Source organism: Marmota flaviventris, chromosome 10 (assembly GCF_047511675.1).
Source record: "Marmota flaviventris isolate mMarFla1 chromosome 10, mMarFla1.hap1, whole genome shotgun sequence".
Classification (NCBI taxonomy): Eukaryota; Metazoa; Chordata; class Mammalia; order Rodentia; family Sciuridae; genus Marmota; species Marmota flaviventris.
In genome coordinates, this window is record NC_092507.1 from 101,542,315 (window position 1) to 101,614,047 (window position 71,733).

At 40.9% G+C, this 71,733-nt stretch overlaps 2 protein-coding genes across 4 annotated transcripts in view; both read left to right on the forward strand.

Moving 5' to 3' along the window:
* Positions 1 to 10,742: 10,742 nt before the first annotated feature.
* Ahcyl1 (adenosylhomocysteinase like 1) lies at positions 10,743 to 49,353 on the forward strand. 3 transcript variants are annotated; one of them, XM_027922007.2, is made up of 17 exons: positions 10,744 to 11,131; positions 34,458 to 34,569; positions 36,791 to 36,934; positions 37,910 to 38,010; positions 38,640 to 38,742; positions 40,169 to 40,263; positions 40,899 to 41,005; positions 41,837 to 41,953; positions 42,188 to 42,251; positions 43,199 to 43,287; positions 43,611 to 43,681; positions 44,055 to 44,149; positions 44,233 to 44,331; positions 44,718 to 44,786; positions 45,320 to 45,398; positions 46,477 to 46,597; positions 47,350 to 49,353. In XM_027922007.2, exons 1-17 carry the CDS (start codon positions 11,012 to 11,014, stop codon positions 47,354 to 47,356), a joined length of 1,593 nt encoding a protein of 530 aa, XP_027777808.1. In that variant the 5' UTR covers positions 10,744 to 11,011; the 3' UTR covers positions 47,357 to 49,353. The 3 variants fall into 3 exon arrangements, with proteins under 3 accessions (XP_071474263.1, XP_027777808.1, XP_071474264.1); XM_071618163.1 differs by lacking the exon at positions 10,744 to 11,131 and adding an exon at positions 11,497 to 11,518; XM_071618162.1 differs by lacking the exon at positions 47,350 to 49,353 and having other exon boundaries at positions 10,743 to 11,131; positions 46,477 to 46,601.
* Positions 49,354 to 66,819: 17,466 nt separating this feature from the next.
* Positions 66,820 to 71,733, forward strand: part of Strip1 (striatin interacting protein 1) — a 19,192-nt gene continuing 14,278 nt past the window's right edge. The window contains exons 1-4 of the mRNA XM_027922006.2: positions 66,820 to 67,006; positions 70,411 to 70,480; positions 71,220 to 71,294; positions 71,572 to 71,706. Of these exons, the coding sequence (XP_027777807.2) occupies positions 66,827 to 67,006; positions 70,411 to 70,480; positions 71,220 to 71,294; positions 71,572 to 71,706 (460 nt within the window). The 5' untranslated portion in view covers positions 66,820 to 66,826. The remainder of the gene's footprint in view (positions 67,007 to 70,410; positions 70,481 to 71,219; positions 71,295 to 71,571; positions 71,707 to 71,733) is intronic.

The window sequence follows — 71,733 nt, forward strand, 5'->3', positions numbered from 1 at the left end:
CATCCTACAATCTTGCTAAACGTTTATATTAGTCCTAGGTATTTCATGTGTGTACATTCTTTGGGCTTTTCTAGACAGATATCATATCATCTGTAAATAGGGACAGTTTCATTTCTTCCTTTCCAGTCTTTTTGCCTTCTATTTCTTTTTTTTTACCAGAAACAGATGTCAAATTTTGCCAAAGGCATTTTATACATTAATTGCTGGGTTCATGCTTCTTTTGTTGTTTAAATGGCAAATATGGCAATTACATTGATTAGTTTTCAAATGGTAAACAAGACTTTGCATTACCTAGATAAAAACTACTTGGTCATGGTATATTATTATTTTAAAATACATTTTTGGATTTTTATTTTTAAATATTCTGTTGAACATTTTTGTGTCTATGAGATATTGCTCTGTAGTTTTCTTGTCATGTCTTTCTGGGGTATAATGATATCTAATTAATGTATCAATCCTTTTATTTTCAGGATTGAACTTTGAAAATGACAAGAATTCTTCAAACTTCCCATAGAAGACACTCTGGATTTGGGGTTGGTAGCATTTGCTGGTCAGTGAATTTGATACAACTTTATGTTTTGCTCCTGAATCCCAAATGCAGTCAGGAGTCATGTTATTCTCAGTGATAACTGGCTTCAGATTCTCATGGTCTATCTGCCAATTGTAAAAACTGGTCTTTCCAGATTAAATATTTTCAGTGACTGATGCAACAAATTACATTTTCCTGCACACTGTGGACCCAATCTCTTGTTCTGTTTTGCAGCCACACCCCAAACAAACCTACCAACCAGGTCCAAAACCTTTCTGCAGTTCACGACTGTGTGGATTTCAGAGCGATCTGGAAACGTTGGCTGTCTTCTTCAGAAAAGTCCACAGCTCAGATAACTCAGGCCTCTGGGATTCAACTGCACAAACTGACCCTCTGAGGCCTTTGGTCATTCAGGTAAAGGCCAACCCAGGTCCTCAGCTGGGGCAGAGGAAAGCAGACAAAGGGAGGAAATTCCACCAGGAAGTCCCTCTCTAAGTGGTGGGAGGAATACATGAGAAGTTATTCATGTCCTGTTTCATTTATTTTTAGTTTTTAGATTTCGGTACTGGAGATTGAACCCAGGGGGCTTTCCCACTGAGCTACATCCCTAGAACTTTTCATTTTTTTTTTTTTATTTTGAGAAAGGGTCTTGCTAAGTTGCTTAGGGCCTCGCTAATTTGCTGAGGCTGGTTTTGAACTCACAATTGTCCTGTCTCAGCCTCCCAATTGCTAGGATTACAGTTTCCACCATCTCACCCAGCTGTTTAGATTTTTAACAATGAATGAATTAAATTAAAAATTTTTAATTAAAAATTTCTTCAAATTACTTACTCAAGGAAAATGATATATATTCATTGTAGAATTTTAGACAATAAAAACAAGCAAAAATGAGAAAAAAACTCATTTTTGAAAATAAGTGTTTGATGTTTACCTTTCAATTCTTCTTTCTCTGTATGAATAAGTAGTTTTATGTTTGCCAGAAAGTTCGGTCACACTATGACGCTATTTTAAAAGCTGCTTCTTTTCAGCTAGCAAAATTATCATTCCATGCCATTAAATACTCTTCTGGCTGACAACACAGTAGTACCTTTCTTATGGCTGTACCAAAAGTTTAGTCATTTATTGCTGAATCTTTTGCTTTTGGAAGTATAACAAGGTGATTAATTAAACATCTAATGTGGCAGAATAACCTGATTGAGAAACTAGTTGTATCTGCTTTTCTTGGCTGTGGATTCTTCAGAAAAGAATGTGAAATATTTTCCCCACATCCTCCCAAGAGGATGGCCAGGGCTGCAAGTCTGGGAGGTCAAAGAGGTTTCGAGGTGGTTTTCCAACTAGGAAGTAAGATTCGGCTTACCTGTGGGCAGTGGCTTCCAGCCCCTGAGGAGAAGGAGGGACACCATGAGTGTTCACATATGTAGAAGTTGAGATCCAACTGGACGCTCCCCTCCCCTGCCATAGGGTTGGCAAAACCTGGTATACAGATGGCCATGAGGAAAGAGAAGGCCAGCTTCTGGGAGAGGCCAGGGTGTGTAGGCAGCCCACCAGTTTGCCTGGAGAAGCAGTACCCACAGACAAGGAGGACCAACATCCCACAGATAGCCCAAGGAGCAGCGGTTAAATGTGGGAGCCCTCTGAATCAGGACCAGCTGTCCCAATTCCATCAGATCAAGGCAAGATTATTTGCTGGGTTGGGGATTTTATTTTGTTTATTTTTTGGAAAATCCAATGAATTAAAGGAAGAAGCCCTAATAATATTAGGCTTCTCACCAACAGTGAGTGGAATTTGGGACCAGATTTAAATAAATTTGGGGAAATAAAGAACATGGATCTTTCTTTCCCATTGGATGTCATGGAGCTATCCATTACTTGTTAAAAATGCAACATCATGAAGAACACTTATGTGACTGAATCTTTGTTTTCACCTGTGCTCGCTGCTTTCACATTTTCTTGAGCCCTAAGGAGTACCAAGGTCTGTTAGGTCAGCCAGCTCCATGGGTGAAGCCTCCTGAATTAGGGGACCTGAAGTGGGCCAAGACAGATAAGGGTGAGATAACCTAAGTCTGATCCTTGCTCTGTCACAAACATACTCTATAGCTCTGAGCAAGTTTCTTCAACTTTTTAAAAAATTTCTTTAATTGTCAATATACCTTTATTTAATTAATTTATTTATGTGTGTTGCTGAGAATCAAACCCAGTGCCTCACACATGCCAGGCAAGCCCTCTACCAATGAGCTACAGCCCTAGTTGGCAAGTTTCTTCAACTGTCTTTGCCTCCATTAGTACATCTGTAAAGCTCTGAACCAACATGTCTTTGCCACTTGGCCGTCCTCAGCCTGTAGGAAATCAGGACGAACTCACACACCCACGAAAACAGTTCCATATATTCCCATGTGCTCCAGTCAAAACAGATTGCTGACCATGTTCCAGAAAATTCCCTAAACTTCATTCCTTAACACATTTGCTCTTGCTTTTCCTTCCTTTTAGGATGAGTGTCCCTCATTTCTGCCCATGGAAGTCCTAGTCATTCTTTAAGATTCAGCAAAACAGCTCTCTTTTGCAAGGCTGCCCCCATCCCTTCCCTAGAAGCCTTCTTTCTTTCTTCTTCCACAAGTGCCTGTGAACACCTGTCAGGATACATTTTGCAAGCTCCCTGAAGGCAGGGGCTGGGCCTCATTTGTCTCCACATTCCCCACAGGACCCAGCTCCAGATTCTGAGTGTGATGGTGCAGCCAAATGTTTGTGGAACTAAAATTGGGACCTAGGCCTAGGCTTGGATAGAGTTCCAGGCTATTTCAGGCCCTACAATGGGTGGGGTGCCGAGGGGAATGCTAGCGCTGGGAGATAAAAGTTCTGAGCGGGAATGTGGCCTGGGTTTCACTGACTGGAATAGCCTCTCTGCCCCCGCCCCCATGATGCCTCCTCATCTGGCAACAGGGAAACACTGTGTTCTTGCATCTCTCCTCATATGGTCCCTTGGGCCCTTTCAGACCCTCAGTCTACCCATTCTCTCCCTGAGCTTCTACAAAGAGGGCAAAGGCCTGAGAAGGTCTGTTGGAAATGGTTAGAGGGGCTCTGGGGACAGATCAGGGTCTGAGCTTCCGGTCTCTGGCTTGAGCTGTACTCTTGCTTTCCACCTCAAACATGGTGTTGACCCCTTGCCGGGACTCTGTTTGGAGTGTGAAAGTGGCATGAGATCATGCTGGAGGCTAAGGAGCTCTGTCCTCACCACTGCAGAATGGGACAAATGCTGAGGGTGGGGATGAAGAAGGTTAACTCTTTTCCTGAATGAGAGGTCAGGCTCGCACTGGGAATGGTGGAGACTTCAACTGTTAAAAGGCTGCCCAGGCAGAGCCCCATGGGTGCCATGGAGCATAAGAAGGGTTTTCAAAATCAGGGCGGAGAGGCATGAGGAACAATCTTGGAACTCCACATTTGTGGTAGGGAGTTCTAGGAGAATGAAATGGTTAATGGTTTTTTTTGAAAAACAGGGAGAGTCCCTCCTCCAGGGGCTCAGTTGGCTGCAAAGCCAGGAGCAGAGGCTCCAAGGGTGATGCAATGGGCCCGCCCTACTCACCAGAGAGGGTGAGGAAGGCGGGATCCCACCCAGCAACAGCCTCCAACCACCAGCAGCCCACCATTCTCTCTCCTTTGGCTTCAACAAACCAGCCACAGGGCTGGAACTTTGGAATTAAAAGGGCAAGACCCCAACCACCTAAGCTTTGAGAAATTGCAGCTTCTGCCTGCCCCATTACATCTGGCCTCAGTGCTTTTCCAGCCAAAGCAAACCCCTCTTCTACCCACCAGGAGCCATCTTGAGGGAGTACTCACCAGGGTAGCTAACCAGCCTGGCCAATAACGTCTCTTCCAATCTCAGGACCATTTCCAGTCATAAGGGCAGGTGGCAGGTAGAGGACAGAGGGCTTGTGACTGAAAGGCACAAACAGGCAACACAGTCTCTGATACCAGCAAGCTGTTACCTCCACCCTGTAGTCCACTCACCATCCACCTGGGAGAGCATATCTGCCTGGGAAACAGATCCCAGAAGCATCTAAAGACTTAGGGCAGCTTCAGGAGTGAGCAAGTACCTCTAAATTCTGGAGACAGACTGCTGTTCCCTCCCTACCCTGGGATCCGACATCATCTTGGGAACGGGAAGAATAAGCATGCCACTTACTCTGTAGAAAGTGTGGGGCCCATGGAGATAGGAGGAAGTGCCCTCTCTGAGAAGGTCCTGGGGGACCCAGATGTTCTGAAAAAGTCCTGCTCTTGACTTTAAGCCCCATGAGGACAGGAACTGTGACTATCTTGTTTCCTGCTGGATCACTGACACCACCTAGCACAGCTTCTGACTCACAGCCAAGGCTCAACAAAATAAGTGACCAGAGGCTGAAGTCCAAGGCCAGTTTCACAATTTCTGCTTTTATGGTAATTCCTCAAAACACACACACACACACACACACACACACACACACACAAAGAATCATCAAACAGATTCTTTGAACATTGTTTACAATGTCCAGGTCTTTCCAGCCTTGATGTTAATGGGCCACAGCTTTGAGAACTGAAGAAAAATACATCAGGATCTCTGGTCCAACCCAGAAGAAAGCATTTGAGGAAGTCTCCAGGGGCTGCTGACACACAGTGGCTAGACACTGGGGCCAGGCTGACCCAGGGAAGTGGCAGTTGTCCTTGCTTGGCCAGTTCAGCCTTCCTTCTCAAGAAAGCACAAACAAGTATCCAATACCAACACTCCTGTCGGCAGGCAGGATTCTGCTAATTCCTCTCATTCTGAGAGCATGGCACAGAGAGAATGTCAAATTCTGGACAATAACTCCTTTACCCTCCTGATTTTTATTTGGGACCCGCATCTTAGAAACTTGGGTTTACACAATGTTTGTGATTTGTTCAAAGCACTTTTGTATTTGTCACCTGATTGAATTAGGTCACGGCAAGCCCCAGATAGAGAGCGATCACCCTGTTTTGCACGAGAAAACAGAGGTTCAGAAAGGTAGAGGATCTCAGTGACTGAGTTGGTAGCAGAGGCAAGATTTGAGCCCACATCTCCATCTTCCCAGATCCCCTGGTTTCTGCACACGATGTGGTACCCCCAGGAGTCAGCTATCACGGGTTTTCAAGTTCCTGGCACAAGACCTCAGACCCCCTACTGCCAAAAGGCACTTAACCCAGTCATTGTTTACAGGCAGGACAACTGGCCCTGCTGCTTAATATTTTTTTGCTCTCTTTCTCTGGCAGGACCTGGTGCTATGACCCAACTTTGCCTGTTTTGCTTGAAGCCATCCACCACTCTCCCCTTCCCCACATTCTATCTATTGCATGGAGTTGGAAGCAACCCAAATGCCCCACAATAGGCAAGTGATTACATAAACTCATAAGCAATATGATGGGATACCTGGGCAACGCAATGACAAGTATGTTAACGATCTCCGTGTGTGGTAATGTGTCCTTCAAATACTGTAATTTGAACAAAGCGGAACACAAAATGCCAGGTACCTACTGATCACTGGGGTGTAAAAATGAGCTTCTGCAAATTAATAAGAACCAAAAGTGAACCTGGAGAGTTGAAAAGAGATTTCTTTTTTTTTTCTGTCCTTGTGTTTCTCTCTTCTATAATGTTAAAAATAATAATAAAAAGTAAAATATGATGATAATAATAAGTGGAGAGGGAGTCATAGAAGGAGGAGTGTTTCCTTGCCAGAGTCCAAAAGGGAAGGAGCAGAGGCTGGTATGGAGAGTCAGAGGGCACAGGGGGAAGCAGGAACTGTGCATCCCTATCCCTGGTAGTCTCTCGGGCCAGCTGGCACATTGTCAATCTGGAGTGCTGCTCCAGGGACACCCTTTGTCAATTACCATGTCAAGGTGCCTCCCAGATCCATGCAACATGGCCCCTTTGGGGGCATAAAGATGAAGGTGGTGGTCAGGGAGGGTGTGCCCATCTAGAGGGCTAGAGGCAGAGCCACTGCCCTGGTCACCTACTTTCCTATTTCTATTGTCACCCAAGATCACTGCACCTACAGTGAGACCTGACTGGCAGGGGGTGAAAGTCCTACAGGGCAAGCGCAGCCTTTCTCTGGCGGGGTGCCAGGCTGGCAAGGGATGGGTCTGTGTAAAAGACACAAACTGGTCTTCCTGAGACTTAGGGACAGTGACTTCTACATGTCTCAAGCTGACCCTGGATCTCAACAACCCCTCCTTAAAGACCCACTTCTCCTCCTGTGCTCCCAGCACAGGGCACATCACCACCACCCACCCACAGTGCACCAGACAGCACAGGTTCTAGCACCAGCTTCGGCCTCCACTCTGCCCTACCTCTGCACCTTATGCCCTACCTGCCCAGAAATATTGACAGTTGCCATGATACCCCAAGCTGCTTCAATCTCTTGCTTTTTCTAAAGCTGTTACTTCAGCCTGGAATCTCTTCCCTACCTCACCCAGCTGCTTATCTGTCAAGACAGCTCAAGCATCATCTCCCTCTGAGAAATCTTTCCTGGTCTTCCCCGAGCTCCACAGCACCTCACTCCTTATACCCCACCCCCATACCTGTCCCCAGGTAGATAACTTCTACCTAGAGGCACTAACTGTGCCTCTTCTTGTGTCTCAAGTCCAACATCTAGCTCTACTCCTGACACATCTGCAGCATTCAATACCACCATCACGCATCATTTAACTCGATGACACATTCTCAGAATTGCATCACCAGGCAGTTTCATCATTGTCTGAAAACCACAGAGTGCACTTACACAAACCTAGGTGATATAGCCCACAACACACCTAGGCTGTAAGGTGTAGCCTATTGCATCTAAGCTACAAACCTGTACTGAACACTAGGCGACTGCTACACAATGGAATTTATGTACCTAAACATAACAAAACAGATGTATTCACACCACCATAAACACATGAGAATGCACTGAACTAGTACATTATAATGGCTAATACATCACAAAGTGGATAGGAATGTTTCAACTCCATTATAATCTTATGGGATTACTACTGGATATTTAGTCATTGAATGAAAGATTATGTAGCACATAACTGTGTATTTTGTGAATAGAAGAATAAATGAATGAATGTCTAGGATAAATTGGGGATGGACAAAGAGTGAATCTGGTTAACTGGACCAAGCCTCTACGTGGAACCCCAATGCCACATTTCGGGGTGGGGGAAGCCTTCCAATTCACCTTCACTTTCAGGCCACTCCTTTCTAGATCAAGGGTTCTCTTGTCTCTAGGCCCTTTGGAGACTTCCTACTACCACACACAGTAGTCATCCCTGTAGGTCCCTGCTCTTAAATACTGGCCCCTGGGATGGTTCTCTCGTCTATGTGGATCGTGTGTTCAGTGGGGTAGGCTTGCTAGCAGAGGGACTATCAAGGGGGATGAAGACATTTCTTGGCATCCATGAGAGGCAGCCCCCTTAGCCAGGCCATGTGAAACCATCTGAGGATTGGGCAGGAGGTGGGCAGCCTCCAAGGTTCTCATGAATGTTATATTGTCACACTTCCTGCCTTGATAAGCTCTTTGATCTCTAGCCAATACCTGGTGGGGGGTGGCAGCCACCCATGCCCTCTGCAGTGGCTGATTTCCAGGAATGCCCAGGCTCTGGTCTGACATGAACCACAGAGGCCTACTGCCTCTCTGCCAGACAATGGGTGCCGGCTCTCCTGCCCTCAGTCAAGTAGCAGTCCAGCTCATCAGCCTCCTCCCAGACAGGCACTCAGGTAAGTGGAATCTAACCTGCTGGTCTTTTTCTTGGCCCAAACCACTAAGGTCCCATTCTCTCTAGATCTGACCCTGTCCTCATCCTCCTTGCTAGCAAGACCAAGTAGCAAGACCACCAGCACTGTGGGCCTGGAGCCAGAGTGATCTTGGTCCTGAAAGAATAGAAGAGAAACACTCCCAGGTCCAGCAAGTTCACAGCCTGGATGCTAAAATGCACAGAGAATGGGGGACTGCGGGACAAAGCACTCAGACAATAGAAGTTTACAAAATCAGATCCAAAGATAGACATACCTGTGCTTTAAAAAATTTTTTTACAATCCTAAATTCTCACAAGTTGTATGTTTTTCTATTCGAGTTACTTAAGAATTTTCATCCCTAGTTCTAACAGGTGTAGTCTACCTCTGGTCTTTGAGCAGGCAGTATTTTTTTTTTTTAGTGTCCCATTTATTTACTTTATTTATACATAACGTGCTGGATATCCGAACCAGGGTCTCTTCTAGGCAACTGCTCTACCACCTAGCTACATCCCTGGCCCCCTGAGTAGGCAACTCTGATGTGTAGACTCTAGAAAATCCATAAGGATGAAAACTCCAAAGAGTTCTGATTGGGCCAGGTATAATTCCTGACCCCCATCTGAGAAAGGGACCAGTGTGGTATCCGGATGGATGAATCTGGTATTCTTGTCTCCATCTCACTGCCCCTTTTGCTACAGGAATGCCCCAGAGGGAAGTCTAAATGTTCACAAGAGGGGGTAGATGAGAGAATTCTAATAGTTCAAGATCAGGAGCTGAAAGTATGCATCCTTCCAGGCACTTCCACAGCCCTCATCAAACACAAAGCCTCATGAGGCTGGGTGGTTGGGACACAGCCTTCTCATACTAAGAACTTGGGGGCTCCCACAGTGACTCTTTCACACCCTCCCCAACCTTGAACATAAACCAGTGATGGGGGGGGGGTGTCATTTCAAACCACAGCTTCTTTCTGGTCAGGGTTGACTTGTTAAAACCCTGATGAGTTTCTGGATATAAAAAGGTGTGTGGGCTTGGAGAGAAATTGGGGAAAAGGCCCTTGGAAAGCTTTGAATGGCTCAGCACAGTAGAGAAGAATCTGTTCTCCACCAAGGAGGGAAAGGTGAGGTCCAAGAATGGGAAAAGAGGAAGAAGAAGCTATGTGGGCAGCAAGTTAGGGGATTTGAGAGGTGGCCTGGCCATCGAGAAATACCCCCGTGGTAACAGCCAAAACTACTTTCCACAGCATTTCAGAAATGTGATTTTAAATTGTTCACTATGTGACATAACCTCTCCAATGTGACCCGCGAACCTTCATTAAAAGTTCTGTTACGTGTTACAGCCTCATTTTTGTGGTTGCTTTGGAACAGAGGTGGGGGTTGAAAGGAAAAGGGACTGAGTGACAGCAAGAGCTAAAGAAACAGTCATAAGACCCGAATAGTGAGTAAAAATCCAGACGAGGCAGAAAACTAGAGCCAGAAGGGACCATGAAAATCTAAGTCCCCCCAGTAATTAACAGAAATCCTAGGGAGGGCACTGGACTTTCCACAGGACAAGAGAATTGGTGCCAATGTCATTTGAATCTCAAAGGAAAAGCTACTTCCGCTGACATTAGGTGACAAACAGGTTTTGCTTCTCCAGCTAAACTAAGCCTTGCAAAATACAAAATGTGTCACATGCACCTTTGCCATCCCAGGGCCTTAGCAGGAGATAACACATACTAGGGCTCAGGAAGTGTATGAGCAATCAATGAAGGTCCCAGATGCTCACTGGGCGCTCCTCGGGGCTATTGCCTAGGTGGAGCAAGGAGTTGGAAAGGCAATCTGGCCAGGGCTTCTCTGCCTCTGGCTCTCCACCTTCTGACCTATCAGTTCTATCCCAATGGCTGTAGCCTGAAGGTCTTGTAAACAGGCAAGACCCAGGAGGAGATGGTGGTGAAGGAGGTCACAAAGGGTTGTGCAGAAACCTGACTGCTCTCACTCTGTTCCATTCCCCATGAAGTCAAAAAGGCAAACACTACCCTTTGGGAAGGGGCTTTTGGTCCCAAGGGTCCGAGGCGGGGGCAGTGAGTGGGCTGTCTCGGGCCGTGGATTTTTCCTAAGAGTGGCTGCAGGAAGTGTTATGTGGGGCGCCGTGCCCTTTTCTACAAGCATCGCTCTTATGCCCCCGTGAGGCGTTGCCGAGAATCCAGAAGCCCAAAGACCCCTCAGTTCCACGGCATCCTTGCAGGAACCTTGCGCTGCTCACAGGGCTGATGGCGCCACCTGGTGGCTCTAAGGATCGGGCTCACCCTCGGACCCTCAACATCCTCGAGTAGGAAAGAAGGAGGAGCAGCATATGCGGCCCGGCCCAGCGTGGTGACGTCATGACAGAACGCTGATTCTCCCCGCCTCTTTCCCTTCCTTGGAACTGCCAGTACTTGACGTGGCGTCACCGCCCTCTACCCTTACCTTGCGTGCGTGCTTGCGTGCAGCGGAGGTGGCGGCGCGGGCAGGTCGGAGCTGCGTGCTGCTGCTTCTGGTGTTGCTGTGGCTGCCATCGCTGTCCGGCAGTCTTGGGCTGCCGAACAGAGGAGGCGCGGGTCGGAGCAGCGAGAAGCCCACGCAGCTCAGCACTGGGCCTGGCGGGAGGGTGGGCTAGCGCGTGTCGGAGAGTGCCGCGCGGGCGAGCGGGCGCCTGTGAGGGAAAGAGGCGGGGGCGGCGGGTCAGCCGCGGGCCGGGCCGGCCGGGGGATGTCGATGCCTGACGCGATGCCGCTGCCCGGGGTCGGGGAGGAGCTGAAACAGGCCAAGGAGATCGAGGACGCTGAGAAATACTCCTTCATGGCCACCGTCACCAAGGCGCCCAAGAAGGTGCGGGGGCTCTGGGTGGCAGCGGGGACCAGGGCTCCAGCCTCGCGGAAGGGGCGCGAGCACCCTGGGCCCGGGCTCGGGTAGTTCGGGACTTCGAAGCTAGGGTTTCGGGTGGTCGGGGACGGCAGGGGTGGTGGAGGGGATGGCAGGTGAGCGGCCCCAGGCCTATCCCGAGCTGAAGAGGCCGCCCCTGACCTCGCTTTCCTTTGTCCCTCGGCCCGAGCCCTCGGGGATCTTTTTGAAATCCAGCAGGGCCAGGCCTTAAATTTGCGGCTGACTTTGCTGGATGAAGGGCCTTGGAAGACGAGAGTGAGAGGGGGTGAGCCAACTCAGCTGATCCCTGTGACTTGTGCAGGGGATGAGGGTGGACAGAAGATCTCCACCCAGGTGAGTGGGTAAATCTGGCTGAGCTTCTTCAGGCAAATCCTTGGGAGCCGTGGCCGTTTTACCCAACAACTGCGTGATAGCTTACAGGCAAGAGAAAAGAATGCGTGGAACAAGGTCTTTAGTGCAGGTGAAGGCAATGAGGACAGCGTAAGATTGAAAAGCAAACTATGGTTTTTCACCTTCTTCAGTCCTCCAGTTGCTCCAATATATGTAAGAAAGGGACATTTAAAGGTTAGTGACAGCAGAAATTGTCATGGATGCAGGTTGATCCTAGAGTCATGTGAATACATTACTTAGATATTGCTCCAGAAAGGAGCTTGGGTGGGATGAAGGGGTGGGTGGTAAGGAAAGATTGCTCATTCTTTACTGCACTTACGGAGGCAGAACAAGTTTAGTCTATTGTGCTGTGGGTTGAGCTCAAAAGACATCCTTCCAGTTCTCTTGGAAATGGCAACCTTTGGAGATTGTAGTCTAACTAGCTCTCTGAGTGCTGGGATTGTGTTCTCATTTACTGCCAACCACATCTTGATTTTCCACATACCAGTTAACAGACCAGAGAAGCTTTGCAAAGAGGTGACCTTTCTGAAACCAGTGAGAACCCGGACAAATATTTTCCTCCAGTGTAAAGAGAGTGTTTCAGAGCTGTCGCTGTCTGCAGTGTTGAATGAGATGCAGAGCTTGTATAAGCTGAACAAAGGTTTGCAGGAATAGTCACTTGTCCTTGAGGCTCCTATACCTGAACTACTTAAGCTAAGTGGGCGAGATGGCTTTTGGTTGTTTTGTTTGTTTTTTAGTTTTTTTTTAAGCAGTTAATCTGCCTCTCCAGAAATCAAATGCATGATTCAAAGGACAAGTCACCCTTGTATGTTTTAGTTCTGCTTTCTTATAAAATTAAGGTTTTACTGACAATGCCTTTAAAGGTTGTGAAAGATCCCTGGATTCTAAGGAGTATGATTAACCTTAGTTTTAGTGCTCTCAGTTCAACTGACTGCTTTGTTGGGGGCCATAACTGTAATCTGCTATTCTTTGAACAAATAGTTACAGTCCTTATAAGCATAATGCTTAAAGGTAATACTTCACAATGAATTAGGGGAAAGAATGGGAAATCCTTGATAGCCTAATTCCCTCAACTCTTTCTGTCCTCCTTAGCCCGTCCTCTTTTGTATAGTTGCTTCAGAGTATTAGGCATCTTTATTGTTACTTGCCTTTATTTTAGTAAACCTGTATTCTTGGAAGCATCAGTACTGATAAGCCAAAGCTTGTAGATTGTAAACTGCCAGAAAGTCAGGAATCTTGTTCACAATTGTATCTATTGTGCCTGGCTCTGTACCTTGCATATAGTAGGTACTCAGATATTAATTACCCACCTGGCTAACCAGTCACAGGTATCCAAATGACTGCACCAGGAATATTCCTTTTCCCCTTTTCTTCCCGGGAGGAATATTACTAATGTGTATTATTATGAGGCCAAGTGCTAATGACTTTAGAGACTCATATTCCATTAGCTAAAAGAAGCAAGCCTCTGCCAAGAGTATGGGAAGACCCTCTTGTAAGTTTCCATTTGCTGGTAAATGTAACCCCATGTTATTAATTTTGTTCTTTTTGAGCTTTATTGTGTAGCATTTACGTAGCATTTGTATTAAAATGCTTTATGATGACTAATTACCCATCCTCTAGTGATGATAAAAGGCATTTATTTAGTTAATGGATCAGTTGAGGACTAGTCAAGGTCACAAAGCAAGTCCTAGGTAATCCATTTCTCAGAATTTCAACTGAATTGGACATTATGACTAAAGTCACTTTTGTACCTCTGCCATGTGTTGATAAATATGAGAAAGAAAGCATAAGAAAAGTAAGAGGAAAAAGTTCTGTGGCATAGACCTGAATGGTGTTTAAGAAAAAGGCTTTTTCAAATGGTGCGGTCCTTTACGAGGATTCCAGCCTGGCTCTGGACCAAGTAATCCTTGGATCATTCCAATCCCTGAGGCCCTTGGGAATTGAGGACATTTCTGATGCCAGAAGGATAGAGGTGACTTCAGGGTGACCTTAGTGGTCCTCAGTCAGATCACAATCTAGTGTAATTTTCTGGTCAGGTTTTATTCACTTAGAGGTAAAAATGGGTGCCCATCAATTAAAAGCATAGGTACCTGAATTCTCTAACTATGATCATGACTTACTTAGTTTTTTATGCTCTGGGGTCTACCAGTCCATAATAGGGTTTGTGAATTTGATTCAAGGCTTGAAATGTCTGGCTGTCAAGAAGCCAACTAAATTGGTTCTTGAGGCTTCTATGCCTCAGTTTCTGCATCTACCACATCCATGCCTATTGTTCAGACCTGTGGAAATGGAGGCATGTTGGAAATTAAAATGGCAAAAGTAACTTTTTAAAACTCTTATTCCTTCTTTTTAATGATCATTTGCAGTGGGTTATAACAGAATATAACTACAATATAAATATGAAGTCAAAACTGTAGAAATAAGGGGAAATATTGTTAACCCTCAGGGCTAAGATGGATTTGATTATCACAGGCAACACCATAAACATCCCCCTAGCTGAGGATGAAGGGATCACAGAGTTATAGTAACCTTAGCAGGCACTGGAAAAAATACGTGCTAATTCTTCAGGAAGACAACTTTTCCTGACACAAAATTCTAAAGGAAATTCTCACGAGACCACATTGATAGCTATGTTATTGTTCATATGGTAAAGATTGTTCTAGACTTGTGATGATTTCAGATGGTACAGCTAGGAAAATTTGAGATGAGAAAAGAGTATTTGAGTGGTAATGATAAGTGTATACTACCACAGCTGAGGCAGATCCCAGTTTTAATGTTGGCAGTTGTAGTCAAACCAGTTAAGTCATCTAGTTCCCCATGATCACTGGATGTTTGTCCCTCTTTTTCTGCTACTTTGTGCTGCAGAGGCAATAACTGTCCTTGGACCTTTTGAAAATGACACTGTGTCAAATTGATTCTTTTTTTCATAGAATAAATCCATATCTCCAGTTTGTTGATGAAATTTCCTGCCATCGACATGTTTCTCTGAAATGCCTATCTCAGAACACTGGATGTTTTCTGAACTTCTGAACATTTAGGGGGAGGACTTTCCCAAGTGATACTTTAGTCATTGGACCTAGGACCTGTGCAGTCAGACTTTTACCATTAGCAAAATATAGGAAAGGAAAAGAATGCTAAAGAAACTACTTTTGCTTATAGGATATGTGGCACTGGTTCATCAGAAGGAATAGGAAGCACACCAAGCAGAGCCCCATCAAGTCCTGCTTAGGTGTTAACTTGATAGCCAGTTAACATTCCGGATATTCATTTTCTCTTTGGAATTGTCTTAGAGCAAATTTTTGGAACAATTTCATAGAGTATACACCAAAAATCACTGAGAAGAGACGGGCTGCTGTTGCTGTTTCTTCTTTACAGCCTTATTCTCTAGGACAGCTCCTGTTTTAGTGGCAGTCTTTGAACAGGAGTCAAAAATGTAAGAAGGTCTTTTTTTTTTTTTTTTTTTTTGGTGGGCTTTGTTTTTTGATCTGGGACCTTGAGCATGCTCAGCAGGTGCTCTTCCCAGCTCAGATCTTTTTTTAGATTTCTTCACAGATACTGATTTCCTCCTCCTCTTACCTGGTTTGATTTAGTTACACTCTAGTTTCCAAATTATTTTTAAGTTCTTTTGTACATTTAACTTGTAACAGAGAAATCTGTTCATTGTCTAGGTCCTTTGCTGGCAAGATCACAAGTGTCTACCTTTTGTCTTATCAGGAAGGTATCATTTGGGTCTAGTGTGTTACCTAATATGTCTTGTGAAGTTGCCTGTAAAGGATGTTTTGACACAGAATCCTGTAGATCCACAGTTGCCTGTGACTCCTGATGTTTATTCTGCTACCTGTAGTAGTTAATAATCTGTAAACAAGCACTTTAATGCCCTCTTGGGGCTATTTCAAGGAATTGGCTGGTAAAGGAGAATTTATACGTCTCTGATTCTTAAATTTGGGAATGTGAATATTAAATTTTTTAAAAGATGGGCCACCATTTTTACACTCAACATGTAAATTAGCATGATTCCAAACTGAATAATAATTCCAAACACATCCTTCTTAGGTGGGTCAGAAGCATCTTCATCATGTACAGAGGACAGCACATTTGCGTAGACCAGAGTTTTTTCCAACCTGAAATCTGAGAATCCAAAGTTGAAGAGATTCTTTCAAATTTTCCTTCCACTTCTTGTCACCACTATCAGTGCCTTATGTGTGGTAAGCAGTTAATGAAAATTCACTTAGGATTTTGGTCACTTTTTCTCTTGTGATTTCCTATTTCCCTTTGACTCAGGTAGTTCTCTTATCCCCACTGTTGTTTGGCTGTTACATAAGGCCTGTTAACTTCCCCTTTTTGTTCCAAAAACTGAATGGCATTACATGTAAGTTAAGCACTTGATTTTTGGAGTCAAGTTTAGTTTTAATCTCTACCATTGAGAGCAATGGGACCTTGAACAAGGGATTTAACCTCACTGAGCCTATCTTCTCTCATCTGTAAACCAGGAAGTAACAGTAGTATGACCTATATAGATTTGTTGAGAGGATTAGCATTTAGTAAATTACTGTGTTTGCTCCTTTATACCTAGTGTCTGTATATTCTGGTTTACCTGCATATTTATGGTCTTTTCTTATTATCCTTGCATGCCATTCAGTCAGTGCCTCCTTACACCTGGAGAAGTATGCTGGTTTATGTGGTTACCCTATTGATAACTCTGGGCAATGCGGCATGATAGTTCAAGTGAGAACCTAATAATTCCTTGAGAATTATTATCAAAGAGCCCCCAAAATCAAAATGTTTCTGTTGGAATGTCTTTTCAAAGGGGGAAATAATTTTTTTTTCTAACAAACAGGTTATTTTGTGTAGAGCTTTAACCTGTTGAACACAATGTTTGTTGATTACCTGGACCCTGAGAGTTTAGAGCTTGTGATGGGAGTGAGCTGTGCTCTACCTCACCTTTCCTCACCTCCATCCCTCATAACATGAAATGCACCCATAGTATATGGGTATTTGTCAGGCTCTGGGCTAACCCGAGTCCAAAACTTTCTTTCCTCAAATTGCAGCAGTTTTGGGGGTCTTCTCAAACTAGAATCTTTGAGTTATGTGAAACAATTCCAAAGACTTTTTGAACTGTGACTTCATCATTTTATATGGTGACCTTCACCCATCCTTATATACTCAACTTCCCTCTCCGAAGTCATGTTTCTCCCTGCTCCCCATGGCCTGTTCCTGGTTATGAATAACTGATTTTATCCTGCAACAGTGTGTGCCCTTTGCTCCACAACAATTACAGAACTAGGTGGAATGTCCATGCCTTTGTTGAAAGTCTTGTTTCATTTTCTTATCTCTGTTAAATTTTTCTAAGAAGAATCAGCCTGGTGCTTTAATTTCAGAATATATATAATGATTGGTACTGCCTGGCAGTATACAGTGGGGCTTAATCATTTACTACCCAAACTGGACACAGTTTAGGAAAAGAACTTTGGCAGAACCACAAATGTAAGGCTATCTGAGCATGCTCCTGCTTTCTTGCCATGAAAGTCCCAGCCTCTCAGTTAACATATATTACCTATGGAGCTTAATGGACTTATTAGCATGTTTCCCTCTATCAGCCTGAGCCAGTTCACCCTGTGCTCAGTTGTAGATAGAAATGAGGCATAATAAGCAGGAGGCATTTGGAACTGCTCACTGTGCCACACTGTTCATCTTGGACCTATCTCAAGCCTAATTCTTTATAGTCTGAAGACTTGCCCAGCAAGAGCATGCCCTATTGTTTCTATGTTTTTCTCTTCTGAACCTGTGAGTGTATCATAGTACCACTAGAATCCACTGAGCTATATGCTTAAAGTGCCAAGGAAAATGCTATGCTCATCTGTAATGTGCACAGCTCTTTGTGAGCTAGATGGTGAATTGGTGAATGGCAGAATGAAGGGACTAAAGGCCTGGAAGAGATGAGAGTAACTGCTTCATTGACTTAGACCTCCTTAATAAGCTGTTCAAACTGTTATAAGCAATGACAGGATTTTGAAAGTTCTATTTTTAATAAACGGCTGCAGCTCTTGCTACAGCTCTGTTTTAAGGTGAACCTTTAGGGTACATGTTTTCATAAGGGTAATAGGAATTACTTTAACCCTACCTCTCAGAACTGGTTTGACCTCAAGTCCAAGCTTTTGGGCTGTGACCTGTTTCCATTATAGTCCCAGGAGCCTGAAATTTTAAAGAGAGACCTATTAGGAATGTTAATAGGGCAGAGATTCTGATCTGCCTTCTTTGACCAGTTCTACCTTGTCTCCTTCCTCAAAAACCTTTAAGAAAAACTCATCTGGACTCTTCATGATAGTTAACTTTTTTTGGAGATGTGGAAGAGATGATTGTCTCGAATTTTCAAAATGCACATCTCCCATATCTATCTACCTATCTCTCTCTCTCTCTCTCTCTCTCTCTCTCTCTCTCTGTGTGTGTGTGTGTGTGTCTCTGTCTCTGTCTCTGTCTCTCAATTTCAGAAGAGAAATGAATAGGCATATTTGTATGGAAGGTAGAGAATTGAAATAGGCTTCACTTTTGCATGTTTAAGGGAATGCTTGCAGAGTCCTGGATTAGACTTTACAGTGGTTCTTAATCTTTTGAGTCATAGATCCCTTTAAGAATTTCATGAAAGTTATTGTTTCTTTCCTTAGGAACATTCAGGATTCCCCCCCAAAATTTGTATGCACTTTCAGAAGGTATTTGGAACTCCCTGAAACTCAGTCATGGATCCTAGGTTTAAAAAACCCTGATTTAGATTGTCAGGCTTCTAGCAGGTCCTGAAACTTCAAAAAGATTGTTTCCAGCATACAGTTTGTCCTTGTGGCTTGGAACAAAGCTGAGACTGTGTTGTTACCCTCCTCCTTGAGATGCTCCTCAGCTGCCCAAGAGACTCATTATTGCCTTGAGGGTTTAACTCAGGAACTTTCACATACTGAAACCAGAATTTCAGCAACTTTTTTTTTTTTTTTGGAACCTTCTTAGCCCTACTGCTGTTCATACGCAATGTGAATGTCTCTAAAGTTCTAAAGCTGCTTCCATAGGAGTATTTGGAATAAGGAGCTCATATCCTAGACTAGATGTCAAATTAAAAAAAAATAGTAGTTTGCTTTCCTTTATCTCTCAAAAACAGGTATGATTTCAGGTGGAGCACTCACTATTTTAAAACTGAGCTGATGATACCTGAATCTTACTCATTTGGTTTCTTTAGATGGAACCTACTGAAGTTTAGGACTAAATTTCACACATGTCTTATATGTTGTGTCTGCCTATAATGTTGTCATTAAAGTTTATTGAATAAAATACTATGAGAGGATCATCCCTGAGAGAAAATGAATGAACTTGAAATCTTTTGGTGACTTGGACTCACTTGCCCTTTTATTGGACTGAGGCTGTTTTTCTAACTTCAGTCCCCTTCCTAATGGGTGGATAAGGGAATACCAAGAATTACAAGTGAGAAATTGTTGAGAATTTCCAACAGTTTAGTCCTTGATAATGCCAGAAACAGAGGTGAGGGAGGAAAGGGCACTAGACACATGGCCTTCAGCCTGTTAGCACAGTAGCACAGAACACAAGGCAGTGAGCGCAGGTCTCTTTACACATAAGGAGGAACGTGATTTAAATTCCTCACCGTGGAAAGAAATTTTAAATCCTTTGCATTAGGGACACTTTGTCAAAAGGTGAAATTGGTATTCTGGTTTACACATGCTCTGGATTTAAGGAACAGGAGATTTTTACCTAGGGGTTTGAGCCTTGGGGGCCAGTGATGAACACTTTGATTTTGGAATAAATGTTGGGACCTGAAAGTACTTGATGAATTGCTCTGCCTGGCAGTACTAAGCAAATTTCTGTGTCAACTTATCCTACAACCCTGACCGCCCCTTCTGATCCAGAGGCTGAACTTAGCACTTAAATGCCATATGTGCTCTTGTCTTTTAAATACCGTTTAGGAATTGGGCCAAAGCTGTCCTAACCAAAAGTTCTGTCTCTAGTTGACACTAAATTTTGTGTGTTTCCTTAAAGTACATGACCAGCGGGATTTGAGGAAAGGGAGACCTTCAGAATTTGGCTGTTTGGGATGAAATATGTTCTTTGTAGAGATGGAAGGTGTATACAGTTGTTAAGGCAACTAATTCAGTTTCCTGTTGATGGCCAGGTGGTTCCAACTTCTGATTTAATCCTTTAGTTTTTAGTGCCTAGCTTCTCAGCACCAGACTTCTTAGCAAGCAAGACAAGATTTCCAGTGCTCACTTATGGGGAGAGTAGCCCAGCTGGCTTGTCATGCTGGACTAAAATGAATTGTGAATGTTAATTATACTGATCAATACAGTGGCCTTGGTAACAGACTTGTAGCTGCTGTAGAATCTGTTTACTTCAGGTTTGTAACAGAAAAGAGACCAAGTTGGTTGGGGACATGGTGTTCTCACTGTAATAAGCTGTATTGTAAGTCCAAGAAAAAATGCATCCTGTAGGGACTGAAATTGCTGCACCCCTTCCCCAGGATTTCCCATTGGGAACTTTACTCTGGAAGTGGTTTCTGTTCTTTTTTGCCAGTTGAGAATGAATCAAGATTGGCAAAGGCTTGGTTCTTTTTGGAGGTGGGGTAAAGAATATTTAAAAATCATAACGCATAGAAGGAGAATACCTGTGTTAAGAAGCACTTTATTTCTCTACTAGCTTGTAATGGGGAACCTTGATTTATTTATTTTTTAAAATAATTTTTTAGTTGTTAATGAACTTTTTTATATTTATTCATATGTGGTGCTGAGAATTAAACCCAGTGCCTCACACGTGCTAGGCAAGTGCTCTTCTATCATTGGACCACAACCTCAGCCCCTGGGTGTGGATATTTGATGGGATTAATTTTAGCCCTTACATTCAAGAGCTAGAACTTCTGTTGGGGGAGCATGGGGCTCATAATACTGCACATTCTTTTCTGACTCCTTGGGGAGGGGATTAGCTGAGTGCTGGGCATGTTTGGAATGAGAGCATATTGCCAGTTTTTACTGAATTTGAACTAAAATTTGGTAAAAATGCAGTCTCTGTTTTCCTCAGACTGGCTCTTTGTCATATTCTCCTGACCCCTTGTGGACCCATCAGACAGATGGTCTGACAAGATGGAGTTGGTTTAAAGATAGATTCCCTACTTCCTTTGCCTTATTTGTTTGATCTCTGAACAAGGCATGTCTAACCCATTTGTTCTCCGTGTTCCTTGAGTCAGTTTATCAAGAACCTGGTAAACTCAGTGGGCTTGTGTTTATTTCTTCAGGTCCTGCTTAGAATGTTTCTTAAATCACTTCTTATGGGGTGGGGAAGAATGGAAAGTATCGGTCACCTAAGGAGTTTTTTTCCAAAATAGTAATTACCTAAACTAGGCTTACTTAATCAAAATGGCAAAGAGGCTGAGAGTAACGGTGCATATGGAGAATGGGTTGACATTTTGAAACAGCTTCCCCAGATAAACTTAAAAGATTTCAGATTTAGAACCACTCTTACATGATCTAGCAAAGCTGACCAAAATTATTATGAAATCTGGGAATGCAGCTTCAACCCATGTGGGATGACTTAGACTGTTAAAACTGCTGCTTTTTTACTTGTACATGACAGTAGAATGTATTTTGACATACTATACATAAATAGAGTATAACTGTTTCTTCTGGTTGTATATGATATGGAATTACATTGGTCATGTATTTATATATGCATATGGGAAAATAATGTCTGATTTCATTCTACTATCTTTCCTATTCTCATTCCCCTTCCCTTCCCTTCATTCTCTTTTGTCTAATCCAAAGTACTTTTATTCTTCCCTACCCCTGTCCCCTTATTGTGAGTCAGTATCCACTGAGAGAACATTCAGTCTTTGGTTTTGGGGATTGGCTTATTTCACTTAGCATGGTATTCTCCAGTGTCATCCATTTGCTGGCAAATGCCATAATTTCCTTCTTTATGGGTGGGTAATATTCCATTATATATACTCTCTACACACACACACATACACACACATTTTCTTTATCCATTCATCTGCTCATCTGCTGAAGGGCACTTAGGCTGGTTCCATAGTTTAGCTATTGTGAATTGAGCTGCTGTAAACATTGATGTGGCTGCATCATTGTAGTGTACTGATTTTATACCTTAGGGTATAAACCTGAGGGGTGGGATAGCTGAATCAAATGGTGGTTCTATTCCAAGTTTTCTGAGGAATCTCCATATGCAGAAAGATAGCTTTGACTAAGTTAGTGAGCCAGATAGCCAGCCAAAGAGCAGATTTGAGACTCAAACAAACAAACAAAAAAAGACTTCTTTTTACTCTTGAAGGGTCTGTTGCTATTGCTTTATTGTCAAATAAGACTCAATGTTAATATGTCTCTTTCCCTAGAAAAGTTGGTGTTTGACTGGAAAGAATGGCCAGACCTCTCAGGGTTAGTACAGGGTGTGACATGTACTATAGAAACATGAATGAAAGCTCAGAGGGGAACTTGGGGAGAGAGAATTATGTAGAAAGCAGGGCCAGTGTGAAGGCTGGATCACAGTGAGTGCCCACAGTCCAGTGCCAGTTCTGCCTTTTCCTCTCAGAAAGCCAATCTCAGAATAACCACAGGTCCACACCTCTTTACTGTAGGGTGGTCTTAACAGAAATATTCATTGTTCTGCCTAAGGTCTTAGTGAAGTTTTCCATACCTGTACCAAAAGATTGCCAAATAAGGACTGTATTTAGGCTGTTCCAGGCTAACCTTGTCAGATGCAAGCAGAGCCCCTAGCCCTCCTCTGAGAAGTTAGCTCCAGGTGGTTCCAGTTCTAACTGCTCACCAGCACGTAGAAGAACCTGTGTTAGAAAACCTGCCATCCTGCTGTTAATATAAGGACATCTTATGTATGCTAAGTGATACGTTAAAGCTGAGGGAACTATAATCACATACTAATTATCTCTATTTTCTATTTTTAAAGAAGCTATTTAAAATGACCAGACTTAATTTCAGACCTCACTTCATGGGACTATGTAGAAACATTTTGTGGTTCTGTTAAGCTTATAAAGCTGTACGGTTAAAACCTGCTACTCAGTTTTTGGAAAAGGTCTATTTCTTCAAAATCAAATATGGAGTTTTTTTTCATTAGTTGATTTTTTTTTTTTTTTTTAAACTAGGATTGAGCTCAGGGGTGTTCTACCACTGAGCTACATCACTAGCTATTTTCATTTTATTTTGAGACAGGGTCTCACTGAATTGCTGAGCCTGGCCTCAAACTTGTGTGCTCCTGCCCCAGCCTCCCAAGTCACTGGGATTACAGGCGCGTCTGGCCATTTTTCAGCTTTTTAAAAATATAATTGACAGGGCTGGGGATGTAGCTCAAGCGGTAGCACACTCGCCTGGCATGCACGGGGCACTGGGTTCGATCCTCAGCACCACATAAAAATAAAAGATGTTGTGTCCACTGAAAACTGAAAAATAAATATTAAAAAATTCTCTCTCTCTCAAAAAAAAAAATATATATATATATAACCAACAAATTAAAATTGTGTTTTATTTCATTGTATTCAGTATGATGTTTTAACATATAATTATGGAATGATTGCCACTGTTAAGCTAATTAATATGTCCGTTTCCTCACAGTTCCTTTTTGTATATACGTGATGGGAATGCTTAAGATGTACTGTCTTAGCAAATTTCAGGCATATAGTATGTTTTTATTAGCTATAGTCACTGTGCTGTACATTAGCTCTCCTGAACTTATTCACCTCATAATTGCAGGATTGCAGATGTTGGTTAAAGGAACCGACATCACCTCATTTCCCTACTCTCTGGTAACCACCGTCTTCTCTCTGTTTCTATGAATTTGACATTTTTAGATTCCACATGCAAGTGAGATCATTTAATTGAATGCTTTAAAAAAATATCTACTGTAACTATGAAATCAAGATTCAGTAGTCACATATCCCTTGTTACTTAAGTCCAGATTATTTTAATAAAATTAGTAACCTTACAAGAACTTTTTAAAGTCATGGGTCAGTTAGAGAGGTGGTACTAGAAGGTAGGAATGCATCAGTGACAAATTTTATCTTTTTAAAATTTTGACCCTACCCATATTTAATATGAGTGTTTTTGTATTGGGAAAATTCAGCTTTGCTAGATCTTTTGGAGATGTCATGTAAGATCTAAGGTAGCTTGAAGAGGATGCTCTTTGAATGGCATACTATAGGTGCAAAGAGAACTTAGTAAAATATTTTCAACTTAAGTACATGTTTTCTGATTGTGTTAACTTTAGTGTGTGAAAGAAGTTTCCTCATCACCATTCACCACAAACTAAATAAACCCCTTTTAAAAACATGTTTAAAATATATTATCTATTGTACATTTAATAAATGGTAAATTCTTGTGAAAACAACAGTTTCCTAGGCATCTGTTTTATTTTAAAAAATATTGGTCAGTTTTAGCCATGCCAAATTGAAAAACTCCTTGTATAAATACAAATAGAATAATGCAAAAAGGAACTTCTGAGTAGATTTGTCTTGGGTAGTAACACAGTTGGCAGTAGATTGCTGGTGCAAACTCTTCCTCCCCACTTCATCCACAGAAGACCATGGAAGTAAGTGCTAGTGTACAGCTTTTTGCTCCTATCAAGTTTGGACTCTGCCATTCTCCCTTCACCCTTTTTCAAGTCTAAGCAGTAGTACCTCTCAGTAGCAATTCATTAGCAACTTTAGAATATTGTACTTCTTTATCCAGACCATTTGGCTTCTTACAAAGTTAATCAAGATTTGGGAATTCTTTTCCTTTTCTAAAGCTCACAAATGTTCTCTGATATTGTAAGCGCAGAACGCTTTAATGAAATGTAGACTGTTCTGTAAACTGACCCCTGGAAAAGTCAGGGAAAAGCTATTTCCCCAGCCAAAAGAAGGAAAATAGTACTAGACTTGTGGATTTTTTTCCCCCTTTTTTAAATCTGTTGATAGAAAATTGCTGTAAGCAAGTCACTTAACCCCCAGCCCTGTACTGTTTTCTCATCTGTGAAGTATAGATACAATACTTAAGATTCCAGAATGTTCTGAAAATACAAATTCTCCCTAAACCTTAAGGCACTAAGATCAAGACAGAACTTAAACTAAAAAAGGGAAATCTAGGCATTCAGAATCTTGTTTACCATACCTATAAGTCTAGATTTTAAACTTCTTTTCTAATCAGCTTTGAGTAAAAATCCTGATCTAGTGCTTTCAGGTTGTAAGGCTTATTTTTTATATACCAAGAGTTAAATAAAAATGATTTGAAAACTATTTAGATCAGTAATAGTCTTTGCAATGTCATGGATAAAATTTGCCACATAACCTTTCTTAAACAAACAAACAATTCTGACTTCTGGTTTGCCATCCAGGTAGAGCCAAAAGATCTTTGGCTTTGTGCTTCTGACCACTTTGCTTAGAAAATGGCTGTTCAAAAACTCATGGATCAGGAAAACTCAGACTTTGTATTTGGGTCTAGAGGTAGACAGGATGGAGAATTGTATAGTATTCATCGTGGAACAGTAGAGAACTCTTGTTTTTAAATAGCTCCAGAGAAGCTGCAGCCAGCAGTTCTTTTCAGTCAGCTTGTTTCTTGCAAGTAGTGATTTTATACTGAGACTTTTATCTAAAATTGAACATATACTTCCCAGGGTAGGTAGAGAATCAAGAAGAATGGCAAATATCACCTCTCTGGAATGAAAAATACCATTGTGTTTTTAAAATGGTTTGATGTGCGGCTAAGGTTGTGGCCCAGTGGTAGAGCGCTTGCCTTCCACGTGTGAGGCACTGGGTTCCATCCTCAGCACCACATTAAAAAACAAAAAGTATCATGTCCATCTACAACTCAAAATATTTTTTAATATCAGTTTGATGTGACTGACTGATAGATTATTGTGTATGTGTTGTGTGTCTGGTCTTTCCTTCTAGAGACTTAATGTTTTTTTGTTTTGTTTTGAAGAACCGTGGAGGATAAAAATCAGCTGCATTTGATCTTTAAAAGGCTTTCTCTTTGTCCTTTGAACTTGAAAATATGCAGTCTAACTACAGGATGGATTCTGAAAGGTCCTGTAACTTAAGTGATTTCTATCTCATTTGCCTTTGTTGAATGTTAGCCTAGGTTTCAGAACACTGACTTTCATAGACTCAGCTGCCACATATTGGGAGCTACTTATAGTTTTTCTGCTATCCATGTACTACTTGGCAAGGACTTCCATTTCTTTTGCCTCTAGTTAGACATAGCTTAGCCTTCCCAAATACTGTGCTGACTCACAACTGGGTTTGCTCACCTAAGCAAATATATGAATTTAAAACAAAATAGACTTTTAACCTCATTTAAATTAGACTCTCAGATTTAGTTTGTTACTTTGATGCCGGGGACTGAACCCAAGGGCACTTAACCACTGAGCCATATGTCTGTCCTTTTTTTTTTTTCTCTTGTTTTTTTTTTTTTTTTCCTCCTTGCTTAGGGTCTCACTAAGTTGCTGAGGCTGGGGATGTGGCTCAAGGGGTAGCGCGCTCGCCTGGCATGCGTGCGGCCCGGGTTCGATCCTCAGTACCACATACAAAGAAAGATGTTGTGTCCGCCGAAAACTAAAAAATAAATATTTAAAAAAATTCTCTCTCTCTCTCTCTAGGAAAAAAAAAAAAAAACTTGCAGTCCTCTTGCTTCAGTCTTCCAAGTCACTGAGATTACAACTGTTTGCCACCACACCTAGCAGAATTGTTCTTGTACATTGCTAATCTTCTTCCATCATAACAAACTAAGAAATTACAGATGACATTTGCTCAGTTCATGTGACTACCTTCCAAAATGCCAGCTATCCCATCTTCATTCTAGTGCCATACATGGATTGTTTGCTTTCAGTGTTAAATTTTCTTCCCATAGACATTCGTTTGAAGAGTACAGATTTGCCTATTAATAAGGAATTGATGTTCTTAAAAAAGAACATCCCAGCATACCTTGCAGTAAGGTTTGCCAGTTTAACTTCTTGAGAGCTTCATTTAAAATCAAGATTGACTTTAAAGAGAAGCACAGATTAAGGCTAATGATGACTCCTTATTACAAACTTACAAAGTGAACCTAGGAATCTGGCTTTGTCTTTCCCAAAGAGAGGGAAAATAAATATTTATTTGCCTCTATAAAAGCCAATGGAAGAATAAAGAAGCTGCGGGGTAGCCCATGCCTGTAATCCCAGAGGCTTGGGAGGCTGAGGCAGGAGGATTGCAAGTTCAAAGCCAGCCTCAGCAAAATTGAGGCACTAAGCAACTCAATGAGATCCTGTCTCTAAATAAAATACAAAATAGGGCTGGGCATGTGGCTCAGTGGCTGAGTACCCCTGAGCTCAACCCCTGGTACCACCCCCACCAAAAAAAAAAAAGAATAAGAAGCCAATGAAAATGTGGAATGAACAGTTACAGGAGTAGGACTAGAAATGAGACTTCTCTGAGTATACCTTTAAAACTTCTGATTCATGAAAATATTTTTATATGTCAGAAATAAGATTAAATCAAAGAGAAAAAAGGAAATCTTAAAAATTACTTATAAGTAAGTTTAAAGTATCAAATCTAGCATACTATATCAAATTGATTATACAGTCTTCTAGTACTTTGACTATATATTCTTTCTGAAATATAGTCTAAGGTCAAAAAGAATTTCAGTGAAATCTTGATCACTGAGAAGACTATTAGTAATGAGATTAGTTTTGTCCTTTTAAATCTATTTTATGTATTAATTATAGAATATAGCAAATAAGTAAATATATTAGTGTTACTAGGGACCAAGATTTTCAACATAAAAAAATACAAATAGGAAAATTAAGTTTTTAAGGTAATTTTAAGTTTGAAATATAAATATCAATATAAAAAATCAGCATGAACTAATGAATAAAACAAAGATTTATTTCTCTACTGAATGAACCTAGAAGCTTTGAGACCTTTGATAGCAAATACCATACCTTGTATCAGATATTAGTTTCCCACTGAAAGAAATAAAGCTTGGAGAAATGGCTGAAAGAACAGTCAACTTGGTATATCTTCTTTTTAAAAAAATTTTTTTTAGATGTTGATGAACCTTTAATTTATTCATTTATTTATATGTGGTGCTGAGAATCAAACCCAGTGCCTCACACAAGCTGGGCAAGCCCTCTACCACTGAGCCACAACTACAGCCCAGTACATATTCTTTTGTCAAAAAGGAGAGAAGTGCTTAAATGGAATGTCAGAAGGACAGAAGATCTGGCTTGTAGGAAGCACCCACTGGCCCAGCTTGGGGGTCAGCATGAGCATTTGGTACACTTAATGTATAATTGCGTGTAACATTGACTATGAATGACTACTAAAAAAGGAAAAGCAAAGGCTGTCTTCATAAAAGAATGCCAGCTAATGTGTGTGGAAGAAATGAACAATTATTATTTTATAAGCCCCTGTCATTAAATTGGTTTGTGCAAGAATTATTAACAGATGGTGAAGTCACTAGACAATAAGATATTCACCATGATGTTGTTTTGCCCCACAAATTAACCTTTCCTTGCTGAAGAGAAAATGTATCTTTCAAGGGAGAGATCTGATGGTCTTGCTCTAGCCAAGGTTTAATGTTAGTGTCACTAATGGTGCAACAACCTGACACTGTGCCTCCTACAAGGGGAAATATATGACATCATCTGTATATCATACCATTAAAATTGCCAAAATTTTAATCTCTCTAATCAAACTGAATTTGTAGTTTACAGGAAGGAAACAACCTGAAAAAATAAGGAAATGGGAGATTCTATAAGAGAGCTGGCCTCGACTCATGAGCTGGAAAAGCAGAATGTTTTAGATTAGCGGAGGCTCAAGGAACCTATTGTATTTAATGAACCTTTATTCCATCCTGTGTTGGAAGATTGGGGAGGCAGTTGGTCCTCAACTGTGAAAAATAACCTTGAGAAAATGGAGGAAGTTTGGATAGTCTGGACATTAGATAATATAGGATTACTGTTAATTTTCTCAAGTGTGATAATACCATCAAAGTTCTGTAGGAAGAGTATTCTTATTCTTTGAAGATGCTTTCTGAAGAATTTATTAGTGAATTTTTGTGTTTGCTACCTTTTTTTTAGGACCATATGAAAGTATGATGTACGTGTGTATACAAAGAAACGTACAATGGAACATAGAAGACTATGTAAGAGGTACCCACTGGCCCCACTTGGGACAATAAAGTCAAAAAAGAAGTATTATTACAGCAGTGGTGCAGTGGGTAGGGGTGGAAGAAGACTTCAGTATCACTAAAATAATGAGTATGTTCCAGGAACCAGGACTTCTTCTGTCACCTCTGCTGGTTTCCTTTTAAAAACATTGTGGTGAGAAAAGAGGAAATGACTGGCACGTTTTTAAATAATATTGGTACTGGGATTGAGGGTGAGAGAAGTATGGACAGTTGAGGCTCCTGAGCAGGTAGATGGCTAAACAGGTATTGAACCAGTCTGGGTGTATGTTATGTTCTATTGTAAAATTGTGGTTTGGGAAATTTTAAGAAGCCCTTCCCTAGTCTCTTGATGCTATTTTTTAAAACCTCTTAATTTTGCCTGTAGTTGTAGTACTACTTGTACTGACTGGAGCACTTTAGGAGATGGTAGAAAGCCAGTGAAGTGTTTTGTCTCCTATGAAGAGAAGAGTTGCTGAAAAGATAAAAGTCCTGGCTTTTTGAGAGAGTTTTTCAAACTTTTTTCTCAATTTTAAGTGACTCAGCAGTGTGGGGCCTGATACTGCCTCATCCCTTCCTCCCACCAGCATTGACAGAAGATCAAGTTGAATCCCATTTTGAAAAGAGTATTTCTTCTGACTGTGGAATTGGATTCCAGCTGTGTGTGTGTGTGTGTGTGTGTGTGTTATATCCAGTTACTGTTGAGACAGACACACAAGGGTGGAGTGGGGGAGGGAGATACATGCTGTGATTAGTCAGCCTCCCATCTCCCTCCCCCCTAGAAACTCAGGCTCCATACGGGGAGACTGAGAACAAGAAACTTGAGACTGGGAACGAGGGCAGGGAACAGCCAAAACCTGCTCAGTCTCAGAAGACTGATTTCCGCACCAGGGAATGGAAAAAGTTGCTGAAGGTGGTTATGGGTTGACTCTGTGGCCTGAGATTGATTCTCTTAAGTTCAGTTCTTTAATAGTGGGAGCACTGTGTTGGGAAGGGGATGCCCTTCTGGGGAACTTCTTTACCTGACATGAAAGATACTCAGACTTACATATTTCTTGTACCAAGAAGGTTGGTGTTTATTGCTGTTTCTTTGGGATTCATCGAATGAGAACCAGACTGATTGGTGGTAAGTATCATGAAAAGGTATTGCACTTGGTTAGGCTGGCTGGAGACCCCTTTCCTTTCCTCTTAAAAGGGAGTAGGCAAAAGTAGAATCTATAAAAGAATAAATTAGCAGAAAGATATATGAAAAGGGGACTTGAAAAGGTGTAGGAATCCTGGAAGGTGTTGTAGCATGTTGCTTAGGAATTGACCTTGTTAAAATCTCTAGCTTCTGATAGTCACTTTTTTGCTCAATGCTAAGTGTTAGCTAAGAAATATGCTGACCATAATTTCTAAACAGGAAAAAGTCTCTGAGCATAGAATCCTAGAGGGGACAGTGGAACAGAATATATGAATTTAGAAGTGTACCAGAAAACTGATAGTGTACCAGAAGAGGAATACTAGCCCTTCAAATTATCCTCAGCAGTAAGAAAGACTGATCCATGCTTGTTTAAGGTATGCTTTCTTAATGATTTGTTTCCTAGTAATTGATGTTTACCTTAGAGTCTAGTTCTTCATCCTTAGGAGGAAACCCTTTTGAGAAAGCTAAAAGCTGTTGGATAAGCATGTGAAATAACAAGTTTAATAAGATGTCTGGCCTAACCTAATTTTTGGAGGCTTAAGTTAATATCCAGATAAGACAGTGACGACTACAGTATCTAGCATGTTCCTAAAGGGGCAGTGAAATTCCATGGCAAAGCCATTTGAATTATCATTACACTTTGAGTCAAAACACATCTACAGATTTTTAAGGGACCATATTTCCTTGAATAAATCTTTCCTAGTGTACTTTAGTCAACAAATGTGATGACTAAAATATAATGTACCATGGGTATTACTCTGATCAGCATTCCTTAGCCATAGAGTCCACATGGTTAACCACATGTGGTAGTTTTTAATTCGTTTTGAATCAAGAGAGAGAAGGCAAAATTGGATAGGACCTGGGAAGGAGGGAGGCTGAGCTGTTAACATTTGAGTATTTAGGATATGTGTTTGTGAAAGTACACTCAGAATTTCTGATGGGAAAACAAATATTAATTAATGTCAACTAAGCAAGTAATATACAACAGTTGTTTTTCTCTTGAGGTTTATAACTTTTTTAGATTGCCTGTGATTCCTTTGATTTGGTAAGTTCTATATAACAGTTCTTTAGGCTCACCTGTCAGCAGGCTTACCACTAGATGGTGGATTTAAAGTACCCCAAATTATTTCTTCAGTAGAGCTTTTCTTTAACATTCTCAGTATGACATAGAAGAAAGTCAACCACCATACCTGCTAAGCTATTTGAAGAGGTACTTTAAAATAGCACATTAAACTGGCCTGATATTTAATTGGGTTTTTAAGACACAGCAAGTAGACTTCTGTATTTGGATGTGCTATTTGAAGAATGAGTCAATCTGACCTTCTAGCCTTTCTCAGATGTGTTAATAGTTCTAGAGTGGAACGCTAGTGTGCTTGTTCAGTTGTAAACTGGATGGTGAGCAACTACACACACAATAATATTTAACAGACATTTTTTACTTTTTGACACTTTATCTACTTTTCCTCTTCTTCCCCGTGCTGTTATATTTAGGTCTAGTATTTCTTACAGATATAGATTTGAAGAAACTCTAAAGCACAACTTTAAGACAATGTGTGGAAGAAATCGTGGTGATAGGAAGTAATATAAACAGCACAACCTTGCAGGCATCGTTTGGTTTTCTTTTCCCAAACCATATTTGACTTAAATGCAGTCAAATTGAGTCCAACTCAATCAGTGGTCTATTCTTGAGATCTCATTTCAATGGAGAGGAAACTGACATCCAAAAGTTGCTTTGGGCAGCAGGGTCTTCATTTACAATGTAAAGGTGAAGAACACTCTAGAACGCTCTTCTCTTAGGGGAAAACAGAGCTGCTAGCTGGGAAGACAACTGGTGCAGCTAGGAGGCCTGGAGGAAACTGGCAGAGCAGACACTCAGCAGCATCAGCTGGGATATGGGCTGTGTGCAGTGTATAGTTGGGCTGAGAGAGAGACAAGGTTATCATGAACCTGTGTGTTGCTGGGCCGTAAGAGCTGCAGGAATAGACAGCCACCCATCTACATCAGAGCCTGGGTTCATGTTCTGCCCTCTTCAGATATGGACCATATCATTACTTGAGAGGTGGGGTGGCAGGAGCATCACTGCTTGCCACAGTCTAATATTTTAGAGGGGAGGATTTTGCTAAGCTTTAGGCTGCTGATGAGCTTATTAATGCAAGGGGAGATTAGGAGTATTGATTCAATTCTTAAGTTGCTGAAGAGACATTTCTAACTTGCCACATCCACTTCTCTTATTTTTTTATCTAAAAATCTGCAAATGTTATTGCACTTCCCTCCCCTACCCTTACCCCCCACATAGGTAGTGTCTGGGAACATGCCCAGAACCTTTTGTAAAAAAAAATGAACAAGGGAGGGAATCATAACAGCCGGAGAGGAGAGAGCTTCTAAACGGGCTGCCCATGCCAACAGCAGGGAGACTGGTGGAGGAAGGGCTGCCTCTAGAGACTGTTAAGAGGCACTGGTGGTCTCTCCACTGTGTATTTTTTCCACTACCAAAAAACTTCATACTGGATTGAAAGTCATTACCTTAGTGTTGGATTAATCTCTTCAGTCAAACTAGCTTTGCCAACTGCAGAAGTCATATGAATGTGCAGTAGACAATCCTGTCTAGAAGGGCAAATGCTAACCTGTGGCCCTCTAGATGAGGTTTTTCTTGTTTGATTGGTCGGTTGGGGTTTTTTTCTTTTTCTTTGAAAAGTTATTGTGCTTTTGACATTTAAGGTATTTAAAATTAAAGTTTTAGCACCTAAACTAAAAATTCTGCTTTGGATAGACAAAGATACTTGTTAATCATGTTCTGGTAAAGTATGTGGTTCATCTTGAGTCTCTGTAGTTATCATTTATCTTTGAGACTCAATTGGCCTTATGCAAGAAAGGATTTTGAAATGTTTACTCATTATACAGAAATTTTCTGAATGCCTTCTTACATGTATAAGACCCTGAGCTGAATACCACAATATGTAGCTTTACCCTGCTCCATGTCATAGAATCTGTCTTTAGACTTAATAAAACAGGCTGCGGACTTTGCCCCCTCAGTGTTTCACATAGTTACCTAAGGGGAAAGCTTGCCCAGTTAGATATTGAGCAAGATAAGTTTTAATTAAAAATACACTGAGGTTTTTCTTGCTGGCCTGTTGTCCAACTGCATTCTCTCCTTTCATTGTTCATGTGAATCATTGATGATAGAAAGTTGAAAGCATGAGCAAGTATTCCTCTGATTTCTATGTTATGACCTGTGGAGTCTCAACAATTCATTTTTCAATTTGTTCATAATGGCTGCCTGCACCTAGGCTGCACATTTAAGTTTGAGTCTTACACTAGAGGTTGATGCTCCTCCAGCTACAGGAGGGCAAGGTCATACAACTGTAACTGAAGAATAGTTAGTTTACTGTTCCTGTCTCAAAAGTGGCTGTAACCATGTTGCTTGCATTATGCAGCGAAGATTTTAATTGGAAATGGTGGGTATACATGTATCGGAATGTTTGCTAAAGACTTGGCTTAATGGATTCTCCATGGGAACTTTTTTTAAAAGAGTTACATTGTAAGGAGAATCTTAATTCAGTTTCTCAAACCATTCTGTTATTTTAGAAAAGTGAAGTTTGGGAGTTTTCTTTTTCTTTTTCTTTCTTTTTTTTTTTTCTTTTTTAGATTTTGAAGAAAGGGTTCCTCAGAATTTAAACAGGAATTCATGGGGAATGTTTAAATCACATGATATAAGTTAGTACTTTCAAATATTTTAGAAACATCCGTTAATTTGTGTATAATTTATAGTTAACTGCAAGCTATTTATTAAAGCCAGTCTTCCAAGTATCCTTCAAATAGTCATCTAATTCTGATTTATTTAAGGAAACTTTTAATAGTTTGCCAAGTCATTATTCTCTCCTTAAATTCATCTCTCTTTCATTGGTATATTCTGGTATTTTAAATTTTCACTGTTTATAGAAGGTTCTGGGGATACTACATTAACTTTATGATATATAGACACATGATTGGGCTCTGAGTATTGGCAATCTAACGCCAATCACCGTTTCTAGGCATCTTTTCATAATTCTTCAAAAAGCAAGACCACAGCCAACTTCACATTAATAATATGCTACAAGAGGATATTCTGGTGGAAAAAAAAAAAAACAGAAGTACTATGAGATCTGTCTTCTGATAGAGTTGTGAGGGAGGGTAAAAAGTTAATGTGTCAAGGTTATAAGAGGAAAGAAAATAGAATGGAGAGAGATGGATAAAATTGGGCAAATGCTAAAGAAAGTTGGCCTGTAAGCTTTTCCCCTAACCCCAAATTTTGTCGAAACATTTGGGGAGGAGCAGTAATTAGCATTTTGGGAGAAATCAGAGAGCAGCCTCAGCTGCTCAGAATTAGATGACTATTTGAAGGATACTTGGAAGACTGGGAGAGTTTAGTAGGAACCATGTGGTAACATTGACTTTTAGGGAAGATAATATATGGCCTTAGAATTCTCAGGTACAGAGATATGTAGAATTTCCTCAACATTTTTTCTTTCTCTTTCAGCAAATCCAGTTTGCTGATGACATGCAGGAATTCACCAAATTCCCTACAAAGACTGGCCGAAGATCTTTGTCTCGCTCCATCTCACAGTCCTCCACTGACAGCTACAGTTCAGGTAGGTGTGAACTTCATGTTCACTCTGATCTCTTCCCTGTTCTCTACCCAGTGCTCTTCACTTAACTAGAATCTGAAAACATACTTTATACCAAGACTTCCTGTCAACTGTTAATTAGTAATTAGGCAATGGGAATGTGCCCAGCCAGGCTTGTAGCTAGGGAAGCTTTTGTCATCTTGAGACTTTCTTCCCCTGGCTGTCTCTGTGTGTGGTCTGTGGCCAGTGCCTGGTTGGTAATACTGGGCCAATTTTGATTCCCACATTTGTCCACCCACATTGCAAAGAGAGGGAATCAATGTTATTTTGGCTGACAGAATTGGCCTTGAAAAGAACTATTTGGAAGAATAACTTCTTTGTATAAAATACACACTGTCACTTATCTCTTTCTTTCTTATCCAAGATTGCTTAAATTGTAATGATGACAATTAGTATTTCTGCTCTTTTCATTAACTAGATTGCCTTATGTTGAAGTATACTTCCCTGATAACCTCTGGAGTGGGAAAAATACAGACTACTATACAGTGATTCCAGCTGTTTCTTTTCAGTTCTCTCCTCTAATCTTAGCCATCTATAATAAGTAAAGTCTGTTTCTACTGAATCATGCCCTTGCCAACTCTAGACAGGGTGTTTAGAAGAGAATGGAAGAGAAGATCAGATCTTACAAATTGAGTTCTAAAAGAAACATTAGTGACATCTAATATAACCTCTTCATTATTCAGCTGAAGAATCATTGTTAAAAGATTAAGAGGCTTGTCCAAGGTCACCAGTTGCTGTTAATGTCAACAAAGAGATTAGTACCAAAAGCCATTCATTGTCCTTTGCCAAAATATTGTTTGCATTGTGTTACTAACATTAAGAGCTAGGCTTAAGGTATAAGGAATGTTTTTAAGAAAAGAAAAACAAACAATTATAAATAAATTTATCTCTGCCCTGTGCCACTGAAAATAACCCAGTAGATAGGCAGCCAAGAACAAATAGGGGTTAAGTACAGAAATAAACGAATATATGGATTCACAGGGGGCATAAGTATGCAAGAAACAGTTCTAGATATAATGGCTGTCATAAATCGAAGGATATCTAGGAATGACAAATAAAAAAGGTGTAAGTGACAAGCAGACTAATTATAGCTAAGAAAAAAGGAAAATTAATTTTGAAAGATGGAGTTATAAGAGGAAGAAAGAGGGAATGAGTGGAGTCTTCAAAGATAGTGATGGTCATGTTACATAAATCTTTAAGAGCATTTGTTAAAGCTTAATGATATAGTTGTCATGGTGGAGAAGATAACCTATGGTAGTATTTGTGTGAATTGCAGTTCTGTCCTTCTGGAGGACCTATCTATAGAAGTTAGTGGGAGAGTCTTGGGGTACTGGCAGGAGAAATGATGAGGAAAATACTTGATGCAGAGGAAAGAAGTGACAAGGGGTAAAGAATGATTGTATATCCCCTTGCATATCTATCGGAAAGATATATTTAGCTTTTATATGAAGTTACTATTTAAAGTTGATCATCTTAACAGACTTTCCCAAGGCTGGCAATAGAACCAGATCTGTTTGCCTTCTGTGTCACTTTTTTTCCTCTCTGTATTCCTTGAGCATAGTCTAGAGTAAAATCTGTTTTAAGCCTCTCTTACTGTTTTTTTTCCGTATTGGTGGTTTTCAGAATGACCAGTAGCATCAGCAGCATCTGGGAATTCATTGAAAATGCCAGTTCTTGGGTGCCTCATGAGACCTACAAACTAGGAAACTTTGGCCATGGGGCCTTAGCAGTCTGTGTTTTAACAGACTATGTGATTCTGATAGATGCTTTAAGTGTGAAAACCAGTGACATGTAGAAATAGCATTCCTCATCTCCCTTAAATTATTCTTCCATTTTTTGCCAGGTCTCATTTCAATCTGGATTGGGACCAAGTACCTTTGTTATTACCTGGGATATCTGCAGGTGGTACAGGATTAGGATTAGTGGCTCCTAATTACAGGCCCTAATGACAGACTAATGACGGAGTCTTGTTATGGTGGATACAGGAACTGCAACACTGTGAGGTCCACAGCCATTTCATTCACACCAGCTATTAGACCTTGGAAGAGTAGAATTGAGAGTGACAAAAAGGAGCTCCAATTAACAGCATTTGCTTCACTTAAATTAAAGTCCCTTGGGGCCACACTCTGTAGAGTTGGGGCCATTGAAGTTTTTCTCCCCTTGTTTCTTTCTTTACTGGCTCTAGCTGCGTCTTACACAGATAGCTCTGATGATGAGGTTTCCCCCCGGGAGAAACAGCAAACCAACTCCAAGGGCAGCAGCAATTTCTGTGTGAAGAACATCAAGCAGGCAGAATTTGGACGCCGGGAGATTGAGATTGCAGAGCAAGGTAAAGAAAGGGAGTGGGTAGAGGTCAGAAGCAACCCTCTTACTGGTCATCGGAATCCACAGACAACTTAAGGCTTAAAAGCTACCCTAAAATGTCTTGGGAAAAGACAGTTTCCTGGACTTTTGGGTAAACACTTCTCTATCTAAGGAGCTTGAGCCTCAGAATTCTTGATCTTGTTTTCCCTTCTTCCTATTCTCAGCATGTGGTTATTACACACAGAGTAGTTTCTGTTTTCCTCCCCTGTGACACCATATTCCAAGATCTACAATGCAGAGTCAGCACAAGCTGGAGCACTACATACTGGTTAGTTATGTGGGATTTTACTGTCGCTGCCAATCCCAGAGACCCAGATTTCTCAGAAACAGCTGGTGTGGGAGGGTTCTAAGCTAAGGATATGGTGACCGAGGGTCTCATTTGGTCCTGAGCACCCTCTGCTGGAGCAGAGTAAAAGTGACTGACAATAGTCAAGTCTTAGTTCTTCTTCCTTGCCGCACTCCTGGGAAGATCTCTTTACTCTTCCGTTGTTTTCATATTGAAGACAAGTTCTATATTGAGAATGGAGGAACCCAAACAGACTGACTGAACCCAAACAGGATAGGGTAGGATAGCAAGTGGCTTCTGCTAAAGGTCAAGTCATTCTTCTGGGTCTGGTGATTGTCCATGTGCCAAACTATTTCTCTCTCCCAAATGACTGATGAGACTCACTCTCCATTTTAGTCAGTTTGGGGAATTTACTTAATTCTCTGTTCAGCCCTTTGGATATAAAGCAGAAGCAGCAGAGGAAGAGAGATATGCCATGACAACTCTCCACTGTTATTTTGCCAGCAAAGCTGTCAGTCATCAAGGAATATGCCTAGAGCTTTCCTGCCTTACCTCGCCGTGTCTCAGCAGACCCAGACAGCCATGGATGTGGCTGAGCAGGAATGGATGGTACTGCTAGTGAAGCCCTAGCTCAAATCCTCTGTTCTTTCACAGACATGTCTGCTCTGATTTCACTCAGGAAACGTGCTCAGGGGGAGAAGCCCTTGGCTGGTGCTAAAATAGTGGGCTGTACACACATCACGGCCCAGACCGCGGTGAGTTTGTTAAAAGAAAATAGAGGGACTTTTCATAAGGGGAAGAAAGAGACAGATTTTTTCCTTCCCCAACTAACCAACCTCCAGATGCTATTAGATGGGACCTCCCTGTGAAACTATAATAGGATTTGTTACCTTCTTTTTGAATAAGTAAACCCATTTTTAATGCTAAAAATAAACCTGACTTAGGAAGATCTAAAATAGGATTGTTTTAAAATGCTATTAAGGCTTTTAGGTTGGGTTCAGGACCATGCGCCTGTAATCCCAGGAAACCTGGAGGCTAAGACAGGGATTGCAAGTTTAAGACTAATTAGCCTTAACAACTTCATGAGGCTATGTCTCAAAATAAAAAATAAAAAGGGCTGGGGTTGTAGTTCGTGGTAAAGCATCCCTAGATTCAATCCCCAGTACCCCCCCCCCCAAAAAAAAAACAACAACTTAGGAACATGTCTTTTGAGTATAGTTAAATCTCGTGTGCCCTGCCACCCCTAGATAGACTACACCCTTTACTAATTCTCCAGTGTAACACTTCTGTTGCTACAGAGTTATGGTATTGTGTTCTTACTGGTTTGCTCTCTGTGTCTGGGTAGCCCTTCTTCCTCACCCTATCTTCCTGTACATCCATACAGGTGTTGATTGAGACTCTTTGTGCTCTGGGGGCTCAGTGCCGCTGGTCTGCTTGCAACATCTACTCAACTCAGAATGAAGTTGCTGCAGCACTGGCTGAGGCTGGTAAGTTCAGCTTTTTCACCAGCTTTGCTTCAAATTAATTATCTAAACACAACTTTTTATATCAAAATTGTCATTACACTGTCATATGTCTAAGGACTCTAAAATTTGGGCAGTAATAAAAACATCAGCAGCAAGAAAATGGATAATAAAGTCAAGGTTGATATCCATGGTGGAATATTATATAGTCATTAAAAATGACATAAAGGGGCTGGGGTTATGGCTCAGAGGTAGAGCACTCGCCTAGCATATATGAGACACTGGGTTCCATCCTCAGCACCACATTAAAAAAATAAAATAAAAAGATATTGTATCCACCTATAACTAAAAAATAAATATTTTTTTAAAATGATAGTAAGAATCTAAGGATATTGAGGAAATGCCCAATTCTAATGCTAAATGAATGAGGAAGATTATTAAACTGTATGAGCTCAGCCAATCTCTTTTCATCAGAAGTCTCATCAATTTTAAGAAATACAAGTAAGTAGTACTTTTCATATTCATAGTTCATTAGATTACTTGGTATTCAGTATTGCACTGAAGCTAGGCACAATGACCTAGTCCTGTAATCCCAGCATCTCAAGAAACTGAAGCAGAAGGGTTCCAGGTTTGAGGCCAACCTCACAACTTAGTGAGCCACCATCTCAAAAATTAAGACTGTTTCAATCCCAAGTTACCGTTCCCCACAAAAAATTTTTGCTTATATGAACTACTGGTGAGCTTAAAAATAAACATTGAATAATTTTTATTGTTAAAATATTCAAAAGAAAATCATAAAGTTTCTTTGAGGATCTCTTTTCTTCCTAGGGTCTTCAGAATGTAACTATATAACACTTTCGTTTTTCTTGTTTATTCTTGTCTGTTAAGTGTTTATTGGAGAAATTTAGGAAGTTCAAAAAAAATTCATAATCCTTTTTTACAGATGTTTGACTAATCTTTCTTTTCTTTTTCTTTTTGTTTATGAAATAAATGTTAGTATGTATGCAGTTTTATAATCTAAATACAGCATTTTCAAAAGTAGTTTTGATATCACTAAACTTAACATCATGTATAATACTCTTTCATATGTTCATGTGATTTTACCTCATTACTTTTTTAATAGTGAGCATTTAGGTTTTTTCAAAATGTTTACTAATATAAATAATGTTCTAAGGAACAACTTTGTATTAATTTCCACTTCATTTTGTTGTCTTAGAGTTCTAAGTTTAAAGAGAATAACATTCTATGATTCTAAATATATTTTTAAATCTCTTATTAATTTTTTTAATTTCTGAGCTAAAAGTACTATTTTGACTTTGACTTTTTACTCTATTTCCCTCTCCAGAATAGGTTCTCTTGCCTTTTTCTCTTCATATAAATCTCAGAAATTGATACTAGTATAGGTCACTCTCCAAAAGAAGAATTAGCTGATTTATGTCTGCCTCTGTAGGAGTTGCAGTGTTCGCTTGGAAGGGCGAGTCAGAAGATGACTTCTGGTGGTGTATTGACCGCTGTGTGAACATGGATGGGTGGCAGGCCAACATGGTAATAATGCATGTTTATCCCACACTTCTGACTATAGATTTATTTCCTTTTTTTCCCTCAAAAGCATGGTTCCCTAAACATGTTTTGGATGTTTGGTCTTATACACTGACTTTGTCACTAAAGTGTTTAGCTTGATACCTATTCACAATGGGTTTGAGAAGCACGAGGCCCTGGGTTCAATCCCCAGCACCAAAAAAAAAAAGAAGAATGTGTCTGAGTACTGAATGGAAAGGTGGGGGAAGGGCAAGACTAGCTCAAACACATGGCTCAAACGTGGCAGAACGAAATTGAAGGAAGTGACATTGTCCCACTTTGTAGGATTCTGGTTCTTACCTTTCTGCCCCAGCTCTCCTTTTGTGTTCAAAGGGCTGTGTATTTCAAGACTCTGGACTAAAAATGAATCTGTGATTAGTCTAATACTCTTCATGTAGCCTAGAACAAAGCTAAGGATCCTTTTAACCATTTTACACCAATAAATTGACTCTGTTTCCACTGTCTAAGCCTGCTATATGGAGCTCTAAGACATGCTCTTCCAAAACATACAGGGCTCTCTTACTAGTGCAGAAAGTGGGCTCAAAGTTCCCCCTAGCTCTAGCAGCCTGAATGCCCATAGAAGTCTTCTGGCTGTTCTGTAGATCCTGGATGATGGGGGAGACTTAACCCACTGGGTTTATAAGAAGTATCCAAACGTGTTTAAGAAGATCCGAGGCATTGTGGAAGAGAGCGTGACTGGTGTTCACAGGTAACAGATTCTGGAGTAGCTGCCCCTTGTGTCCTTGCCTCAGCAAATTCTTCTGGTCTCTTGTTAGGCTTTAGGACTGTGTTTCAGACTTGAATTAACTAAATGGGATAAAACTGAATTTTCACTTTCAAAAAATCAAGGTGACCCTAGAAGGAAGATTTTTCCAGGTTCTAGTTCAAACGTTTTTCTCTCCCATTTACTCCATTGAGTAATTCTCAAAATAATGTTTGGGGAAAGGGAGTAGGGAATGAATGTATCTTGAAAAACTGTAATCAATATTGTATTGCAATTTTATATTTGAAATATGAAAATAAAAATCTGTAAAGCTACATCTTATATACACAGCAAAAAGTAAAACTGCCAAATATTCTCAACTTGTTGGAAATACCTAAAAGAAGTGTTTCTCTGTTGGGGGCACATTGTACATCCTTGCTCTCTCTCACTCTCACTCTCGCTCTCTTTCTCTCTCATATACATACACACACAGGAAACCGTATCAGAATCATTATAATCTTTATTTATCAAAAATAGGCATGGAAAAATGTTGATTTAAGGATATAATGTCCCCTTTATGGAAGAGAAGTTAATTTATTCAACTGAAAGCTTTTAATTTAATTTTCCTTCCAAAACTAATGGGTGGAGAGAGAAGAAAATGAAATAAGTGGGGAGAAATGACAAGGAAATAATTGTGTTTATTCATATTCTTGGGCAATAAATAAGACTGGGGAGGGTACCATGGAACTTGAACAGAATTAGGCAGATTTTGCCGTTTGTTATGTTTTACCAGCTAACTTGGTTTTTGTTTGTTTTTGTGGCCTCTTCTCCCTTTAGGCTATATCAGCTCTCCAAAGCTGGGAAGCTCTGTGTTCCTGCCATGAATGTCAACGATTCTGTTACTAAACAGAAGTTTGATAACTTGTACTGTTGCCGAGAGTCCATTTTGGATGGGTAGGTTGAAATATATAGATGTCACACTTCAAGGGGATAAATCTGGATTGGGTTGTAGTGTTAGTCTGATGTTATTGCAGTCTTGTCCCCTGGTCTTCCTTTGCCTTTAAGAGTTTGTTAGAGGGGCTCATTTCATATGAGCTCAGCCAACTTCTAATTGAAATTCTCCTGGGCATTGCCCCACACTTAACTTTGTGCAGAGGGACTGAGTTGAGCCCTTGTCTGTTTCCACAGCCTGAAGAGGACCACAGATGTGATGTTTGGTGGGAAACAAGTGGTGGTGTGTGGCTATGGTGAGGTAAATAGCTGGGCCTCAGTGTCTCTGTCTTTTCATAGACTTACTAGAAATAGCAGGTAAAGGAGACTTGTGCTGTCAGTCCGGAGTCACTGATGCAGGGTTCAGATGTGTTTGATGTATATCAAAGCATTAACAAAAGTCCTGTATTCAGATTCGTGAATAGACATACAGAATGAGTTTTCAAATTTCACCAATTTGTCTTATGAAATTTCATTATCATCCCCCCATAATAATAATAACCTCTTATGAGATGGCCCCACAGGTGACTTGCAGTACAATGAAAGGTGAAATCTGAAGTGGCATATAATTGACAATCTGTATACTAGAATAGGTTGCAGGAGATTTTATTGTCTTCAGCAGCGACACATAGAAGTTCCTGAGCTGCTAGGCTGTCCTCCAAATAACACATTGCAAGCAAGAGTTATCAGAATTTTTTGTTTGTATTTTTGTTTTGTTTTTGTTTATCACAGTGGTAGGCCTCCTGCTAGGCAAATGTTTTACTGCTGAGCAGCATCTCCACCCAGCCCATATCAGGTTTTTCTGGAATACAAAAATAAGAGGTTTCAGGGCTAGGTATGTTGCTCGGTGGTAGAGTGCTTCCCCAGCATGCCAGAAGCCCTGAGTTCAATCTCCAACACCACAAAAAGAAAAAGAAAAAAAAAATTAGAAGTTGCAGTTGCTCTTGCTTGGTCTTGTTTCCCTAATAGTAACAGTTATCCCAAGCCCCTCACCCTTGCTGTGACATGTCTGCTAATTATGTCTTTAACCGGGGTTCACAACATGATCTTGTCTGTTTCTGCTCTGCTTGAGGTTGGAGCCTCCCTACAAGTGCTCACTAGATGATTGGTGATTTCAGGAAGGTTAATTCCTATCTCCCAAAGACCCTGCCTGCCCCATTGTCTCTGCCTTAATGTACCTGGCAACCTGGCTGTTCTTGTGTTCTGCAGGTTGGAAAGGGCTGCTGTGCTGCCCTCAAGGCCCTTGGTGCCATTGTCTACATCACAGAAATTGACCCCATCTGTGCTCTGCAGGCCTGGTAAGAACAGAGTGATGGTGATCCATTAGATTCATCTGGGTACATCACATTTCTTAGAGTTCACGATTGATTATATTAATCGTCTTTTGCAGAAATTTTCCAGGGGGAGGAGAAGACTAGGATTTCTCTATTCCCTTCATTATAATCCTGGGGCTGTCCTAGAGCCTCTTGGCCTTTCCATTCCTAGATGTGGCTCTGAAGAGGCCAGTTTGTGTAGTTTAGCACAGCTTATCACCTGCCATCCCTGCAGAGGGGGATTTTGTGACCAGCTTCCCTCCCACTGCCTCCTTGATTTGCTCATAGTGTTTCTTCTTTTCTTCCAGCATGGATGGGTTCAGGGTGGTGAAGTTAAATGAAGTCATCCGGCAAGTTGATGTTGTAATAACTTGCACAGGTACGTATTAGTGCTTTGGTACTCATGGAGAAGTGTTCACTCCAAGGCTAAATCTTGAAAATAACCTGACTGGCATTCAGAAACAGTCAGTGAGACCGGTGCTCAGTATGGTGTCTCAGAACTAGAGGAAGTTATCAGAACAGTAATTTGTGTTTTCCAGAGGAAGGAGCCTTTTTCCCCTGATGCCTTTCCATACCACTTGATTTTAAAACCAAATAATTATGTTGAAGGAGCTGCTGTACACTTTCCTCATAACACATACAAGCACTTTAATGCCAGAAAACCTCCTCTGTCTCCCTTGTTCTGACTGAAAACCAGTCAGTGCCTTTGTGGCCTAACATCTCTTCTCTCAGCCACCCATCTTTGCTTTCAGGAAATAAGAATGTAGTGACACGGGAACACTTGGACCGCATGAAAAATAGTTGCATTGTTTGCAACATGGGCCACTCCAACACAGAAATCGACGTGGTGAGGCTTCTCTCGGTTGTTGTTGGGGCTTTCTTCTCTGTTTTCTGTTGCAGCCACAATCAGCTGTGCCTTCTTCCTTTCAGACCAGCCTCCGAACTCCGGAACTGACATGGGAGCGAGTACGTTCTCAGGTGGACCATGTCATCTGGCCAGACGGCAAACGAGTCGTCCTCCTGGCAGAGGTACATACAGAAGACTGATAGACAAGTAGTCCTTTTAGATCTATAGGATGAAGGAGGTGGGGAAAAAATATTTGACCTGTGTTTCCCTGAATTCTGTCTTTGTTTGTTTCTCAAATGGTCTAGTCCATCAAAATAGAGGCACTCCAGGTACATCTAATTTAGCCTAAGTAACAATTTCTTGACCATAGCTAATTTTCAACCTTTTACACTCAGGTGGATTTGCAGAAAATAGGATAAAACCCAGAGTCCTGATCTGGAACTGTAATTATTCTTCTACCAGCTGAGTTGGGAGGGGTATAAAGTCCTTTCCTACATTTGCTTAACTTGTATAGCAAGGGGATCTGAAAGGGGCAATAGCTCATCCCAGGACTCTCTTACCTTTCCAGGGTCGTCTGCTCAATCTGAGCTGCTCCACAGTTCCCACCTTTGTTCTGTCCATCACAGCCACCACACAGGTATGTGGAAAATGCCCACTGTTCCTGCACTGAGACTTATGGAATCAGGGGAAGTTTGCTGTGCTCTGCCCTGTTCTCCCCCCACCCCCCACGTCATACATTGTGGAGACTTCAACTTTCTCAAGTATAGAAAAGAGTCATTAGGGGTTGGGGTTGTAGTTCGGTGGTAGAACACTTGCCTAGCATGTGTGAGGCACTGGGTTTGATCCTTACCACCACATAAAAGTAAATAAAATAAAGGTATTTTTAAAAAATTAAAAGTCATTAGTCAGTTTGTGTCTCTATATCGTCTGGTCAGTTGAGAATAGTGTTCCAGCTTAGTTGTATTTAGTGTGTTCTTTTGTCAAGTACTAAATGAAAACACCAACAAATCCTCTTATGACATGTATGGGCCTTTATTCCAGGCAGAGTCCTAGGTGCTATCATGATGGCAGATCATTATGGTGATCCTAAGGTTCTGTTAATCATAGTTTTATTTTTAGATCCCGTTCTAAAAAGTGTTTTTGTTTTCTGGTCCTCTTTTCCCACCTTAGGCTTTGGCACTGATAGAACTCTATAATGCACCTGAGGGACGATACAAACAGGATGTATACTTGCTTCCTAAGAAAATGGGTGAGTGAAAAACAGTGAAACCGATACCGACCCCTAGACAGCTTCATGGTTTGGTAAAATGACTGTCATGAAGAGCACTAGATTTAGAGTCAAAAGTTCTGATTCCTCTCTAGTGCTTACTAGTTGTTTGACATCAGGACAGGTTCTAGTCCCCATGAGCCTCCATTTCTTGACCAGTAAAGTGAGAATAATAGTGATTATAGATTTGTAGAATTGCAGAATTGTAGTAAGAGCTCCAGCTAATGAGTATATCAGCAGTTAGCACATCAGTTTAAGGTCAATGCTCTTGTTCTCAAGTAGCCTTATGAGTTCAGTAAATGTCCCAGTGCAACTGAGTATAACCTAGAACCAAAATGAGAGAAACAGAAACAGGTTTTAGGGTCCATTTTCTGTCTTGGTTTGAAAATCGTCTTCTATCCAACCTCCTGTCATTCCAGAGGACAACCTGTGCTTAGTTCATGTGACATAATACATCTCAAATCCTTTGCTTTTCTGCACAGTGGAGCTCACCTCCATCACTTAATGGCTAGCCCCAAATACATGGCTTAAAGCTAAAAAATTTCTTGCTCTGGTCCCCTCCAATAGCTTATCTCAGATTGGTTTTTCAAAAATTCAGGTTCATAAAAATCAGAGAAGCTTTTCTATGGAAAGGTAGTAAATTATCTTAGAAATCCATGATCCTAAGATTTAAGGCCTTTATGGATCTTTTCCTAAATGAATGTTAATGACACAAGATTCTTTGTAGTCTACTTTGATTTGTAATTTTGACTAGAACTTGATCCAGGAAGGTGGGAGTAGTATGGAATGTGTGGCTGCTGAGATGAAGCCAAATCTTTTACCAGAAAAGGATAGAAAGATAGAGGTTGACCCATTTTATCCTAGTAAGTGGTTTTCTAAATGCATTTTGGAGAGACCGAGAAGTACCCTGCCACAACGAAGCAAATGTTTCAAGATTCTTTCAAAGTTACTCTGGTGCTGTCCTCTTCCTCAAAAAGCTTCAAATGAAAGCAGAGAAGGGGTATGCCCTGAGAGACATATTTGACAAGAAAACTGCCCCCTGCCACTTTGCTCTTCCTAGATGAGTACGTTGCCAGCTTGCACCTGCCGTCATTTGATGCCCACCTGACAGAACTGACAGATGACCAAGCAAAATATCTGGGACTCAACAAAAATGGGCCATTCAAACCTAATTATTACAGGTAACTCAGGGGAAAGCAATGAAAAGCTCTTCTCCCTGATATTAAACCAACCAGCCCAGCCCAGTTTTCTCTAGTAAAGATGAGGTACCATACCTGATTTTGAAAAGTATAAGAACTCCGCTCCAAATTAACAAAGTTGGGGCTGGGGAATGTAGCTCAGTGGTAGAATACTTGTCTAGCATGCCTGAGGCCTTGGGGATTTTGGTTCCAAGCCCAGAACTAGGGGGTGGAGTGGCGTGTAAAATAAACAGGGTGAGCAGAGAAAGTATGTGGAAAAACAGGGGCAGATGATGGCCTGGGTATTGTCTGTGGGGATACCCACCCTGCCCAGGGAGAGACTTGGGAAAAGTTGTTCCATTTCATATTCTTCTTGAAACTCTCATATGGAGCCAGGCATGGTGGCACATGGCCTGCTATCCCAGCAACTCAAGAAGCTGAGGCAGGAGGATCGCAAGTTGAAGGCCAGCCTCGTCTACTTAGCGAGACCCTGTCTCAAAATAAAATTTAAAAAGGAGTAGGCATGTAGTTCAATGGTAAAATGCAAGGGAGGCCCTGATTTCAATCCCTAGTACCAGTGGAAGAAAGAAACTCTAAGATTTGAGGCCTTTATGGATCTTTTCTTAAATGAATGTTAATGACACAAGACTCTTTTGGAGTCCACTTTGATTTGTAATTTTGACTAGAACTTGATCTAGGAAGAACTTGATATATGGAAGACATGGATATTAACCAGTCAATCTCTTTCTTTACAGATACTAATGGACCATATTACCGATGACCAGTCCACATGAACCACACAACTCTAAAAGAAATATTTTTTAAAATAACTTTTATTTTCTTTTATTTCTTTCCTCTTGATTTTTTTTTCTATAATTTCATTCTTGTTTTCTCATGTCATTATCCAAGTTCTGCAGAACATACAAGGACTTGCTTGCTTCATGGCTCTTTAGATGAAACTGAGGTTCAAGGTTCCTCACCCTAGTCACTAAAGAAGGATTTTGCTCTCCCCACCCAGAAAGGTGATTCTTTCTTTACCGTTTCTGGGGACTTTAGTCTTAATTGGGTACTTTATTAATAGGAAATGCTAAGGTACCTTTTATGTGGATAATATCTGCAATGTCTAAATTGCCTTAAAAGAGCCCATTTCTTAGCTGCTGAAATCAGTGCTCTTTCACTTCCTCAGAGGAGCAGGGATGGTACCTACCAGCCAGGTAGGTTAGATGTAGGTGGTGCATGTTAATTTCCCTTAGAAATTCCAAACCCTATTTCCTGTGTAAAGGTGGGATGTCTGGTTCAAAGATGTGTGCTAGTGAATGTTGCTTGTTAAGATCCAGTAGGCCCCCTTGAATTTATAGTACAGCCCTTCCTCCATTCCTACCAGCCTCTCTCATTTTTCTAGTTCTTAAACTGCATTCTACCAAATTGAATTTTGTCCTCTAGCATTTCTTTCTTTCTTTCTTTTTTTAATAACACAGTTTTTAGTATTGACACTGAGGAACTACTTGGGTTCCTCAGTGTCAAGAGTGCAGAGTTGAGTCTAGAAAAAAGCTAATCTCAAACTCTGATGAGTCCCTCTGTTTCTAGCCCCTAGTTTATAGCATCAGTGAACTGGAGCCATAAGCAGATTTTCTCAGCTCTGCCCCATACAGCTTATGCTGAAGGCCAATTTCTTGAGCCATTACTCTGTATAAAGCACTGAGCTCTATCCTTAGGGTTTATCCTTTAAGAGCAAATTTCTGGTTAGCTGTGCTTCTGCAACCTAAAATAGTTAAAGGGAGTAGGTATGGATGGATGGAAGAATGATAAATTGGGCCAAGGTTAAAGAAATCTTACTCTATATAATTTGTCTGGAACTATAAGCCCTGTATAATGTTAGTTTCACAGAAGTGGTACCATTTCTGTTTGACACCATGCCACAAAAAGTTTATGAGCTAAGATCTTAAAGGGCAGTTTGTAATCAGTACATCCTGACTCATACTCTGAAAGAATCCCAGAGAGGCTCCCTCAGAGATCAAGAGAGATGTATTCCCATGCCATGCACCCTGCTTACCAGCATTTCTGCATGGTTAAATGGGCTTTATGCTCATAGGCTTTAAGCATATAATTATCCAGGATTTTAAATCCTTAACTTGTTCTAGCTTGTGATCCTTTAAAGTTGGATCATACATTAGTGCTAGATACTAGAAATTTCACTTCTCTGTTTCCAGTGATCAGAGAAACAGACATTAAAAACAGGAATATAAGAAAGTTTTTACCCTGCAGCTTCCTAGCAGGAGACAATTATCTTGCCAAAATTTTTCCCCCTTCTTTTCCCATTTCTCCCCCACCCAGTCCCTTCCTACTCCTTGCCAGTGTGACTGTGCTTTCTTCTCTGTAGATGCTAACAGTTGAAGCCCTTTTTCCTAGGGCTCGTAACCAGCCAATCAGAACACCATATCCATTAGGGGACATAACCTGGCCAACAGTGTATCCATTGGGTCAGCTCTGCTGGAGGGAGGCGGCCCAGGTCCTGCTGCCCTCTGGTCGGCCCTCTGATCCTATAGCTATTATGTGTCCATAGGAATAATAGGTAAGGGCTCCGTCTCTGTCAAGCCATGTAACAAAGGACACTGTGGAAAATGTCTGGCATCAGAGGGAGCGTGTGGAGAGCAACTTGGGAGGAAAAAGTTCATTTTGTATTGAATGATTTTTAATGAATGCAATATTAATCCTTGCAGATGAGCAATAATCATTAAAGTCAATTAAAATGATTATTAGTAGTCTGTGTTATTCTTGGTTAAACAGCAAAACTGTTTTCTAGAATGGAACAACTCATTTTTTTGTACCAGGGATTGAACTCAGGGGCACCTGACCACTGAGCCACGTCCCCAGCCCTATTTTGTATTTTGTTTAGAGACAAGGTCTTGCTGAATTGCTTAGCACCTCGCTTTTGCTGAGGCTGGCTTTGAATTTGCAATCCTCCTGCCTCAGCCTCCCAAGCCGCTGGGATTACAGTCATTCACCACTGTGCCCACTCTATTATATCTTAAGATATATCTAGCAGGAGACAATTATCTTGCCAAAATTTTTTCCTCTTCCTTTTCCATTTCTCCCCCACCCAGTCCCTTCCTACTCCTTGCCAGTGCGACCATGCTTTTCTTCTCTGTAGATGCTAACAGTTGAAGCCCTTTTTCCTAGGGCTCGTAACCAGCCAATCAGAACACCATATCCATTAGGGGTCATAACCTGGCCAACAGTGTATCCATTGGGTTGGCTCTGCTGGAGGGAGGTGGCCCAGGTCCTGCTATAGTTTAGATGGTGAATGTCCCCTAAAGGTCCATATATTAAAGGTTAGTTCCCTAGGGTGACAATATTGGGAGGTGTGGTACAGACTTTGGGGTGTAGTAGGTGGGTCACTGGAGGTGTGCCCGAGAAGGAGATTATGGAACCTTGGCTCCTTTCTCCTTTTTGCTCCCTGGCTGATGAGATGAGCAGTTTTGCTATACCATGCATTCCCACCATGATGTGCTTATTGCCTGACCAAAGGCCCAAAGCAGGCCAATTGATCATGGACTGAAACCTCCTCCAAAACTGAGCCAAAATAAACCTTTTCTCTGTGTAAGTTAATCATCTCAGGTATTTTATTATAGTGATGGGAAACTTACTAATACCTTAGTTTTATATGCCTGCTCTATCCCAAGCATCAGGCCTAGGCACTTTTTCTCTTTAAAGAAACAAATTGCTATGTAAACTTCAGAGATCCTCATTTGCATAGTCACCTTCTGAGACCTTATACCTTAATCTTTTTCTATAAAGGATGCCCCCAAAGTATAAGCTTCAACCTCCTCCCAAACCTATTTCAATCTCTGAAGTTGCATTGATGCCTCTTGATACAACAAAGTATGTGTCTTAGTTTGTTCCTGCTGCCACTAAAAAAAAAAAATCAAACTCAGTATTCTATAAAGTAACCAAAATTTCATTTTTGCACTGCTCTGGAGATGGAAGTCCAAAGTTAAGACAACAGTAGATTTGGTGTCTGGAGCAGTCTGCTCTTTGCTTCTAAGATAGCACCTCTTTTTACATCTTCATAGAGTAGAAGGCCAAACAAAGCCTAGTGAGTTCCCTCTAATTCTATTATAAAGACAGAAGTTCATCCCATTGGTAAAGGCTTTTTTCTTCGAATTTAATCACTTAAAGTCTCCACCTCTTAGTACTATAATTGGTGATTAAGTTTCAATTGATGAATTTAGGGGAATACATTGAGGCCATAGCATTCTACCTGAGCTCCCAATATGTATGTCCTTATATATGAAAAAAAAAAAAAATTGTTAGATCCCAGCTCCTTTAGTCTTAGCTCGCAGCACCAACTCAGAAGTCTAAAGCCCAGGATCTCATTTAAATCAGACATGGATCATGCTCAAGGTCAGATTCATCCTGAGATCAATTGCTGTCCAACTGTAAATCTGAAATTAAACAAGTTAATGGATTTCCAAAACACAATGATCAACAGGTATAGGATAGACATTTTTGTTCTGTAAAGGGAAAATCGGGAAGAAACAGGGAGTTACAGATGAAACCCAACAAAGTAAACATTAAATTTTAAGGCCCCAGAATGATCGTTGACTGCATGTTCCACCTTCCAGATACATTGAGATGGAAGTTTGTCCCTCAAAGCCTTGAGGAGGGGGTGGTGCAACATGGTGTACCCCTTCCTGAGTGCTCCTGGCAGTGGGTACTAAATAAACCTTTACCTGCCAAATAACTTAGGAATTAAGGAAACTCAAAGAGAAATTCATACAGTTTTAAAAGAATGTAAAATAAGACCGGTACTCCCTGCTAATGGGTTATGAAACTCAGGGTAGGAGCAGGAATCTGCAACTATAGCCCTCACAGGAGCCGCATGTGGCCCACTACCTGTTTCTGTATGGCTCACAGGCTAAGAATGTTCTTTTACAAATTTTTAATGATTAGGAAAAATCATGACTGATAGTTTGTGACACATGAAAACTACATGAATTTCCAATTTTATTGCCCATAAATGGAGGTTTTTTTTTTTTTTTTTTTAAAGAGAGAATTTTTTAATGTTTATTTTCGGCGGACACAACATCTTTGTATGTGGTGCTGAGGATCGAACCCAGGCCACACACATGCCAGGCGAGCACGCTACCACTTGAGCCACATCTCCAGCCCCTAAAAATGGAGGTTTTGTACACAGCCACACTCATTCATTTATGTAATGTCTGGCTAATTTTATGCCACAATGGAATTGAATAGTTGCGACCAAATGCCCCACAAAACCTGAAGTATTTACTATCTGGCCTTTAACAGAAAAGGTTTGCTGATCCCAGGCACAAAGGTTGTGTTAGAAAGGAAAAGATGCGTTGGAAGGCATTTAATTTGCATTCTATTAGGCAGGAAGAAGGAGTTTCTAGATCAGAGTAGAAACTGACAGAATGAAAGCATTAGAAGGAATGGTTATTTGTTATATTTTGGAATCTTAAATGTCCCAAAAGCTCATGTATTGGTCCTTGGTCTTTGGTCCTTGGTCCTTGGTCCTTGGTCCTTGGTCTTTGGCTGATGTGCTATTGGGAGGTGGTGGAAATTAGGAGATGGGGCCAAGTTGGAAGAAGTTAGGTCATTATGGGTGTGCCCCTTCCCTTCGAGGCTTCCTGGACACTATAAAGTATGCTGCCTTTTCTGCCACATACTCCTGCCACCATATTTCCTTGCCATAGGCCCAGAGACAACCTTTTAAACCATGAGCCGAAATAAACCTTTCCTCCTTTTAAGTTGTTTATCTCAGGCATTTTGTCACAGCAGCAGAAAGCTGACTAACATAATATTAAGTTAAAAATATTCTGATCTGAATAGTAGATGCTAAATCTACCTGTAACCCGGCCAAGATTTACTCTGAGATTAAAGGATCACAGAGAACAACATAAAAATTACTGAGGAAGGTAAATTTTTATTTCAACTTAGAATGTGTAGAGAGTAATTAATTTAAACTTGCAATTTACATTACAGTTAATAGTTTGGAATGGAATGCAAATTAAATGCCTTCCAACACATCTTTTTCTTTCTTTTTACATACAGGATTGGAAATTTATTATAAAGAATAGGAAATTTTTAAAATAGTCTTGGGGCTGGGGTTGTGGCTCAGCAGTAGAGCACTCGCCTAGCACATGCGAGGCACTGGGTTCAATCCTCAGCACCACATAACAATAAATAAAATAAAGGCATTGTGTCCAACTGCAACTAAAAAAATATTTAAAATAAATAAAAATAGTCTTGCTTGTGTTTTGTTTGCTATTTAAGTGCTCTAAAAGGAAAATTGAACATATTAAGTGTATAAATGCATTTGAAAATGTTTAAAAAACTTCAAGTTCATAAATAGCCTATTCACAGTCCCTTTTAAAGTGATTAACATTTGCTAGGAATATAAATACAATAAGATCTATATAAGCAGAACTTTTAAAAGCTTAAGCAATGTTTTTACTTCTTTTATAAATTTAATGTTAATTTTTTTAACTGAAGTAATATCTCTGCATCCCTAGTGCACCTTTTTAAGTGCCCTTTAAAAAGAATTGTTCTGAACTGTGAGGTATCCAGACATTTCTCCCCTGACCTGATGTCTTGTGGTGTGGTTCCCCAACTGCAACCACTAGAGGGCAAGTTTTCTCATGATCTGTTACTAAACCCTTTAATACAAGATCTGGATGCATGGAACACTCGTTAATGTGGTGGTGATGATTATACAGTGAAATACCACAACCCGTTACCTGAAACCTCAGTGTTGAGAATTTTCAGGTGTTAGAAAATATCTGAATATAAAGAAAATTATCTATTATCTATGGGGTGGAGCAGCATTCTTTACATGATTAAACATGTTGATGGTTTTACATTTATGAATATTTACAGAATAAGAGACAATAAAAACTATTGATAGTTTCCCATCAGTTCAAATCAGGATTTGTTGTCAAATTAACTTGTGTCAATGTTATGGAGGAAAAACTTGATTTTTACAAATTTTTTGAATTTTGAAGTTGTGAGTAAAGGATTGTAGCTCTGGAATAATAATAGTAACACATATTTAGTGTTTGCTGTATATCTGGCCCCATGCTAAATACTTAACACAATTAACAGACCTGATGCTCACACTAACCTATGAGATAGGTACTATTATTACCCCCATTTTACAGATGGGGAATTTGAGGCAGTAAGAAGTAGCTTGCCCAAGGCTATCCAACCAGTAAGTTGAAAGAACTGGAATTACCCTAAGCCTGGCTCAGTGATCCATGCTTGACACTAGGCAATATGGCCTCTAGGAAACAGCACAAAACCAGGGTTCTAGTGATGCCCAAAGTAGGCTATGCATGAGTCACACACATGTGGAGCTTGTTAAAAATAAAAGATAAGTAAAAGGGCTGAGGTGTAGCTCAGTAGTAGGGCACTTGCCTAACATGTGTAAGACCCTGGGTTTGATCCCCAGCACCACAAAAAAATAAAATTCCTGGAGCCTATCTCAGACCTATTGAAACACACTCAGGACCATGAGGAAACAAGGACTGAGGGAGTCAGTATCTTTCCAGGATAGTCAGTATACTTGAGCTAGGATTTAGCCCCCATCTTTCTGGCTCCCATGGCCTTTCTCCTGAGTCATTCTTGAGGGTCCCAAAGGGTGGTACTCGCCCCTTGGTTCTCATTTCCCAGCAAAGATTTTCTAAGCAGAAGAAACTTGGCTGTGGGCAAAGTCCCCAAACAGTAACTGCTGTGCCTTTTCTGAATGCAAACCCAGACAACCTTGGGGAACCTGCCCTCTTCCACTGCACCAAGTTCTGCTTCTCCAAGCCAAGGCCAAACTGATCAAATATAACACACTTGGGGCCCCAAAGACTCCTCCAAGAGCATCTGGGCCCTGAAACTCTACAATCGATTATTTTTTTAATTACAAAACTTCTCACATATTCATTACCAATTCCACTACTTCAGTGCGTGGGGGGCAGAGGACCAAATGAAGGGCTCATTCTTTTTGATGACTCTCTTGCTTTTGTTTTTCGATCTGGGTAAATGATTGTTGAAGGGTCATCTAGAGGTGTTTCCTGCTCAGGGGAGGGGGTAATGAGCTGGGCTGGGTGCCACGCTCTAGGAGACTTTTCAAAGGCCAGTAGTGCTTACTGCATGCTATCATTCCAATTTGTCAACAGAAAGGATAGGTCTGTGTCATTCTTTTGAAAGCCTGCTTTATCTTCATCTAATGGAAAGATGTGGTAAAGAGGGATTTGTCTTTTTCACATACAATGGGGAATAAACCTGTACTTGTAGATTTTTCCCACCTGTGCTGTGGGTTTGCTAATATCTAGTAAACAAGCTCATAACCTTTTAAATTTTTCTCTCAAATCTAAATGAATTATATGAAAATATCACTAAATATATGAAAATGAAGATGCTGCAATCCCTAGTATTTTACCTTTAAAATATTATTTGAATCTGTTCCATCAACTTCCTTTCCCCAGGTCATGCCTTCAAATGAAACCACAGCCCTGGTCAACAGCTTGATAAACTTGGGCTCCTCTGACCCATGGACCCATAGATGTGGCTCAATGGTAAAGCAGCCCTGGGATCAATCCCCAATACCAAAATACAAAACAAAACAAAAAACCTGTTGGCATGATTTTCTCTTTAACAATCTTGAGCTTGAGGTACCCAGCAAGTCAATCCCAAATTCTTGACCTACAGAAGTTAAGATGATAACTGTTGTTGTTTTAAGCCTCTAGGGTAATTTGTTACATCAAAACAGAAGTTAATACACAGTGTATGCTGGATACTCGGTGTGTAGCTGGTTCCCCTCCAGGACCTGCATGTTCTCCCACTCGCTGCTGCTAGTACTTGGCAGCTACATCCTTCTCCAATTACTACCTCTGGGAAAGGAGCTACCTTGCCCAAAGATAGGCTCCTTCCCCAGGGACAACCTGCCATCCAAGGACTAGGGCATATAGAAGTGTGAAGACCTGGCCCCGCCTCCAGCATGGGCAACTCTGAAGGGTCATCTTGGCTCTAGAGCCTGTTGCAACTGTGTCACACTTCAACACAACAGAGGTCAGAGGTCAGTGAGCTAAAGGACAGTGGTAGGAGATGAGGCCAAAGATTCAGGCAGAACCCTGTTGGGCCCATTTAGAACTAAGTGAGGTGGGCAACTGTGGTGGGTTGGGATCAAGTGCCTGGATAGAAAGAAAAAAAAACAGACTCGGTTTCTCCTACTGTTCTCTTACAACATGCTCTGACACCAGATGTGTGTGAGCCCACCCACTTCAGTAAGCAATGCTGCAATACAGAGACTCTAGCTCAGTGTCCACTCGTTAATTCAGTTCTGATGCTATCTTCCAGGAGATAGCATTAGATCCCACAGGTTGAGGGCTCAGTCCCATGAGATTGCCTCCTACTTCCAATGCCATGCAAAAGGCCTAAGTTATTTCACCTGTGCTTCTGGCCAACCAGTAGTGTTCCCCCTCTTTGAGCTGGACCAATTTTCTAGAGTAACCATGCCCTCTCCAGACATTCTATCCTCCAGGAATCTCCACGTGTTCACATCTCCAAAAGCCCAGGAACTCTGTCCTTTGGGCTTTTATGAGGCTTCTTTACATAATCTTGATTAATTAAATCATACTGTTAGAGATCATCTCTACCTTTAATCCTTTCCCCTACCTGGAGGTTAGTGAGTGGAACTGAAAATCTCACCCCTCTCTGCCTCAAAGGACTTGTCCCAACCCTGAAGCTACCTAGGGGCTGCCAGCCAACAGTCAATTCATTTGCTTATAAAAAGGCACTAATGCTTTAAAGATTCTAAGATTTTAGGAGTTTTCTGCCAGGAAACAGGACAAATACTAAATATGTATTTCATTGTGGTGATTTAAATTGACACCTGGTTTCAAAGCTAACTCAGGCTGCTGGGAGATCCATTATAGGGCAGCAGGAGAGGAAGTTGTAAAGACTAGAGTGGTAATGGTCATGAAGAGGTCAGCTCTGGGGCATTTCTGTGAGAGTCTTGGTGGATTAGATATGAAGGATGAAGAAAGAAATTAAGGATATATACTATGCTTTGGCTTGAGAAAAATAGGTGCTTGGTAATACCATTTATTGAAACATGGAAGAGCTAAAGAGCAAGTTTGGGGCAAGAGAGAAACCAGAGTTAGTAACATGCTAAGTTTGAAATACCTTTTAGACATGTCAGCAAGAGGCTAAATGAGCCATTGGATGTACTTGTGGGTCCTTTTTTTTTTTTTTGATTACTTCATATTATATGTAAGAAAGTTGGGGGGCTATAAATTAATTTGATCTGGGACTGAGTTAAACTGACTGCAATACAGACGGAAAGACAGCATTAATTGTTATTGTCCTATTAATTAGCTAACTAAAATAATATTGATCTTTCCACTAGCTACTAATGGAAAGAACTCTTCATGACACCACAATTAGAATACAAGACGATATAGATCCATCTTGCTCCATGGGTCATGACTTTAATTGAGCATACTATCAATGTCTTGGCCAGGGCTAAGGTCCAAATTGCCAGATATAGGCTCACTCTGCCTTCCAGCATTCACTTAGACATAAATGGCTACGAAACATTATCACTCAGTACCCCTGACTCATGCCAGTTTCCTTCTGCAGAGCCCAACTGGAACAACCACTGTGTTGCAGCTGTTGCAATGCTACAGTGGCTCAGAGAGGAAATTTCACTTCCTTCAGTCTCTTGAGCAATGACTACTGGTAGCAGAGGCAGAGTTTCGTGCCTTAGGATTCCCTTCTTGGTAACAATAATATGCTCCTCATTTAAAACAATACCTCATATAAATTCTCTCATGTATCTGTAACGTCAAAAGACAGGTGGGATTATCCTCATTTTATAAATAAGGAAAGAAGGGGGAAAAAGAGAGAGAAATGCTTGAAGACACTTCTGCAACTTCCACTGTACTGGGTTGTGCTTTTCTGAAAGTTTCCTCACAAATCAAGAAAGTGAGCTCTCCAGCTGTGCCTGGCTCCTTCCCATTTGGGATTCTTTGTCCTATTTGGATTACTCCGTTTTCTGTTGCTAAAAACAAAATACCACCGGATGAGTTATAAAGAAAAGAGGTTTTGTTTTTTTGTTTTTTGACTCTTGGTTCTGGTCCAAGGTAAAGTGACTGCTTGTGGTGATGGCCTTCTTGGTGGCAGGGTCCTGAGGTGGTTCAGGGCATCACATGGCAAAAGATAGAGCATGAGTGCATATCCTGATCTCTCTCTCTTCTTATAAAGTCACCAATATTCAATCACCCTGATGACTTTATCTAATCCTAATTTCTTCCCAAAGGCCCTACCTCTAAGCACCACAGTCAGATTAAGTTTCCACCCTTTTCATTCCTCACGATGGGAATTAAACTCCAACATGGATTTCAAAGGGGACAAACTATATTCAAAGCAAAACATATTCAAACCACAGTACCACAAGATTTCAAATGGAGTACAGTTCAAGGAGTTTTAGCCAGGGTAAAATGAGGACTCTCTGGGATTCAAATGTGGTGCCAATTTAAGTAGCTCTCTTATTTAGAATTCTCAAACTTGTCACAGCTTGGAGACATTATACTTTATTTAGGAAAGCTCCATACAAATTCAGATGATTCTTGTAAAAAAGGCTTGACTTGCCAACATGGTGGCACATGCCTGTAATCCCAGTGATTTGGGAGGCTGAGGCACAAGGATTGCAAATTCAAGGCCAGCCTCAGAAAATTAACAAAACCCAGTCTCCAAATACAATAAAAAGGGCTGGAGATGTGGCTCAGTGCTAAAGTGTTTCTGGATTCAGTCCCAGTACAAAAATAACCCAAAGGCTTGTTACCTCTCTATATTGAGTTTGTACAAGCCAGAAAAACTGGAAACAACCCACATATGCATCAATGAATAACTGCATAAATAATAGAATATGATTTATGAACTATTGGTACCATGGAACACGATGGATTAATTTCAAAATAACTATTTATGTGAAACGAAAGACAAAAAGAACATATATTGTATGATTCCACTTATGCAAATTTGAAGTATCTTACAAGTATCTGATTAACTAGATCTTACTTTCTTCAACATCTCTTCTCACTTAATCTTTCTATAGATTTTTAACTCCAGAATATCTCTTTGATTTGTGCCTTTGCTTACGTTGTCCTAAATGCTAGTGTGCTCGTACCCGACCCTAGTTTGAATTCCCCCTCATAAATTGATACTTTTGCTCATTCTCTGAGTGGTCTCTATGTCCTTTGTGAAACTCATTCACCACTCTCCTTTTCTTCCCACTTCCACTGAGCTGGGTTTCCCATACTACTCTATGCTTATCTTAGTTTTGCACTTATAAAATTGTATGGAATATAGTTCTTAATGAATCCATCTCAATCACTATAATTTCTTTTCCACTACAATTAGAGAAGTGATACAGATATATGTATGAAGGCAAATTTGAAAAAAATGCGAACTAAACGGTAGTGATGGAAAGCTTCTTGGTGGTTAGTGGAAGGGGAGAGGGCCACTGTGACAGGCAGGAGAGAGGGTGATGAAGGGCAGGGACACTTCTGGGGCTAATGGAAATGTTCATCTCTTGATGGTGGCGATTACTCTATGGGTGTTTGCACATGTCAAGATAAGCCAAGTTGTGTACTTTAGAGGTGCAATTTCCTGTATGCAAATTATACCTCAATAAAGGTCGCACATTATGACAATTTGAAAAAGTCAGAAAAGGAAAAAGAAGGAAATGAAAATAGGCCATTTCCACTATCCAGAAATAAAGCCTGCTAAGATGTGTTGTATTTCTTTTCAGACTCTTGCACGCCCCCTTCCCAGCACATGCTGAGAACCAATTATACATTCAATTACTAATGCCACTTGATTTCCAGTGGAGTTATGCCCTGATAGGTCCATCGAAAGCTGAAAATATGGGAAGTCAGAAATGCATTTAATACACCTAACCTACCCAACATCATAGCTGAGCAACACACTGTACAGTAGCAGTTTCTCTCCCTGGTGATTGTGAGGCTGACTGGGAGCTGTGGTTGGGTCCATGGCCCAGCATCCCAAGAAAGTATTGTAGTGCATATTGGTAGACCAAGAAAAGATCAAAATTCAATATACAAAGGACAGTGTCTTCTGAATGAATATTGCTTTTGCATCACTGTAAGTTTAAATATTAAATCAAACCATCATAACTTATGGACCCATCTGTATTTTATAGACATTTTCACATTCTACTCAAAAAGTCAACTTAAACACAAACATTAATAGCTTCTCTATGTTCTAGAATTTATGTTTAGAAGTGGAATCACTGAACAGAAACCTTAGCATTTTGAATGTCACTGAAACAGTGTAGGATATTTAAGGGTTTAAAATGTTTTACCCCAGTTCATAAAGCTTGTGGTAGTTCAGTCTTAGAACTTGACTAAGCTGTGGTCATTAAAACTAGATCTGGGGCTGGAGTTGTAGCTCAGTGGTAGAGCCTTTGCCTAGCATATGTGACTCATTGGGTTTGATCCTCAGTACCATATAAAAATAAATAAATAAAATAAAGGTATTGTGTCCGTCTACAACTAAAACAAAAAAAATTAATAAAAACCTAGATCTGGTCATTTTTGTATTGGATTGCATGGGGTTTACTGCTTTCATCTAAGAAGTCTCTTGACATTGGTCATCCTCCTGAGAATCTCATAGTTTGGAAGAAATGTTAATTTATAGTGTGTATTACTGGATATAAGAAGGCACAGTAGCAGAGGACAGAAAGACAAGAGGAAAGAGCAACCCAGGGGCTTTAGATTTATCCATTAATCTAAAGAAAGACTTTTTAAGCACCTAGTGTGTGGGACTCTAGGGGAAATTACACAAGAGTTGTTTCACAGGGGCTTTCTGAGAATTGAGCCTGGGTTGTGGAGCAGCCAACATGAAGCACTGGAGAGACAAAGATGGATAAAATGTCTAAGTATTTCAGAACATAGTAAAAGGTAACAGTAACAGGTAATAACTTAGTACTTCTAAAATTCTAATGGGCATCTCAGCTCGAGATGTCTGATGGTTTTCCATTGAACTTAGAATGATATTCAAACTACTTTCCATTCCCTTCAAGGCCTTACATGTTTCTGGCCCCAGAATTGCACGGCTCTTCTGAACTACTATTCTTCCAAGCTCACTCCGTTCCCCATTCTAACCTCAGGGCCTGTGCATATATCTGGTGACTGTCCAGATTCAATGTTCCCACCTTGAATCTTTGTAGAGCTCTCCTTTTCTTGTAAAACTCCCACAAAAGCTCACCCTCAGGTCTGCCTTCCCTGGGCAGCCTACCTAATACATAGTCACATAGGCACACTGCTACCTGCCGCCTTCTAATTCCTTACACTTCTTTTTTACTTCTTCTGATGAAGTCTCTCTCTTTTTTTGAAATTATTTTTATTAGTGCATTATAATTATTCCTAATTGTAGGCCAGGCTCAACCTTGGCTTCCCTTTTGGTCCTTGTTGAATCCAGTTTGAGCAACCTGCTAAATGTATAGAGAAAATCCTGCACCCTTGGCATCTGACCACTGTTGATTTACTAGCACCCAGGCCTGCCCTCAGCAATAATCTTATCAAGTCAATTTAGCCAGAACCCCTTGTCCTTGATGTTTTGCCATCGTAATTTTCTATCCACCAACCTTCAGCCCACTCCATTATAAATGCCCACTTATCTTTGTTGGAATAGGAGTTGGGTCCAATCTACCTTTCTCACCACCAGACTCAGTTGCAGTGGTTCCTATACTGGTTGCCATGACCCCCCCCTGCCCCGGCCCCAAATAAAGTCTGCCTTATCATCTTTTTTTTTTAAAGGCAGCTTTTTAAAAAAAGGTACCTTATTGCCTTTCTCCACATTTATGGGGAGGCTGCCAGCTCCTCGCCAAGGGATCCTTCTTTCTACCCCGGAGGGTGTAAGCCACTGGAGAAAATAAGTCAGAAATAATTAGTGAAGAACAAAAGACACAGAGTCAGAAAAAATAGTTTTAAAGCAGAGCCCCTGATAGATCCAGCCCACACAGGAGCTGGACAATTAAAAAATGTCTCTTGTGGTTTATTTAAGGGGGTACATCAAAGGCAGGGATAAGGTTTCAGGGGTGGAGTCTTGCTCCTTGATGTCTTGCAGTCAGCAGGTTGATTGGCATCTTGGCAGGTCACACCCATTCCTAAGAGGTTGTGCTACTATAGCAGGTCACCCCATCTCTGGTGCTGTGTGGGGCCAGACAGAGCTGAGTAGAAATTCACATGTATTTGGGTGATCACCTTTTCACTAGGCTGCAATGCTGATGTAGTCCACGCATAGCCCATGGATGGCTCTCCACACACATTAATTTTTATTGGTCCACCTTATTGCCTTAACAGCATTATGAGTAATTTTTTCTTTAACAGTTATGGTATAGTGGCTCAGATAGGATCGGATTCATGATTGGACCCTTGGGCCCCTCACTCAGGACCCCAAGTGTGCACCACTGAAGTTTTTTGTTTTCATTCCTGATTGACTGGCCCTGGATTCAATGGTGAGTCAGACTGGTCAACCATTGACCACCCCTCCCAACAAATCTTCACTGAAGCTAATAAGGAGAGGTTTTGATTCTTAAGATTCTGAGTATACTTTCTGAAGCTGGGATGGATGAATGTCAGGCTTCTTTTTTTTTCAGAGGTATACCGCCTAGGCTGGAGGGTCTTCCTGGCTCTCTTTCCTAATTTGTGTTCATTCCTGACTCCCTGAGGTCAACTTTTTTAGTTATTGATGGACACAATATCTTTATTTTTATTTATTTATTTTTATGTGGTGCTGAGTATTGAACCCAGGGCCTTACACATGTGAGGCAAACGCTCTACCACTGAGCTACAACCCCAGCCCTGGAAGTCCTTCTTACTAGCTCTCTTGTGATGCCTCCATGTTCTCTTTATTTATCCTACATTGTCCACGGGAACTCATCAGTTCACTGAACAACCTTCTCAGATCCCTACTTCTTCGTCCCCTCTGTCCATCCCTGCCAGACCTTTTTTCCTTCCCACTCTAGTCCTCCAGTCACTTGAGCTTGAGACCCACCTGCTCTTAAGAGACTCCGGGATCCCAAAGTGGCCGAACAAGTAAAACAACTAATGGGAAACAGACTGAATGGAAAGCCACTGAGATGGGCTTTGGAGACCTTCAGACAGCTTCTGGATGACTCCTCAGTCCACTCCTCTCCTAATTAAGTCCAAAGTCTCGATGAGACGGACTTGTATTGAACTCGGGAACACTCAACCATGGAGCCACATCCCCAGCCCTGTTTTGTGTGTGTGTGTGTGTGTGTAATTGTAAATGGACAGCATGCCCTTATTTTATTTGTGTATTTTTTTATGTGGTGCTTAGGGTGGAACCCAGTGCCTCCCATGTCCAAGGAAAGCGCTCTGCCACTGAGCTACAGCCGCAGCCCCTTTAGAGATAGGGTCTCACTGAGTTGCTAACCACCTCGCTTCTGCTGAGGGTGACTTTGAACTTGCAACCCTCCTGCCTTGGCCTTCCAAGCATGCACCACCCAGCCCGGCTAGGACTGTAAGACTTCTATTTGCATGTGTCTATATATTTATGTATGTCTATTTACACATGGTACATCTATGTGATTTTCTCCCACCTCCAGGTGATACTGCCAAAAGCAGCCTGAAAGAGGGCTCTATGTAACTGGTTAAAGAAAAATAAGCTCTTACATAAATCAATCATAAAACTCTCAGAAAAACAGGAACTGACCCAAATGCTTTTTCATTTCATATAATTTGAGCAATCTTTGGTAAATGAATGTATTGTTGGTTTAGTAAAAAAATAAAGAGAATGAGTTTCCCCTCAGAATTGTCAGCATTATATATAATGCAGACATATAACTTAGATTCTATCTAGTTTTACTAAGTCAAATACACTCATGTTATTTCTGTTACACAATTCAAGCATAATTGTTGAGAATGAGTGAATTAAATAAATGTGAGATAAAAGCTTATAAGCAAACTTTTCAACAATGATTATGCTTTATGTCTATTTAAAAGTATTTTCAAAATTGCAATGGTGCACACCTGTAATCCCAGCACCTGGGAGCCTGAGGCAGGAGGATTGTGAATTCAAAGCTAGTCTCAGCAAAGGCAAGATTAAGCAACTCAGTGAGAACTTGTCTCTAAATGAAAAAGAAAATAGGGGGACTGGGGTTGTGGCTCAGTTGTAGAGCGCTTGCCTAGCACATGTGAGGCACTGGGTTCAAACCTCAACACCACATTAAAAAAATAAATAAAAATAATAATAAATAAAATAAAGGCATTGCTTCCATCTACAACAACAAAAATAAATAAATAAATAAAATAAAAAAATAGGGCTGGCAATGTGGCTCAGTGGTCGAGTACCCCTTAGTTCAATCCCTGGTACCAAAAAAAGCATTTTATCAGCCCAACTCAAATCTCTTAGTAACTGAAAGCCTTAAAGTTATGCTAAATTAAACGATAAATATTTATTGAATAACTAGATCATTTCTAAGTAAGACAAAGTATTGAAACATTATTGCTGAACATACATTTGTCTACTTTTGGCTTCTTATTACACAGGAACTCAAAATACTTAGGTCTGTTAAACATTTCTGTGTCACGTTAAAAATTGTACTAGAAGAAAGCTCACACTAAGAGAAATTATTAAAGGGTTGTGGCTCAGCGGTATAGCGCTCACCTAGCATGTTCGAGGCCCTGGGTTCAATCCTAAGTACCACATAAAAATAAATAAATAAAATAAAGGTATTGTGTCCAATTACAACTAAAAAATAAATATTAAAAAAAGAAATTATTAAATGGTATATTCATAAATTTTCTACAGAATGCTTGTGTGACAGTTCACAATTGCTTACTTTCCAGTTTTGATTAGAAATTTAAAAACTAAAGAATAGAAATTCTAATTAATATATATATATAATTAAAATGACTAGAAATAACAAAAGAAACAACTTTGTACACAAAGTATGCACAGAAAATAACATGTATTTTTGGTAAGAACAGTTATAAGGTATCTTTGCTAAGGGAAAAAAAGTAATTCTGTAGTTTAAAAAAAAAATGACAGGTTGTTTCAGAGTCAGAAAGTAAGATGAAGGATGAAAACTAAAATGATATAGAAAGTTGGGGAGGGAGAAAAAGGGAGAAAGAATTCTGTGTGGTCAAGCTGTCTAAAATTGAATGAATTTATTATAAGGGCTTTACAATGATTCTTAATATCAAAAATACATTGGTATAAAACTAGAATTTGGTCTTGTCTATGTTAAAATTACAGTTTTCTTGCAGTATTGGTCTGATCTTGAGAAGAGCTGGAAAAGGTTTTTCTTTATCTTTTAAGGAATCTGACTAGAAAAGCAAGATTATATATTTCATCAACTTAAGTTTCTGGGCCCATTGCTATGACCCATTTTTTAATAAAGTCTGCCTTACCCCATCTTTTTTTTTTTTTATTTTTTAATTGTCAGTGGACCTTTATTTTATTTATTTGCAGTGCTGAGAATCAAACCCAGTGCTTCACACATGCTAGGCAAGCGATCTACCACTGAGTCACAACCCCAGCTTCCTGCCTTACCATCTTTAACAAGTGTCATGAATATTTTTTCTTTAATATTTCTCAGTATTTTTGACTCAGGGTCTCACTAAATTGCTTAGGTCTTCACTAAGTTGCTAAGGCTGGCTTTAAGCTTGCAATCCTCTTACCTCAGCCTGCTGAACCACTGGAATTACAGAACAGGCATGAGCCACTGCACCTGGGCTTCACATTTTTAAATTAATTTAATATATCTTTTTTGTTGTTGTTGTTTTGGTATCAGAGATTGAACCCAGGGAGGCTTAACCACTGAGCCACATCATCAGCCTATTTTATGTTATTTTAACACCAAATCTCCCTAAATTGCTGAGAGCCTCACTAAACTGGTGAGTCTGGCCTTGAATTTGTGCCGCCCTCCTGCCTCAGTCTCCCAGTAATTGGGATGACAGGTGTGCACCATTACACCTGGCTTAATGTATGTTTTTAATTGACACATAATTGCACATATTAATGAAGTAGAGTGTGGCATTTCAATACAAGTATACATTGTGTAATGATCATATCGGTGTAACTGGCATATTTAGCATCTCAAAGATTTATCTCACCGCCGCCCCCCCCACCCCCGACATTAAGTCCAGTGGTCCTTTACCACTGAGCTGCAATCTCTAGCCCTTTTTATTTTCAGCAAGGTATGCAAAATTGCACGGGCTTACCTTTAATTTAAGATCATCCTGCCTCAATTTTCCAAACCTCTGAGATTACAAGCCTGGGCCAGCCTGCTCCACTATTGTTTCCTTACCCATTTTGAAATAGTCATTAATTGTCAACCGTGGTTATCCTACTGTACATGAGTAGTTATTATTCACCTACACCCCTGTACCCAGTAACCATAGTCTCTGTTCCTTCTTCTCTTATTATTTCCCTAATATATATAATTGTTTACTGTCCGGCCCACCAAGCACTGTAAAGTACCATCAGTGTAGAAACTTGACTAGTGTCCCATTCTATCCCACTTGCCGGAGCACAGGAGACATTTATTAAATGCTTACTGAATGCATGATTAGCAGAATGATTAGTTTTTTGTCAAAACTGTATTTATGGGGCTGGGGTTGTGGCTCAGTGGTAGAGCACTCGCCTTGCACATGTGAGACCCTGGGTTCGATCCTCAGCACCACATAAAAATAAATAAGTGAAATAAAGGTATTGTGTCCAACTACAAGTAAAAAATATATATATATTTTTTTAAAAAATGTATTTATTCATTGTTTGCATTATCTCCCCCATGTGAATGTAAACTCCATGAAGGCTGGGATCCTATCCTTTTGTTCACTACTGTATTTCCCATGTCTTCTACAAGGATATGACCCTGATAAGTGCAAAGTGATATTAGATGGGCAACTAGATTTAAGGAACTAAAGGAGTTGTTATATATAAAATGGCATTTAAATGGAATTGGAAGGAGGGGAAAACCGAATATAACAAAAAAGGGAGCGCTTTCTGGCAGTGGGAATCTCGGGAAGTGTGTAGAAGCCAAGATGGCTTACAGAGCTTGCCGCCACACTCAATATGGCAACCAGAGAAATTTCCTGGAGGAACTAACGCGAGAATTGCATGACTGCAACTATCCGTGAATTGAGCTGGGGGTGTGGAGCAGCCAAGATGGAGCCGGCAGCCGGTGTTCCCGGCCCGCTGATTGTGAACAACAAGCAGCCCCAGCCACCGCCACCTCCGCCGCCCGCAACCGCGCAGCCTCCACCAGGGGCACAGCGGGCCGGCGGGGGCCTCCTGCCCGGGGGCAAAACCCGAGAGTTCAATCGCAACCAGCGCAAAGACTCGGAGGTCAGGAGCTTGGCTGGGGAGAGGCCAGCACTGAGTGGGCGGCGGCGGGGTCCCGGGCCGTTTCAGGGCCAAACTGGTCTTGCCAGAGGGCTTGGAGGGTCGGGTCGGGGAGTTGTCACTTTATAGCGAAAGGAGTTTCAAGAGAGGCTGCAGCTCCAGGAGATGGAGGCGTGAAGGCGGGACCCCAGCCGCGATCTCCTCCACTGTGACTGAAGCCACTGATCGCCCCGCTTGCTTGCCTGGGGCCTGGGGCGTGGGGGGGGCCTCTGGTCCAGTCCCGTCCTAGGGTGAAGAGCCGCGGGTCTGCCGGTGCCCTGGAGGTCGGCAGCCGCGCCCCCAACCCCTAATTATCTTGGGCCTCTGTTCCTGGGCGTGCGGTGGATCGCGCGTATTTGCAGGAAAGAGACCATAAACAAGGGTTTAGAAATCGCTTAGAAGCCGAACAGGGCCCATTATCAATACTAGAGCTGTGTGGACAGCGGTTGCGAGAGTAGCAGGGGAAATAATCCCGCGTCCCTCCGATTTAACTAATGCAGGCTAAGGAAACGGGCAGACGGTGCCTAGTGTTTGATGTTACCAGTGCGACTGATGCTGAGCCGTTGAAGATCAGAAATACACATTTTAAAACATACTTTAGGGCGCAGAATTCCCTCCTCTTCTAAGTGAGCCCTGCCTCCTCTTATTGAGACACCGTAGTCTGGAGCAGACTATTCACCTCGCCCTAAGTTAAAATTCCTCCCACTTCTTCCCTTTGCAGAATTCGTGAATGAAGACACACTTTGCAGAGTTTTAGGGCTTCTTAATCAGCCTGTTCCCAGAGTACTTACTATGTGGTCCTCTTCACCTGAGTCAGCTCCTAGGCTGATCAACAGTCTGGCGTTATTTAATGAGAGGGAGTTCCTCATTGTCCAAGCATGATGTTCCAGCTCATACCAAAGAATGAGGATACTGTCTTTAGACCTATACAATCAGTTTCTCTCAATCATCTGTTTTTTTGTTGTAAGCCCACTCCTCTAGTAAAATGTGAAAAATGGGCAAGCCCCAAATAGCGGAACCTTGAGTTTTAAGTAAATAATTGAAGAAGCAAAGAAGCCAACCATTTATGAGTCTTTCCATGATGGGATGATGGGACATCAATGGTGTCTATTCAGCAGTTTTTCAAGTGTGGAGGATTAGGAAATTGGTGAGGGTGAATCCATCTTCTGATCATTAAGGGATTTTTTTGTTGTTGTTTTGTTTTAGGGAGTTAACACCCCAGTCCTTTTTATGTTTTATTTTGAGACAGTGTCTTGCTAAGTTGCTGAAGTTCTTGCTAAGTTGTTGAAGCTGGCCTCAAACTTCTGATCCTCCTGCCTTACTCTCCAGAGTAGCTGGGATTACAGGCATGTGCCACCCCACTAGCAGGAGTTATCTGTGTGTGTATGTGGAGCTGGGGATCAAACCCAGGGCCTAGTGATTACTGCTAAGCTACACCTACAACCCTCATTTTAAAAAATAGTTTTACATTTTCATAAGTGGCCATGAATGGTCAGATAAAAATATTCTTTATTGCAATTTATTTATTTAGTGGTGTAGGGGATTGAATTCAGGGCCTTGTGTATGCTAGGTAATTGTTCTGTCACTGACCTGCACTCCTAACCTCTATGATGCATTTTAATTTCTCTTTCTGCCCTTTAATATCCACATAGATTCAACACATGGAAGGCCAGTCAAACAGACAGGGAGACCTATCTATTAAATTCATGACTTAGAGTTACTTATAATACACTCTTTCTCTTGTCAGTATTTTGGGAGCCTAATCATATCTGGAGGACAAGGAGGCTAACATTTGATGACCATTTATTTCGTGCCTCATAATTTAAAAAGAATATTTTTAGTTGTAGATGGACATAATAACTTTATTAGTAGTAGTAGTATTAGTAGTAGTATTTTTAATTTGGTGCTGAGGATCAAACCCAGTGCCTCACACATGCTAGGCAAGCACTATACAACTGAGCCACAACCCCAGCTCTTGTGCTACATAATTTTAATCAGTCTGTAAAAACATTCAAAGTAGATTTTTATCATCCCCATTTCATAATGAAGAAACTGATGCTCAGTAACTTGTGAAAGTGTACACTATTGTCTATGAAAAAGAAGTAGAGGGACTGAGGTTGTGGCTCAGTGGTAGAGAGCTAGCCTTGCACATGTGAGGCACTGGTTCGATCCTCAGCATCACATAAAATAAATAAGTAAAGCAAAGGTACTGTGTCTATTCAACTAAAAAAAAAATTTAAAAAAAGAAGTAGAGTTCTTGCTTGTAAGTGGTCTTTGTCTTCCCAAGTAAATTTTTAAAGTTTTTATTTAATTTTTAAACTATTATTTGTTTTTGTGGTAGTGGGGATTGAACACAGGGCTTCCATATTGCCAGGCAAGCACTCTACCACTGAGCAACATCCCTGTCCTTTTATTTTATTTTAATATAGGTATCACTAAGTTGCCCAGATTGGCCTAGAATTTGTGATCCTCCTGCCTCAGCCTCCTGAGTAGATGGGATTAACATGTGTGCACCACTGCACCCAACTTCTTTCTTTTCCTTTTTTCTGTGGTGCTGGGGATTGAACCCAGGGCCTGTATACACTAAACAGTTGCTCTACCACTGAGTGGACACCCCCCAGCCCCTGGAGTAAATCTTAATTAAACCTAAGAATTTTACCTGTCTCTTCCTCACTTCATTTTTCTTCCCAGTACAGAGCATCCAAGATGGCATGTTATTAGTGATCACCTGTCTCTAGCATTAAAAAATTGTTTTTGGCATATTCTCTCCTCTGTGTGGGAGGGAAACCAATGTGTTCCATTTTTGCCTTCCCTGTCACTTGTCACAGAAATCTGAGACATGGGCAGGAAAGCTGAGGGTTTCAGTACTCATTTTGTCCAGAACTGTTGATAACCTACTAGCCAGAAAGAAGTGAGGCTTCTGGATTTTTTACCACTATATGGAGTGATCATTCCCTGCACAAAGTAGAAGCTTTATGTTTGTTCATTGAACATGTATGTATTTGAATGTAAACCATGCATTCTCTCATTCGTTCCGGCCAGGTACCTTGCTAGACAACTGTGGAATGATTTGGTGAATAAAATGGACAAAATTGCTATTCTCATGGAAAGGCAGACACTAAACAAATACATCAGTATATAATTATAAATTTTGATAAGTGCTCTGAAAACAAAGTATTAGTTGTTCTGAGAAGGTTTAACAGTGAGAATTGGGCTATCCCAGAGATAAAAAATAGTATGATAAACATAAAAAAAGTAGAGGCAATGATATCCTATAATATAGCAGTGTCTCTTGAAGCATATTTGTTTTTCCTTTGGAAACCACTCAGGATAGTCTTTCACGGAAAGCTCCCTCCTTTTATCAACAGGGTTATTCTGAGTCTCCAGACCTGGAGTTTGAATATGCTGACACAGACAAATGGGCTGCGGAGCTCTCAGGTAAAGCATTTTTTACCTGAAAAAATGCTTCGTGTTATTTGAGGGTAGTTTTTTCTTATTTGGTCTGTAAGAAAATTAAGAATGAATATTATTTTGGAGTTCATTGTTTTACCTAGTTAGATCTCTCAATGGCATGTATAAAACAAGTATTAATTATTAGATTCAAGCCCTGCATATCTCATAACTTTGAATTGCCCTTTACTTTTATGAAGCATCTATTTGTTGTCAGCCCAGTCCCAGTGTGGGACCGTGATGCTCCTTGAACACATACCCTCGCCCTGACAGTGTTCTCTTAAAGCAATGGGTCATGAGGGATGCTGGTAAATGTGCTTGCATCTGTGCACATCTGTTGCTGCCATTGTTGCTCATGTGCAAAGTGATCAGTGTGAGTTGTTTTTTTTCAGCCCCCATAATATAGATTCTACTCAGAATGTAGCACTTGGGAGACCTGTGTTTAGGGTGATGGTTAGCTGCTGGCATGGTGGGATAGATACACATCAGACTGAAGTGCTCAGATTTATACTTCACTGACTTTCTGGTTTTAAGCTATGAGGCAGGTCACCATTCTGTCCATTGTGTACTTCAGACGACTAAGTCATAGAGAATATAGCCTAAGAGTCCCTGTGATTAAGGAACAGAGCTGGGATTGGAAACAAATGCCTTACCCACCCTGCTTCATGTGAGACTTGGTATGGAATGTAGTCGTGGAGCAGCTGATGATGAGATTTGTTCTTGACAGAGCTTTACAGCTACACAGAAGGGCCAGAATTCCTGATGAATCGGAAGTGCTTTGAGGAAGACTTCCGGATCCATGGTGAGACTTTTTGATTCCCTTCACCTTGCATCAGGAGAGCTGTAGGGTTTATCTTAGTCATATGAATGACCTTAAATCATCCTAGATGTAACATTTAGAGTGGGCCTTATGCACACTTTCTGAGAAATTCAAATTCATAGAGTAGCATTGTGACCATATTCCTTACATAGGGAGTATATTGGTCCTGTAGTGATACCAATCCTGAGGAATAACACTGAATTCATTCCATTGTGAGGGTTTTTCTGGGCTGAGATATAACTGATCTCTTGCCCTGCAGTGACAGACAAGAAGTGGACCGAGTTGGACACCAACCAGCACCGTACCCATGCCATGAGGCTCCTGGATGGCTTGGAAGTCACTGCCCGGGAGAAGAGACTCAAGGTGGCCCGAGCAATTCTCTATGTTGCCCAAGGTACTGTGTGGACTTCCTCAGGGACCC

What these genes read in the sequence shown, in the direction of transcription:
- Ahcyl1 (XM_027922007.2), top strand. Translation starts at nt 11,012, where the DNA reads ATGTCGATGCCTGACGCGATGCCGCTGCCCGGGGTCGGGGAGGAGCTG. An exon ending in TGCAGCACTGGCTGAGGCTG is followed by an intron (nt 38,743 to 40,168) that starts GTAAGTTCAGCT and finishes CTGCCTCTGTAG; the next exon opens with GAGTTGCAGTGTTCGCTTGG. An exon ending in CGAGAGTCCATTTTGGATGG is followed by an intron (nt 41,954 to 42,187) that starts GTAGGTTGAAAT and finishes CTGTTTCCACAG; the next exon opens with CCTGAAGAGGACCACAGATG.